The sequence below is a fragment of the Pelobates fuscus genome, chromosome 9 (genome assembly GCF_036172605.1).
Source record: "Pelobates fuscus isolate aPelFus1 chromosome 9, aPelFus1.pri, whole genome shotgun sequence".
Taxonomy (NCBI): Eukaryota; Metazoa; Chordata; class Amphibia; order Anura; family Pelobatidae; genus Pelobates; species Pelobates fuscus.
Window position 1 is genome coordinate 50363058 of NC_086325.1, and position 69630 is coordinate 50432687.

General features: G+C 42.4%; 2 protein-coding genes across 4 annotated transcripts in view; one reads left to right on the forward strand and one right to left on the reverse strand.

Moving 5' to 3' along the window:
• PGRMC1 (progesterone receptor membrane component 1) overlaps positions 1–5612 on the forward strand; it is a 19221-nt gene extending 13609 nt beyond the window's left edge. Inside the window, exon 4 of the mRNA XM_063431959.1 lies at positions 4972–5612. Coding sequence (XP_063288029.1) covers positions 4972–5069 — 98 coding nt within the window. The 3' untranslated portion in view covers positions 5070–5612. The remainder of the gene's footprint in view (positions 1–4971) is intronic.
• Positions 5613–14423: 8811 nt separating this feature from the next.
• On the reverse strand, positions 14424–48790 carry LOC134572769 (A-kinase anchor protein 17B-like). 3 transcript variants are annotated; one of them, XM_063431951.1, is made up of 5 exons: positions 48452–48790; positions 33246–34019; positions 24363–24487; positions 17183–17408; positions 14424–16347 (listed from the first exon to the last, which is right to left on the reverse strand). In XM_063431951.1, the coding sequence occupies exons 2-5, from the start codon at positions 34005–34007 to the stop codon at positions 14746–14748; spliced, it is 2715 nt and encodes a 904-aa protein (XP_063288021.1). In that variant the 5' UTR covers positions 34008–34019; positions 48452–48790; the 3' UTR covers positions 14424–14745. The 3 variants fall into 3 exon arrangements, with proteins under 3 accessions (XP_063288021.1, XP_063288017.1, XP_063288018.1); XM_063431947.1 differs by having other exon boundaries at positions 33246–34031; positions 48305–48790; XM_063431948.1 differs by lacking the exon at positions 48452–48790 and adding an exon at positions 45149–45222.
• Between the last annotated feature and the right edge of the window lie 20840 nt (positions 48791–69630).

Sequence of the window (69630 nt, forward strand, 5' to 3'; positions counted from 1 at the left end):
TCTGTCTTTCTTAATAATTATAAAATAGGGGTGGAAAACCATTTTCCATTGCTTACGATTTGTTTTTCTTTTATTGGATATCTGTCGTGTTTTTTGCCTTTTTTTTTTTTTTGTCCCGCTTCATAGGACACCTAGAGAAAAGTCCTAAACACTAACAAATGTGCACATGTGTGTCATTAACCCCTTCAGGACGGAGTCAATAGTGCACGTTCTGATCAAAACAAAACGTAAACAAAAACTGGAATTTGCGCTATATGTCTGTTCACCCGTAGTTCCCCTCTTTCATATTATATGCACCCACACTTATTATATATCATTTTGTTCAGGAGAAACAGGGCTTTAATCTATCATTAACTATTCATATATGGAACATAATTCATTATGAATAAAATAAAAAAAAAATGTGAGAAAATAAGATTTTTTTTTTTTTTAAATTTGTATTTCCGTCTGACATTTTAGCTGTGAATGTCATAATACTGCACAAAAATGCACATATTTGTAATCAGCGATGTCTCACGAGTACAACAGTATCCCCCATTAACAGGTTTTATGGTGTTTTGGAAAGTTACAGGGTCAAATATAAAACGTTCCATTTTCAAATATAAATTTGCCAGATTGGTAATGTTACCTTTGAGACGGTGTGGTAGCCCAGGATTGAGAATTACCCCCATAATGGCATACCATTTTAAAAAGTAGACAACCAAAGGTATTGCAAGTGGGGTATGTCCAGTCTTTTTTAGTAGCCACTTAGTCACAAACACTGGCCAAAGTTAGCGTTCATATTTGTTTTTGTGTTAAAAAAGCAAAAAATGAATATTTGGCCAGTGTTTGTGACTAAGTGGCTACTAAGAAAGACTGGACATACCCCACTTGCAATACCTTGGGTTGTCTACTTTTGCAAATGGTATGCCATCATGGGGGTAATTCTCATTCCTGGGATACCATACGCTCTCAAAGGCAACATAACCAATCTGGCAAATTTCAATGTCAAAAAAATGAAATGCAAGCCTTATATGTGACTCTCTAACTTTCCAAAACACCATGAAAACCTGTACATGGGGGGTACTGTTATTCTCGGGAGACTTCACTAAACACAAATATTAGTGTTTTAAAACAGTAAAACATATTACAACAATAATATAGTCCATAAAAGTGCCGTTCGTTTGTAAAAAATGCAAAAAACGTCACTTTTACTTAAAATATCATCATTGTAATACAATTTACCAATTTGAAACACTAATATGTGAGTTCAGCGAAGTCTCCCGAGTAAAACAGTACCCCCCCGTGTACAGGTTTTATGTTGTCTTGGAGAGTTACAGGGTCAAATATAGTGCATGCAAATTAAATTCTCTGCACTTTCTCCCTGTGTTGTCAGGCATGTCAATCAAATTTTAATTAATCAAATCACCTAATTATGTTAAAAGATTACTTAAATATACACGTAGAATTTTAATATATATGCTTTTATTGGTATTGAAATTCTACGTGTATACTAATGTAATCTTTTATGTAATTATATGTATTTATCTATCTATATCTATATATATATATATATACGGTTATTTGCATTTTATATATAGATTGTCATTCTAAGTGTATTTTGTTACATATATATATATATATATATATTAATAACAAAATACAGTTAGAATGAAATTACATATGGATATATAATTTATATTAAATTTTGTTTCAATATTTTATTTATTAATTTTATTATTTTATTTATTATTGTAATTATACGTATTTATATATATATATATATATATATATATATATATATATATAATATATGTGTATATATCTATTATATATATAATATATGTATATTATATATATGTAACGTCATTATAAGTGTATTTTAATACTAATATATGTACTTATATTAGTATTAAAATACACTATGTATGATGTTAAATATATAATATACATATATATTATATATATATATAATATATACATATATATAAAAAAATTTATTTTATTTTATAACCTGTTTAATTTTTTTTTTTTTTTTTTTTTTACACTACCTAACAGCAGGGGGACTGTCTAATATTTTAGACAGTCCCCCTGCTGGCAGATCCACAGCCAGCTATAGGGGGCCATGTGATCGCTCTTTGAGAGCGATCACATGGCTCCCGGGGGCCTGATTTGTCGTGGGGGGGCTGCCTGGGCTGTGAGGCAGTCCTCCCGAAGCGGAGCGCCGGGAAGGTAAGTATCCCTGGCGCTCCAGGGCTTAAAGCAGTTACGGCGTTCTATGCCGTCGCAACGGCTTTAAAGCCCACTAAATGCGTGACGGCATAGAATGTCGTAACGGCGGGAAGGGGTTAAGATTGCAAAATGTAGATGGTTTCTGCCCATGTGACTAAAGTTCTACCTCTGGGCAGCTTTTGCATTGACTGAATTGGCAGGCAGAGTTGATGATCCGATGTGATAAAATGTCAAGGTGTATAAGCGCTAACATTTTTGCTTTTTAAAATTACGTGGAGTGTAATAACATAAAATGATAGCTGCTATGCATTGTAAAATCCTCTGTGATACACAAGAAGCTCAATACCGACAATAAGAAAAACAGTGGAGCGCTTATTTAATTAAAACTATTGAACTCAATATGTGTGACAAATACCTTTCGAGTGAATAAGAACGGTGACTTGTAGGTTATAGTATATACCTTTAAAAAATTAAACAACATAGTGTAAAAACATAATAGACTAAAAAAAATCTTAAAGGCACACTGTAGTCACCAGAACAACTACAGCTTATTGAATTTGTTCTGGTGAGTATAATCATTACATTCAGGCTTTTTGCTGTAAACACTGTCTTTTCATAGAAAAGGCAGTGTTTACATTGCTCCCTAGGGACACCTTCGGTCGCCACTCCTGAACTTGATGTGCTTCCAGGGACAATTCTGCACAGTGTGCAGCATGGACGTTTAGCATCTCCACGCTCTGCATGGAGAAGCTGAACCTTCTTCATAGAGATGCATTGATTTAATGCATCTCTATAAGGAGATGCTGATTGGCCGGAGCGGCATTTGGCCCTGCTCTGCCTCCTTGACGATGTCTGCAAATTCAATGCTTTCCCTGTGGGAAAGCATTGAATTGGCTGAGATCATAAATTCTGATGTCAGCCAAAGAGGCAGGATGTGGGCGGGGTTAGGGCCTGCAGACCCACGGAGAGCTGGAAATAAGGTACGTTTTAACCCTTTCTAAGGGGGGGAGGGGGCAAGCCACCTAAATTGAGATTTTAACACTATAGGGTCAGGAATACATGTTTGTGTTCCTGACCCTATAGTGTTCCTTTAATTGACAATTGAACACTCACATGGACCAAAGCTAAGCACCTAACTCTGATATTAAAGATGTTTGGGTCTGTATAGGCAACCCGTCACTTCTTGGTAGCTGTGTAAACTAGGTAAATGGAATCCTCTTGTGCTTCTTATATATATCTCAAAGGAAGTGATATACACATAGGGTAATGTTGCAAATGAAAGAAGAAATATATATTTACGCACATATACTCATACGTGGAGAGCCTGAAAATGGCTCAATGGATGCACATAGTATGGTTAAGGACCATACCACCAATCCTAGGCTGGCAGGAAACGTGTGCAAGATGTAGGTGAAAAAAAAAATACTTTTATTACATAGGTAATGGGGAAATATTTTAATAGTACTGTGCCAAATCAAGATCTTAAGGTCCCTTGGCGTGCAGTCATATTTTCTTAAATTGAGGTGTGTATGTTGCCATAGTCTGCTTGTGTTATAGGTGCTGCAGCTGCTTTGTAGCGTTGTATTTGTGCGTATGTGGGCTGTTATATTGTATATGTTCATGAGTAGTTTGTGGTATTGTGTATAATACCGATGAATGTGTAATTGTGTTTATATTATGTATATGTGTGGGGCTCCATTCCGTTATTGCATGTGAGAGACTGCTTGTGGGGTTGTGTGCATGTGTGTGAATTGTCAGTTGTGTTGTTTGTGGGCTATATGTATTATTTGTATGAGCGGAGTCTTCTTCTACAGGTCTGTGTATATTTAGGAATTTGGGTGCCTTCCCTGGGATCCAGTGGGGACTGGGCTTGCCAGGTACAGGTCAAGAGCAGGAGCTTCAATAGCTGATGCGGGCTGCTCTACTCCAGTGCAGATTCCTGTTCACATATACTGGGAGGAAGTGATCTGAGAAGTGAGACAATATGTAAATTGAGGATTGTCCCTCACCAACTGCAATCACAGCTTGGCTTGTACTAACAGATAAGTCCCACTGGGGATCAGGCAGAGCCTGGTGTGCTGTGCAAAAGCACCTCAAGTGCCATGCATAGAACAAGTGTCATTGGTTGCTGATCCCTGCTTTATTAAAACCATATAAACAACCATTTCTGAATTCATGTTGGATTTCTGAAAATTGCTACACAATTAACCACACCACTTTTATTTTACTGTTCAATTTTAAAAAAATTTGGGTGCTCGGTTAATTGAACCTAAACATGAGTGTTGCAGCAGCTAGATTTTTGTATGTTTTTGCTGTAAGTAGTAAATGAATACCTTTACTTATGTATTCTTTAAGTGCCGCTTACAGGAGCAGAGCATTGCTGCTTTCTGCACCAGTAATGAATGGATTAAATGGGAACTTTAAGCATTGTAACCTACATTACAGCTGATTGTAGTGGTTTTGGTTCATTGACTACCAATGGTTATCTCAAATAATATGATAATTTGGGACAACACCCAACAATTTTTTGCATTGTTACTGTTTGTAAGGCATTGTGCCCCTTGAGTTACTGCTAGCTATGGAGCCATCATGCATAGTGAGTGTTTAGGACCAAGAAGAAAAAAAATCAAGCATTTTTTTTTTTCTGTCTTCTTATGTAATGATATACAAACAAAATAAATCTACATACAATGTTATGCAATATGTACTGATTGGTTTCAGACATGTGCAATGTATTTAAACTCTGTGTTACTTTTCCAGTTAAATACCACTATATTGGGAAGCTTCTGAAGGACGGAGAGGAGCCCAGGGAATACACAGATGAAGAAGATTCCTCAGACCTGAAGAAGAAAAACTAAAATAATTCTGGCTTAAAACTTCAAAAAGATTTTGTAACATTCCAGATAGTTATTGCAAATTTAAAGCATGTTCTGTTTATTCATTAATCAGTGGGTTGTGATGAGTTGAGAACACAAATCTTAATGAAGTGATTTTTGGACATAGACACTGCCCCTTGCAAATGAGAACAATGGGCGTTTCTAAACTTTTTTTGCAATCCCCACATCTCTAATGCTTGTCATTCAAACAGCCACTAGGGGTTTCAAACTAAAATAGTCTGTAATTGAATCTATTTTACGTCTGACATCAACATGCAATGTATGTTGTTGTTTGAAGCTGGCTGTGCTGTCATTGGATTCAATGCTTCTCATAGCGAAGCATTGGATCTGTGGATCACACAGCAAAAGGAACACCTGCACCATATGTATTAAGTGCCTCTGTATGAAAAGCATTTGATTTGACAAAAGTGGCTTGGTGATTTCAGCGAGGGAGGATTGGCTGCATTAAAAAGGCTGTCTTTCTTAGACGTAAATCTTTATAACTTAAGTTTTTTTTCTGTAAAGGGGGACCTATTTAATCTAAATATAAAGATTCAAAGTTCCCAAGTTTCCATCATCACAAGTCACTGTTTAGTGAATGAACTACTTTTTAATATAAGATCATAATCATTCCCTCCTCCCCCCAACGGTTATTAAAGCTCCATCCCTAAGCTGATGTCTGTTGTAGGGGCAAGTTGAATTGAGTAACTCTTTGTCACCCTCTCATGATGTCAGCGGATATCTTAAGGACGCTGATAGAAGATGATCAGAATACAGCTTTTAAATAGTATTGCATGATGTGAACAGAATATCAGTACCAGAATGTATGTTTTTTTTTTTTTTTTCAATTATTTTATAGCAGTGTCTGCTATCTTAGGTTTCTACACACGTGGCTAGTGACCGTTAGGCATTAGCAAATCTTGGTACATTCCATGATATACCAAAATGTCATCCTATGTGCAGAACAGATCCCTACATCTGGGATCTGTTGAGTTATAGTATTACCAATATACCCTGAATGATGACAACTGTAATTATTGTTGTGGTTTTTTTTTTTTTTTACGTTTCTTAGCTTTGCTTGTATTGTTTTCAGACTGACATAATGATCCATAGCAAGAGATTAAATATACTTAACATTGTTCCAGATATGTTATTTTAGAGCACAAAAACAGGGTTAAACTTGCATATTAATGTGTACAATTCAAAACCAGTTTCATGTTGTTTCTTCAGGAACCTCAACGGTCCTTTAAGAAGTCGTCCTTTAACCACAAAGCTGAATTAATAAATTGCTTAAGTCCAGGAGTGCTAGGCAAAGTTTGAAAGTTTCTTTGCGGTTTAAGTTAATACATTTAAATGCAAACGTGCTAGTCACCTCTAAACAGTGTTTATATTCTGTATGTAGAGCTTAAAACAGTGTATATACTATGCCACTGCAATGTTTAGCTCCATTTGCAAGAGATCGTCTGCAGTGTAAAGTTTGCAAAAAATGCAGTGTAGTTATGTCAGACTGCTGAAATTAGTGCTGCCAACACATGCATACATTTTATGATTTATATGCATGTTATGTAGGTGACCAAATCTTTTAATAATTGTTTTTGAAGTTTGTTTGGGTTGAAATTGTAAAAATGTTCACAATTCTCAAGGATAAATACAAAAAGGCATATACATTATAATGGACGAGAAGTATTCACTAAATGTAAAAGGCATTAATTGCCATTCCAGTGGCCCTTGGAACAATTTGGAAGGCATCTAATCCTTTTTAAAACGTTAAGCTGCAATGGAGTAATGGTCACTGCATCTGTTTGCTACTTTATTTTCCTCTAAAAAAACATTGCTTCTATGAAATTATTCATCAATATAATTACGATGAGACCATTAAATAATGTTTGAATAATATAAGAAGTGACTCTTACCCTGACCTTGAAGAGGAGGCCGCCGCATACTTTTGACAAAAATACAGCCTTTTGTTCCTGTATAACTGCAGGAGTTCATAGTAAAGGTGCAGGGTCGGCCTTACGTTTAGAAATTTAAGAATGTTAAAAGCACAAAGTCTAAAATTACATGAACATTTGGGCAATAAACTGTTCTCTCATAACGTGTGTGTGTATAGTGTATTCCTAAATTCTTAAGTATTAAAGAATTGAAAAATGCATTTCAAGTTGATATTTAAAAACTTTTTTTTTAATTTTATTTTTTTATATTCTTTATTTTATTCGTGCAAGTGAGTAACAGGCGTGTTTGCTCCGCAACAATAGCTGAGGCAAACAGGCTGGTCCACAATAAAAACAAACAGCATTATGGCAATAGAGACAATGCACATTTTGTAAGGTTAGGTATTCAGGTTAAACATGTGTAGCGCTACATCGAGAGATGTGAGGTTAAGTGCTTGGTTCGGTCAGTGATTTCATCCTGCATAGCATGTTGTGTTCAACAGCACGTCTTAGCTAATGACTATGATTTTTGTAGATAACTGTGGTGAGGGCTAGAGCAGTATAGCACCTTACGTGGTGGTAACCACAAGGTGAGAGAGTAAAGGCGGTAGAGCTTTGCAACACATGCTTGCTGTAATAATGGTGGACAACTAGTGCTACTCTCAAAGATGAAAAACAATAAAGTAAAATAAACTTTTTAAGGACCAACTATGCACGTGTGCTAGGAGTATGGCTGTCAGCAGGCTCACCTCTTATTTAGTAGTGTCACAGAGTAAGCCATGGGTGTATGAAAGACGAGGTGTCTGAACAATAGGGTGGTAGTGTGTGAAACGAATGTTAGGAGATTAGTGGGCATTTGCCTAGTACTCCGTTGTATAGCCTGGTGTAAGCTGCACTAGTGGGGGAGAGGCGAACTGCCTTGTCCATGGGGGAGTTTTCTACTTGTCCCCCAGCCTCTTCCTTCGGGGTTCGGCCGTGGGAACCAGTATCGGTAGGTGATGGTGTTCAGTGAGGGCCACTATCCTGGCCTCTTGGAAGGTCGTGGGTGCGGTAGGGCTATGTGTGGCTAAGTGCTATATGGCTATAGGGGTGTCCCTGAGGGTGTGTGGGTGACTCGGTGGAAAGGTGCGATCAAAACAGATTAACAACGAACTATGTACAGTCCTCCGGCAACACCAGGGTTCCAGTTGGGATGGTTGGCGTGGCTTTGCTAGCCCGCATGGGGTAGTCAGGCCGGGGCCGTCGTCTGTGTCGCGTGGTTGGATCCCCTTGGGACAAATGTCCCTGAGGTTGGCGGGTTCCATTGGTGGGGGTGAGAAGTTGAGCGGGGTTGCTGCGTCAGGTCTGCTGGAAGGCCCAGTGTTGAGAGGTGCGTCTTCGCTTCTTGCAGGTCTGTTATCGAGATAGTAGCTGTTCCGTGGGTCACCTGAAGCTTGTGGGTTGAACGCCACCGGTAAGTGATGTTATGCGTGCGTAGCAGGGAAGTAAAAGGCCTAAGGGATGCTCGCCAGGCCATGGTTCCCCTGGATAAATCCGCATAAAAAGTGAGGGCCATGCCCTCGAAAACATATGGTGCGCTGTCTTTAATGGTAGTCATGACAGCCATTTTATCTTGCCGCTTCTAGAACCTAACAATTAGATCCCTTGGAGCCGCTGCTGGGGCCGTTGCCGGTTTGGGGATTCTGAATATCCCATCTAGGCACAGTCCTTTGGCCTGCCTCGGTGGGAGCAGTGTGGTCATCAGGCGCCTCATGTAGTGTGGTAGTTCTGCATCCAGTATTGAGTCTGCTACGCCCCTTATTTTAATATTTTGAGCGCGGCGTACGTCCTCCATTGCCGCCATCTTTAGGTCCAAGACCATGTGCTGATGTTGGTGATTTTATTTCCTGCTGCAGCCCGGTTATTTGCTGCGTGTGGTTGCGGGTATCCTGCTCCAGGGAGACCATGCGGCCTGTCAGGCCCTGTATGTCCCTTCGTATGTCCGCCACGTCCGTCTGTATGTGTCAACGGAGTTCCGCCAGCAGTTCTTGCATTACTGCTTTCGTTACCGGGGTTGAGTCCGGCTGCGGTGGCATCTGCTTAGTGGGTGAGCATGGTTCCTCGGGGTCCGATGGTTGTTCATCTGACTCCTCGATGTAGTCAGTGTATGAGGCCACATCGTGCTCTGGGGCGCCATGTGCGTGCTGCCACAGATCCCCGATGCTCATACCGGGTCGGGGCTGCTCAGGTTTCGGTTTTTTGTTTTTTCTGCCAATCGGACCCGGTGAGCAGGGCTTGTTTAAGTGAGTAGGAGTTAAATATAGTCGGTTTTTAGTAGTTTGTGCTGAAAACTTGTGGAGCTCACGGTGACTGCGACCAGTCGGTTCGGCTGTCCAGCGGTTGTATCTTTTAAAACTTTTTAACATTGTTTTATCTTTTATTCAACGCTTTGGAAACTTTTTTTTTTTTTTTTTAAATCACTCTGGCATTTCAGAAATTAAACTACACAAAGATTTTGCAGAAAAAAAAAAATATTCCTAATCATTTTTTTTTTTTTTTTAAATCAAGGAAGTTTTCCTTACCTAGTGATTTATGTACAATGCAATTGTAAGGGGCTCAGTATGAGAGAGAGTATACAATTCTTAAACTCTAGTCTAGAACAATTTAAGGAAATTTGAAACCCACAACAAAAAGTCTGAAGGAAATGATGCTACTCACCAGAATGAATGCAATAAGCTGTAGTTGTTCTGATAACTATAGTGTCCCTTTAAATCACACTTTGCTATTTATATTGATCAGATTCCATCGGGTGAATTATTTCAAGCCTGTACTAAATTGCTTTCAAAGCAAGGAAGGAACCCAGAGTTTCTTGATTCTTATTCATTAAAACGAATTCCCAAATATGAAAGATTTTTCTTCCACATATTTTGCATCCTTACCGTAGGCTTCACTAGGATTTTCAACAATCCATCAAGGGTTTTCGAGCAGCATTATTCTACATCTAATTATACTTTGCCTTTAAACCTAGATGCTGACAAAGCCGTAGATCTGATTTCCTGATCCCCTATGTTTAAGATCTTGAAATACTGTTTTGTTTTTAATTGTTTTTTTGGAATTTAATTTTTCAAAAATATAAAAAAAAAACTAACTCCCCTTAATTCTACCTTACCATTAATGGCCTTGACTCACCCCTGTATTTTATGGAATGGGGTGAGTTTATGGAATGACCGGGAGGTCCCTTGTCCATTTTTTCCCCAATCTTTTCTTAGACACCTTAAAGGGATACTATAGTCACCAGAACATCTTTAGCTTAAGGAAGCAGTTTTAGTGTATAGATCATGATCCTGCAGTCTCACTGCTCAAATCTCTGCAATTTAGGTGTTAAATCCCTTTTGTTTCTGTCGATGCAGCCCTAGTCACACCTCCCCTAGCTCTGACTCACACACCATGCATGGAAAAAAAAAAATGGTTTCACTCTTAATTAGATGTACCTTACTTTAAAAGTTCGTATTGCCTGCTCTCTAAAGTGAACTTTAATCATACACAGAATGCTTCTGTGGGGTCTAGCAATCTATCAACAGTGCAGGGGATAATACATTTTAAATTAAACAGAATTTGCAATGAAGGAAGTATAAACATTAGCGGACTCTTTACAGGAAGTGTTTAGGAAGGCTGTGCAAGACACGTGCAGGGAGCTGTGAATATGGTGCATAAATAAAGTGATTTGACTCCTAAATGGCAGATAATTGAGTGGTGACACTGCAGGGAAATGTTATGTACACCAAAAACTGCTTTAATAAGCTAAAGTTGTTTTTGTGACTCTAGTGTACCTTTAATCTGCATGCATGCCTTTCAGTTTGGGTGGGACAGCGCCAATTTCGGGATCCTGTCTCTGGTTTGTTCTCATGCTTCTCCTACTGGCTCCTCGACCACTGACATTGCACAGATTTTGGATCCTCTCATGCTCATGTGATTTACAATATTAAGCAGTGAGGGGCCCACCTCAGATTACACTCTTACTCTGCCACATCCCAGCAGAAATTAACACTTTCTATGCAGTTTGCTAAAAAATTGGAGGAGCCTCTGCATTGTGCTGATAAGCACCTGTTGCAAAAGCTGAATTGAAAGTGGACAGGCTGAGAGTGAAATGCATGTGTTGCTTTTATATAGGTCTGTGCATGGAACAAATATACATTTATTAATGTACAGCCTATTTATCTAATGATGCAGAGAGGCTGTGCAGGGAAAGAGCACTGAACAGAGAGGGAAGTGCTCCTATGGGCCGACCAGTTATAGGGGTCTTTCGCCCCAGGCAGGGAGAGTGCAATTTGTTAAAGGTAGGTGTTGTATCATGTAACATTGTCAATAAGACAATAACGTATCCTTTAATATAGTTAACATTATTTTATAAACTCTGCTGCCAATCACGTGCTCATGGCTCTTCTCAAGAGCAGTGTTAATTTTGGCGGCAAATTTAAATTTAGTTTTAATCAGTCTTTTGACTAAAAAGCCATTTTAGTTTTAGTCGTAGTTTAGTCATCTGAATTGTTTGTTTTAGTCGAATATATCTCCAGTAAATTTTAGCCGACTAAATCTAATGGAGATTTTAGTCAACACGACTAAAATCTAATGGGTTTAAATAAAGCCTCTGTCTCTTTTGCCCCAGCCCCTCTAGGTGTCTCTCTCACAAGCCCTGGTTTGTCTCTTTTGCCCGTTCCACAGCCCCTCTGTGCAGTGTTAAATTTTGCGGACTATGACTAAAACTACATTTCAATTTACTTTTAGTCATAGTCTTCTGACTAACATGCCATTTTAGTTTGTCGTATTTTAGTCATATGAAGTGTTTTAATTTTAGTCGACATAAATTGTTAGTCGACAAAATTAACACTGTTCCAGAGGAGGATGAAGTATTGCGTTCTAGGTGTGATTGTAGTATACATACAACACATACCCAAGTGAAAATTCCTCCTTTGACTTTACTGACAACCTTTCTGACCAACCACACACAGGGCTGCACACGAGGTGCTCCATACCCTGTGTGATGTTTGTCTATTCGTGCATGTCTAGGGACTTTGTGTCCCAGACATGGGACACTAGGGAAGAAACCAGAGTCAGGATCCCGAAATTGGCAATGTCCCACCCAATCTGAAAGGCATATGATAATTTTTTCCTATTTATTGGAAATTCTAACACAGAATATTTTGTCCTGTGCCAACTATTTAGAGCTTAAAAATGAATAGCTTTTTTTGATGGTTACTTTAACCCAGCCTTTTTGGAACAGTCAGAGATTCTTCTGCAAAATGCTGGCGAAGGCGCAGAGCTGAAGGTTCAATCTTTGATATCTGGCAAGAGTGCTCAGTACATTCTACCTGCTGGTCCAAGTAACACAGTTTGTTGCAACCTACATAAAAATAGCCCTACTGCAGACAGCAGACACTTTATTAGGTTTTTACTGATCAGCTCACCTCCCACGATTTCCTATGTGCTATATTGCTGTTGGTACATAAATGGACGGAGTGTCAACCCTTTACTAGTGCAAGATGTGGTGATAATTGTGGTACACTCCCTTTAATATACTATTTCATTTTTTTCCTTCTCTATCCTTTTCCACTTGGCCCCCTCCCCCTGTTCTTTCTTTTGGTCCCCTACACCAAGGGTAGGCAATCTTTGGCACTCCAGATGTGGTGGGAGTACATCTCCCCTGATGCTTTGCCAGCATTATGATGTAGTCCACAACATCTGGAGTGCCGAAGGTTGCTTACACCATTTGAATTGTTAAATATAAGTTTGCTAGATAATCGCACTAAATGAAAAATATAAAAAAAAAAGTAAAAAAGGAACAGACCCAGTTTTTATTCCATCTATATCTATATCTATATATATATATACATATACATATACACACACACATGCCATAATGCATTGTGAAACCGAGCTTCAAGAATCCTTGTAACATTTTCCTTTTCAGGCAACTACTGTATCTTTAAATATCCAACATCCCACTGACCTGACTATGTCCCCATTCTGGGTAAAGATGATAGGACTGCTCTTTGGACTATGGCAATGCAAATAGGTTTTCTGTTTGAGATCTCAAACAGGTATTATTTTAACCATTAATAACACTATTCCCAAATCTATTGCTACAGAAAGACATGGGACACAACCCACCCCCCATCTGTACATTTGCTTAAACACCTTAGTCTCTATAATCTCTTTTGCTCAAGTCCAAGAGAGTTATTTACTAAAGTGAGATTTGTTGGGAATTCAAAGTAAATTTGTAATTCTGTTCTGGGTTATCCATTAAGCTGTCCTGAATTAAAAATTATTTAAAAATGTAGGTCAAAGTAACAAAAATGAAAACACAGCTTAAAGTTCTTTTCATGTATGGATTTTTGGGGCCTAAAATATGACATTCACTGTGAATTCCCTTCAGTGAATTATACGTTATATCGGGTCCCTCTTCATGTATGTATTTAAATGGATCGATCTATGTTAGTACTATACAAGTGTCTATGCCCTTTAAGGAAGTATGGAAAAAGGTAAAAAAGTGATAATCTCAACACAGTTACAACAAATATATGTAATTTTACATAAATTGTGTTTTACTTAAAAGTGCTTTTAAAAATTATTTATTTTGGGGCAGCATCAATATGGACATTTCATGACACAAGCAGGAAACAGGAGCATGATAGATGGAATTTTCACACCAAGAAATGGCACAAAAAGGATTTTTTTTAAATAAGGTGACAGAACAGAAACTATACTTTTTCGTCCAAAGGGACTACAGAAAATGTCGTAAATTTTGTTGTTTTCTGCCATGTAGAGTTGCTCGCCATTGTGGTAGCAAAAACCTTGCAGGTTTAATCACCAAAGTGAAAATTCAAAGTGAATTTCAAATTTAAGGTCTAAATAGATGTGCGGGCAAAATTCTCTGAGTTAGCTATGTTTTTAGTTCAGGTACTCTTGCCTTACATTAATTCCCTTTGATTTCTAACCTGCAAGGTTTTTGCTACAATGACCCTTTCAATGAAGGCAGTCTGAGCACGGTTATCAACTGGTCTAACCAAAGCTGGGGGTATTCATAGCACTTACAGCACAAGTGCTGCTTGTCCATTGTTAATACAGAATTATCAAAGTATTCGTAATATGATTTTTGTCCATATTTTAAAGTCATTTATTGACTAAGAAGGTCAGAACCGGTTAACTGCGCATGCAGCCTTATGAACAGATGTGTTATGATGCCTAGATTGCCCTTTAATTAAGGGTACATTTTCTCATACTAATTAGAAATATTTAATCCAAAATAAAAATAAAATAAAAAAAGATTTCTGAAGTCATTTATTCACTTAACTCAAAATTGTCTCAAATCTGAAATTGCTAAATTTATGTTAAAATAGTGACTTCAGCCAATCTGGAGAATTTTCGGCCAAAATATTGCCCTTCAAATTTCTGTTCACATATTTTTTCCAGAGTTGATTAAACTAACCCCTTACTTCTCACCTACAAAACGCATACAACATACATATTCTAAAATCAGTATTACTGTAAACATAAAACACAAACACAAAACATTTTTGGTGGTAAAGCATACTATTTACTCGGTAACAAATTTTACTGCAAATATGCTTCACAGAAAGGCACTTAACAGGAGTTCATAACAAAACGGTTTTAACAAAATCCTTACGCTCATACTCTCTCTGTACCATATAATACATCTAAAAGATTTCCACTTCACATGTTCAACAAATCTATCCCCAATAAAAATGTTGTTCCCAATCCAAATAATCATTAAACGTGCCTTTACCACGTATGCCATGTTGGGCAACTTTTCTCGTTTGTTGAGTAGGTCTGGGAATGTACCTCCTCTGAGGTTTTTTATAATCCAATGAGGATTCACCTTGCTCAGAAGATGACTCCTCTTGCCCACGGGAAGAGGCTTCATCTTCCCCAGAAGATGACAAAACATCTCCTTGACAGTAGTATCCCCACTGATCAGGCTGCCGCTTTGATTTTCGGTGATGGGCTGCATTATGGCTCACTCTCTTGGGTATATGTTTAACTCTCTCATTGTGTTGATCCCCCCACGAATCACTCAAGCTAGTTTCGGTCACTGAGCTATCTTTACGGCGACTTTCATCTTCCATCAAGCGGTGTTTGTGCATCTTTTTCTTTAACTTCTTTCGTTTCCGTAATAATCCATCTTCGGTGTCTACCTCTGTATCAGACTCGGTTGTCTCTGTATCATATACAGGATGGAAGTGTTTTCGGCATAGCCGTGCCCGTTTACATCGTGAATGCTTTTTGAGACCCTTGCGTACGGAGTAAGACTGTAGAAAGTGTCCCAGTATATCTTTGTGGCAGCACATCCTATCATGATCAGAAAAGCAGCAGGGTTTTACTTTTTTCACACGCGCAACATTTCTCGGTTTCCTTGGAATTTTACGATTATTAACTGGCCTTTCTTTTCCATCACTTAGTTCCTCGCTGAAGTATTCAGAGGTACTGCTTATTTCCTCTAGTACGTCTTTAAGTTCATGAACTGATCCAGAGCTTTCAGTATCCTCACCATCCTTCCAAGTTCCTGGATCATCTTTCTCACAGTTCTTTTTCCGGCAAGTTCTTGAAGTCAACAATGGTTGCTCGTTTTCACTTTCCATCAAATTCTCCTGGAATTTGTTGGAGAATGTGTGATGGTTAGATGTCTCTTGTAAATGTTTTTCTGATTTTGGAATAGTTTTCTTCCATGTATCAAGGGTTTCTGTTGGTGAGTCGGTCTCTGACAAATTTTCCATCTCTGCAAAATGACCATTTGTGTTCTTGAGTTTAATTTTAAAGCTATCCCCATTGCAAAGAACGACTCGCTGGCAGCAAGACTTATTTTCACTGTCACCTGTTTCCAGGAACAACCTTGCATACTCTGGGCAGTGGTAATAATTTAACAAGTAATTAATAAATTCATCTGTTTCATAAACTTTTAGTCTTTTGTAGCAGCTTTCATTCAAAACAGTGCAGGGAATCTTGGACAGTTGGTGGTCAAAACATTCTCCTTCACCACCTTCCAACTGTTCTTGAGTAGTGCAATAGTCGATGTCACAATTCCAGTTATTTTTAAGAGAGAGCAATTTTTTTTTCCGTTTTATCTGAGGTTTATATAATCTATGCAAGTAGGACTTGGACATACTACGTTCCATCTCTTCTTCAGTCTCTGACTCATGTTGGGTACTACTCTCCTCTGTTGGAGATAGAGTTTTGGTTTTAATGGAACAAGAAGGCATAGAGTATTCACTGCATTCTTCTGTAACATCACAATCCATGGGCTCTTCATTGAGTCTCCTGAATGGTACCAGGTCCTTCAGGTACAAAACAAAAAATACATTGTGTGAAAGAAAGACATCTTAATGTAACAAACTACAAAGCAAACATACATTCCAACATACATAGATTCCTAGGACAGATTCAAAACTCCTGGTAAAGTAGGTAATCAAGACATGACCGGGTTTAATAAAACTTTAGTCTGGACCAATCACCTGCTGAGGGAGGTGATTTCTACATTTCTAGCTATGTGTTATTATTTCAGTAAATATCCCATGTCATTGTTTAAGTTAAGATTTATACGCTAGGCAATTACTAAACTAATAAAATAAAAATGCTAATGAAAAAAGAAGTAAATGAATAACAGCAAAGTGTTCCAACCACGTTGGTAAAAATGCAATTTGTGTCAAGGAACTCACTTTATTTTGTGATGCTCGAGTTAGAGCTCATGTTTCTTAAGTCCCATCAAATGTAGCAGAAATTAATACACTCTGTACTCAGCGGTGAAATTTATTCAACCAAGCCAAGGCAGGTGGTACCAGCAATGTTTATGCACTGCACAAGCCTTTGTCAAGCCAGGTTTTAGAAAGACACTTGCAAAGCGGAAATGTTGCTCGATCCACCAATTTGGTTGAATAAATGGATTCACCAATGAGAAGCTGAGTGCGAAGTGTATTCATTCCAACCAGAATGGTGACATTGCTGAAAGATGTTAAAAGAGAACGGGACATTTTAAGTTAGTAATCACTGCTTTATGGGTTCATATGATCTATAGACAGGTAGATAAAATAACTGTCTCACTTGCTCTACAATATCTAATGCTTTGACACTTATTCGTTATTCCAAGCACTAGTTTAACATTAAACTACTTACAGTGACTTTGTCCAATAGTAACGAGAGAAGCTTGATTGATTCAACACGTCTTTGAGCTAGGAGCATTTTCCGATCCTCCCATTCTTGCGTGTCTTCCACCACGTCAGTGGAAATGTTATTGTTTTCTACAGTGCATTCTTTATAGCTTTTATGTTTCTGAAGTTTTCGTTTCAACTTTGTGCGTCTTCTCCTGGCTCTATATTTTTGTTCTAAGGCTTTTCTTTTTCTATGAGAAAAAAAATAAAAATATTCAAAACAAAAAAAATAAATAGAAACATGATACATCCTAGTTTTCCTTTAACAATTACAAAAAGTCACTGATAGGGTAGAGTTCTACTCGGCTGAATCTTAAAGCGGCACTGTCATGCTGAACTTACCTTTCCTCAATCTCTTCCTCTTCCCCCCCTCTCTCAGGATCTGTTATTCTTTTCTTCCTGTCTTCTTTAGTTTTCTTTAAAATCATAAGACAAAGTAGGGACTCTGTCTTATGGAGGATTCCTCCGCTTGACCAGCTCTGACCAGCGGAGGAGCAAAGTGTGCTTCATTTCCGCTGGTCAGAGCAATTTTCCCATGATCCCTAGCTTTCCTCCCAGTTCCCACAATGCTTCCTGTCAGTATTGCCGAAAGTCCTGTCACTTAGACAGAACGCCGGCAAAACTGCCGAATTGCATCCTAACAGAATGAGAAGAGTTTCTCCATTGGTGTTAGGATGCAATTCGGTACTTTGTTCGGATCGGAATTTCATTCTGATGAATGAAACCCCGATCCTATTCATTGCTGTGGCTGCATCTTGCAGCCGCTTAGTAGATAACTCCCTAATTCCCACGGTATCAGGGAGCTATCTACTAAAAGGCTGAAAGACCTAAACTGGTCTTTCAGCCAACTTTACTAATACCAAGTAAAAATGAATAGTAAATAATATGCCCCTACTCGCTATACCGCGAGTAGGGGCATGTCTAGTAAGCAGTGAGCAGCCTGTGGCTGCTCACTGTAAAAAAAAAAAAAAAAAAAAAAAATATTGCCCCCCACCCCTAAACGACGGGTGGGGGCTGTAAAGTAAAATAAGGGAGGGAGACCTATTGTCCCCCCCCCCCCCCGGCCCCCACCCCTGAGCGGTGGGTGGGGGCCATAAAGATAATGAGGGGGGGGGGGGGGACCTACTGTCCCCCCCCCCCCCCCCCGGCCCCCACCCCTGGGCGGCGGGTGGGGGCCATAATGGTAATAAGAGGGGGGGACCTACTGTCCTCCCCCCCCCCCGGCCCCCACCCCTGGGCGGCGGGTGGGGGCCATAATTGTAGTACGGGGGGGGGACCTACTGTCCTCCCCCCCGGCCCCCACCCCTGGCCGGCGGGTGGGGGCCATAATGGTAATAAGAGGGGGGGGGGGGGGGAACCTACTGTCCTCCCCCCCCCCGGCCCCCACCCCTGGGCGGCGGGTGGGGGCCATAATAGTAGTAGGGGGGGGGGGACCTACTGTCCTCCCCCCCCCCCCCCCGGCCCCCACCCCTGGGCGGCGGGTGGGGGCCATCATAGTAATAAGGAGGGGGGGGGCTACTGCCCCCCCCCGGCCCCCACCCCTGGGCGGCGGGTGGGGGCACTAAGTAAATTCCCCCCCCCCCCCATCAAGGTGACTAGGGGTGCCCAAGCCCCTAGTCACCCACCCCCCACCCAAATAAAAAATGCCCCTACCTACCCCCCTCACCCTAAAAAATAGTGAGGGGGGAATAAAATTGCTAACCTGTAAAGTAAAATTAAACTTACCATTCGACGTCTTCTTTTTTCTAAAATCTTCATTTTTCAGCCCCAAAAAAGGCCAAATAAAAAACCATCAAAAGCCGTCGAACTAAAAATAAAATAAAAAACCCGAGCGCAAAAAAAAAAAAACCCGACGAAAAAGAAAAAACCCGAGCGCACATAAAAATAATCCATCTTCACCCATGGAGGGCTCCGCGCAGACTGAGCTCCGCAGGGCGGGGCAAGGCTTATAAAGCCTTGCCCCGCCCTGCAATTAGCCTAAGAACACTCTGATTGGTGGGTTTAAGCCAATCAGAGTGCTCTTTGTAATTTTACAAGCGTGGGAAAGTTCTTTGGAATTTTCCCACGCTTGTAAAATGACAGAGCACTGTGATTGGATGGCTTGAAATCCATCCAATCACAGTGCTCTGTGTCATTTTACAAGCGTGGGAAAGTTCTTTGGAATTTTCCCACGCTTGTAAAATGACACAGAGCACTGTGATTGGATGGCTTGAAATCCATCCAATCACAGTGCTCTGTGTCATTTTACAAGCGTAGGAAAGTTCTTTGGAATTTTCCCACACTTGTAAAATGACACAGAGCACTGTGATTGGATGGATTTCAAGCCATCCAATCACAGTGCTCTGTGTCATTTTACAAGCGTGGGAAAGTTCTTTGGAATTTTCCCACGCTTGTAAAATGACACAGAGCACTGTGATTGGATGGCTTGAAATCCATCCAATCACAGTGCTCTGTGTCATTTTACAAGCGTGGGAAAATTCCAAAGAACTTTCCCACGCTTGTAAAATGACAAAGAGCACTCTGATTGGCTTAAACCCACCAATCAGAGTGTTCTTAGGCTAATTGCAGGGCGGGGCAAGGCTTTATAAGCCTTGCCCCGCCCTGCGGAGCTCAGTCTGCGCGGAGCCCTCCATGGGTGAAGATGGATAATTTTTTTGTGCGCTCGGGTTTTTTCTTTTTCGTCGGGTTTTTTTTTTGCGCTCGGGTTTTTTATTTTATTTTTAGTTCGACGGCTATGATGGTTTTTTATTTGGCCTTTTTTGGGGCTGAAAATGAAGATTTTAGAAAAAAGAAGACGTCGAATGGTAAGTTTAATTTTACTTTACAGGTTAGCAATTTTATTCCCCCCTCACTATTTTTTAGGGTGAGGGGGGTAGGTAGGGGCATTTTTTATTTGGGTGGGGGGTGGGTGACTAGGGGCTTGGGCACCCCTAGTCACCTTGATGGGGGGGGGGGGAATTTACTAAGTGCCCCCACCCGCCGCCCAGGGGTGGGGGCGGGGGGAGGACAGTAGGTCCCCCCCCCCCCAATTATTGTTATGGCCCCCACCCGCCGCCCAGGGGTGGGGGCCGGGGGGGGAGGACAGTAGGTCCCCCCCCTTTTACCATTAGGGCCCCCACCCGCCGCCCAGGGGTGGGGGCCGGGGGCTGGAGGACAGTAGGTCCCCCCCCCTTATTACTATTATGGCCCCCACCCGCCGCCCAGGGGTGGGGGCCGGGGGGGAGGACAGTAGGTCCCCCCACTACTATTATGGCCCCCACCCGCCGCCCAGGGGTGGGGGCCGGGGGGGGGGGAGGACAGTAGGTCCCCCCCCCTTATTACTATTATGGCCCCCACCCGCCGCCCAGGGGTGGGGGCCGGGGGGGGAGGACAGTAGGTCTCCCCCCCCCCACCTATTAATATTATGGCCCCGACCCGCCGCCCAGGGGTGGGGGCCGGGGGGTGGAGGACAGTAGGTCCCCCCCCCCCCCTTATTACTATTATGGCCCCCACCCGCCGCCCAGGGGTGGGGGCCTGAGGGGAGGACAGTAGGTCCCCCCTCATTCCCATTATGGCCCCCACCCGCCGTCCAGGGGTGGGGGAGGACAGTAGGTCCCCCGTCCCCCCCCCCCTTATTACCCCTTTTTTTTTTTATTTTTTTTTTTACAGTGAGCAGCCACAGGCTGCTCACTGTTTAGTGGACATGCCCCTACTCGCGGTATAGCGAGTAGGGGCATTGGGGAGATTTTAATCTCCCTTGTGCTATTATGGGGGTCATATTGACCCCCATAGAGTGAGGAGGGGACCTGGGGGGCTTATGAAGTGGTGGGGAGCACTGCTCCCTGCCGCTTCTGTCTTTACATATTGCAAGGAGGGAGCTGCACGCCGGTAGCTCCCTCCTTGTAATAAACCGAACAAACAAACGAACACTGATACACAGTGTTAGTTTGTTCGTCTGATTTTTTCTATTCATTCATTCGTCTGTCTGATGAATGAATGAATAGGTGAAATTCCCGTTCGCATGTCCAGATGTTTCACTGGGCATGTGCGGGAATCTCAGGGCTATCTAGTGTGGGTAGATGACGTGTCCCACAGGGACTTCACCTACCCACACAAAGATGGCGGCGCCCTGAATATAGATCGGGGCAGAAAATAAAGAATAAAAAATAGGTAATGTGGGGGGCATAGGGGCATTTGGGGGTGACTAGGGGGTCGATTGGATGTAGTTGAGGCGGGAGGGGGTTAAAAAAAAAAACGGAATTCGGCATGACAGTGCCGCTTTAAGACTAAAAGCCTTGTACATTGCAAGGACGTCACATATGTAGTTTTGCACCTGACCATGCCAGAACATCACATACATAGTCTTGGCACACGACCATCTCTGTGCTCTGCTATTCTAAGAAGACCCTACCCCTATACTCTCCTATTCTCAAAGGATCCCACCCAGTAATGCCCCCTAGATACGTTTTGTATCAATGACTTGTTACATGCCCATACCATGATGTATGCACGATTTGTCCATTCTGTTAGTTAATAGTTGTCAATATTTGATTGGTAATTAACGATACTCCCCTATACTCCCCTTTATTGCGTGTTATTATAAAACCATTGTTCTGTTTAATAAAGAGAAGACGTTTTCTTGAACTGACTCAAATATATGTCTTTCAATAGAGTGTCTCCCAGTACTGGAATGGTGCGGCTCGGTCTGGATAGAACTTTAAAACCATGGCAGGTAATTCTGGTGATCACCAAGGACAGGAATATGTTCCAACAGCCACTGAGCTGGTAATGGGTATGTGCTCAGTTACACTGGTATATGTTGATGGAGTGAAGCTAAGATAATGAAAGTCATTTTATGGACTGTCCAACAAGTATGTAATATACAGGCATACCCCGCTTTACATACACTCACTTTACATACACTCGCGAGTATACTTAAAGGTATACTTAAAGACATTCCCGCGCCTCTTCTGTTTGCGAGTTAACAGTAAATGGAAGGTTCCATTCTCGCCCAGATCAGCTCAGTTCAGGGTCTTTGGGGCAAGAACTTTTCACACCTTCTGACATGGCACAGGTTAATCATCTCAAATTTGTAACGCCTACTCCTAGCTGAACATATGCATTTTTTTCTGCCCATACATTGTTCATATTCTGCAATCTGCGCCATTCAGTGAAAGGGTTTACCCTGCCATTTTCTATAACTATGACTTAGCAGCTTAGCTGCATTCGCCACAATTCTGAGGATTCAAAGTTCAAAGAGGATTCAAAGATAAATGGTACAATCTGGAATGAGATTTTCTTTTTACTGTTTGTTTTAACTGAATAAAAGCCCATTGGAAATCTCTAAATAAATCACTGGTAATAAAATCACTGAAAATCTGCAGTTGCAGTATCTGTTATGCCTGTAAATTACTATTACAATGCAGTACATGCATTGGGAAGTAAAAAAAAGGTATTGCTTCACTTTAAGTACATTTTCGTTTTACATACATGCTCTGGTCCCATTGTGTACTTAAAAGTGGGGTATGCCTGTAGCTCCACTAGACACCCTCCAAGCATTCACCTTCACTTCTCGGTCTTTCCACTCAAACACCTTAAATTGAAGCTGTCATTACAAAAGATAACATCTACTCAAGTAATTGCCGGCATATTGGTGCCTAAATGGAATGACGTCGCTCACTGTAATCCTACATTTGACTCGCCAGCTTGAGGGAAATTTATCGCTGCTAGAGCACAAAATTGCAAAGGTGTTGTTTCCCCTAGTCAATCAATTCTCGGCACACATGCTAACCTGCCGGCGTAGCCCTGAATGCTAAGACATGATTGACAGGTTATGGGAGAGTGCCATTTGTATCACAACACTTTTGCATGGTTTCTGTATTGAAAAGGGCTTATTCAAATAGTTGTTCGTGTTGTCACCTGCCTAGGTTTGTCTTTGATATCCTGACATTGGTTCATTATTTAGGGACTTAAATAGTTATTTGAACACTATAGTGTGAGGAATACATTTTTGTATTTCAGACACTATAGTGTTCCTTAAAACGACCTTCTACCCAGTTGAAATTTGTTCCCATGACTTGCTCCTCATTCAAGGTGAGTGCATTATATGTCCACAGGCAGACCATTCTCGGGTCTATTTTGAATCTCCCCAATGTGGTAATAATCCAAGAATCCAATCATGCAAACTGCAGCTAGTTACTTGAAGCCATTACTTGAAAATCTGTTTGACATTTTGTATATGGTGACCTCAAAAGCGCTGATGAACCTGCAATAGATTACTGAATGATAACTGAACCGAATTCTGGATTTGCAAAAAGTCTTCCATCGTCCATGTGTCAGAACTACCAGGGCTAAAAAGGTTGCTATTGTGAGTAGGGCATAAAAAGGGGGAAAGGTCAGGAGGGAGCCCATCTTGGCAATATACTAAATATAAGATTTAGAAGTGTAGCGCTTTTAAATACGAATGCTCCCACACTACACAACTACCAAAGTGGGCAGCACCACAGGGACCACTAAGGATTTTACTCCCTCTCTGTAAAACGATATCCCGGATTGTGGTAAAAAATATTCTTAATGATAATGCCACAAAAAGAACCCTCATACCTAGAGTACTCTACACACAATAAAACTTACCAAAACTCACCAAATTGACAATAAATGACACTTGGAGAAATCGACACAATCACTCGGCCAGCACTCACATTCAATCACATTCAACCAAACACACACACACACACACACAATCACATTCAACCAGCCATCACATACACAAACTATAACACATACACACAACCAGCCATCACATACAATTATATCCAGCCAACCCCACAAACAAAATTACACTCAACCAAATCCACACACACATCACGCTCAGCCAACACACATATCATACTCAGGTGTATTTCTTAGGGGGAGTGACAAGGGGCCCCTTCTTTTAATTTTAAACCGGGGCACAGTTTTTCCTAGTTAGACCTTCGTACTAGGACACATGTTCCTTTCTCTGATCACACTACACTAATGTGGGTTTCCTGAAGTGCCACAGATGTAACGTTAATGTGCACAGATGGTCTTTTCAATATGACACACGGTGACTGATGTGTGCATGCATGCGTACATACTGCAAACTACAACAAACCATATCTTTACCTTCTTTAAATGTCTCTTACCTCTTCACTTCGTCGTCTTGCTTTTCCTGTTTTCTCTGCTGTTCTAGCTCTTGCAGTTTAACTCGTTCAGCATTTCTCCTGTTTATTGCCTCTTCACTAAAGTGGTCAGTATCATCCAGAGTCACCTTATAAAAATAATGACAATTACAAATTTAAAAAAAAAAAAGTTGAATAAACTTTAATGTAGGAACCATCAAATGTAATTAAAGGCATACAAGGCCCAAGAGTACTTCTAAGAATAAAATGTATTCATATGTAACAATTTAACTCATGCCTCAGATGTGGTCTGTATTAGTCCATCTAAAAATTTAAAAACTTGCAGTAATATAAATAAACAAACTGCAAGGTTGGCTAAGAGCAGCTGGGCCTGGTGCTGACCGTCCAGGACAATAGTGAGATTCCTATTTAAGTTTTCACTGGTCCCAGGCGGTTTTCTTTTGTTTGCCTGTTTTATTTCTTTAATAGTCATTTTGTGCTTGTTTTATTTTTGTTTGTTTTTTAGTACTAAAAGGCATCGGTAACAATAGAACAAATGCTAATTATGAAAAAAAAAATAGTTTGTGTGACCTAATGCACTAGAAATCATAAACAAAACTTGCTGAAAGTTGCAAGAGAAAGATCCCCATGATGTTAAGAGCTATAGACCCATCTCTCTTTTGAATGAAGACCTAAAACTTTATGCAGGTATTATGGTGCACAGATTAAGTTCTGTTATATCTAAGCTAATCCATATAGATCAGGTAGGATTTATTCCAGGAAGGGCATTGGCAAATCATATACGAACATTATCCAATGTTTTTGAGATTGCTAAGCTAAGAAGGGTTCCGATGCTGGTCCTGTCATTGGATGCAGAGAAAGCCTTTGACAGGGTCAGCTGGTAATTCTTATCAAACACTCTAAAGGCTTTTGGCTTGTCAGGAAGTATTTATCAGGCCATATGGCTCTATATTCGAATCCTACAGGGTAAAGTAATAGGTCAGGGTATCCTTTCTAATTGATTTAAATTTAAAAATGGCACCAGACAAGGCTGTCCACTTTCTCTGCTTTTATATGTTATGACTATTGAAGTATTGGCAATGGAGATAAGAAATAACAAAATAAAAGGTTTTAATGACCATACGGAGATAAAAATAAAACTATATGCAGATGATGTACTCATCGTCATGGAAGACCCTGTAAACTCAATTAATGAGCTAATGAAAGTAATACGGATATATAGTCGTTTCTCAAATTATAAATTAAACATCTCTAAGACAATGGCCCTTTCTTTCTTTTTTAAGAACACCTCAAATGAAAACAGAGATTATGACTAACTTTTAATTTCTCTGGGCAAATGAACACTTTTCTTATCTAGGTCTAAAAATGTCAGCAAATCCACAAAATTGGATGGAAATGAATTTGCTCCCATTGATTAGAGAAATCAATATAAAGTTAAAAACATGGGCAAAAATAAATAAATATATCATGGTGGGGTAAGATTAATACCATCAAGACTTATGTTTTACCAAAGCTAACATATATATTGAGTCTAATTCCAAGCAATATTCCCATAAATTGGATTAATCTATTACAAGCTTCATTCACAAAGTTTATTTGGTCAAAGAAAAGACCTAGGATTAGCTCTAAAATGTTGTCTAAGAAAATAGAACAAGGAGGATTAGGGATTCCATCCACTATAAGATTGGTCCAGGCCATTCACTTAACACACGCAATACGTACCTTCCAAGAATCACCCCAAGAAGAAAGTTGGTATAAACTAGAAACTAAGAGAATAGAAACGTTTAAAAATATTTCTGCAACTTTCTGGTTTTCTGACCAAGAATTCAGAAAATTGCATTTTTATAATGTAAACTTCGCTTTAAATCACATCTTAAAAAACTGGTATGAAATTAAACGGAAGTTAGATATAAAATAATATTTTTGCCCCATCTCTTAGAATAGAATTACAAAATGATTTATTACCAGATATTAATTTATATTCTTGGTCTGTAAAAGGTATTAAAACAGTTGCGGATTTAATTTCTGCAGGAAAAAAAAGAACATTTGACGATCTTAAAATGACACAATTTTCGAATAAGACTTTTTTGATTATCTAAAAGTCAGATCTTATCTAAAGAAAAGGTTAAAATTCCCTAATGAACCCCAGGATAGGGGGAGGAGCGCCACCACAAAGCTGGGCCTTCATAGGTGAGGGAGATACCCTCCCCATACACAAAACACTACTAAACACAGATTTAAAACCACTACGGGAAATGACCGAAGGCCGCCCACCAACAAGTCAACAAATGCTTCGATACACGCAACTTCTATTGATCACTTCCGAATAGAGATGCTATACACCGAGACCTAACATGGTTCCAGAGCCTCTGCGATAACAAAACCTCCCTGGACAAGGCCATCTCCTTCCTATACCAGCACCTCCTGGTGGAACACCTCGAAACCAAAAACACCTACAGATGTAGATGGGAACAGATGCTCGCCAAAACATTCAGCGATTCCCAATGGGAAAAAATACTAATTCTACATCATAAATGCTCTTCTAGCTCCAAATATCAAGAGACCAACTACAAACTGCTGGCATTCTGGTACAAGACGCCAGATAACTTACATAGAATATTCCCAGAGGTGCCCGACACGTGTTGGAGGTGTGGCACGAACCCAGGAACGCTGATACACATCTGGTGGGACTGCCCACACATCACACCATTCTGGAACGCGATACAACAAAAAACCAAGGAGATACTTGGAGACGAAGGGAACTTCGACAAGGAACTGTCCCTACTACACTCCACGCCAGTCCCCATCGGAACCTACAGGAAATCAATCCTCCAACACCTCCTAAAAGCAGCCAAAGCCCTGATCCCGCTGTATTGGAAGCAGAACGCAATCCCAACAACAGGGCTATGGCTGGAAAGAATTTAGGAAATATACACGGCGGAATCGATACAGGCATCCCTCCTGGGAACCGAAGAGAAACACACAGACAGGTGGTGACCGTGGCTGATCTACGTGGCAGAGCAATCCGCACGGACAGGAGGAAACACGCAAACACAGCTACAGACATGAACACTGCAACCAGAATAACAAACCCCCATCCGCTGGAACCCAGCACACCCCCCGAGCACGGAGAACCGAACGAATGGGCGGGCCCACCCCCCTTTACCCTCATCCTCACCCCACTCTCTTCCCCCCCACCACTCCCTCCCTCCTCCTGCCCCCTACCTTTCCTGCCCCCCCCCCTACTGACCGACCACAGAATGCTGTAATTGTCTAGGCACTAGCAACTCGACCGTTCACACATGACGTTCGATATACCATCCACCATAAACACTCATCGCCGAAAAACACCCGATGAGCACCTAACCGACACCAAAACTATGAAGCGCATTGACGTCTCAGCCTCTCACAACAGAAACACTTATACACTGGAATACATATTCAACAATATTCACCACTCCCATAAATACGGGACCCCTGGGCACCCACCATGTTAAGGATACAAAAAAAAAAAAAAAGAATATAGAGGGACAAGTATAAAAGAATAGAACAGAACGAAACAACAAGGTTTTAGGAAAAAGAAGACTTTAGTGAATCAATCCCCTCTTGGAAGGAGCACTGATGAAGCAGTACTGATAAGGATCCCGACAACTACTTTCCAAAGCAAATCTTTTATTATATAATATGGAAAAGAAATACTACCCACCAGCAATATTGATATGGAATAGAGATTTAGATATACAAATCTCTTTTAGAGACTAGTGCAGCTCAATTCAGATGCTTAGAAAAAACCTACACCATTTGAACCTGAATGAGCTGCATTATAAGATCCTAAACAGGTGGTACTTCGTCCCCAAATGGATAAACAAAATATTCCCTACTCAATCTTTTGATTGTTGGAGATGCGGGACAAAAGAGGCAGATATTTTACACATATGGTGGCAGGGGCGGACTGACCGGTCGGGCACTTCGGACATGGTCCGAGGGCCCGGCCGGGAGGGGGGCCCGCCATCAGGGGGCCCGGCCGCCCCTTTAAATGCTGCAGACGCCTGAGCGCTCTCTTAAGAGCGCTCAGGCGGCTGCAGCTTCTCACCTCCCCTCCCCGTAGCGTGGCCGAGAGGCTCTGCGTCCGCGGTGCCGGCCGGAGTTATAGGAAGGTGCACACACACTGAGTGTGCACCTTCCTGTCAGTCCGGCCGGGTACAGGAAACAGAAACTCCTGTTCCGCGCGGAACAGGAGTTTCTGTTTCCTGTACCCGGCCGGACTGACAGGAAGGTGCACACTCAGTGTGTGTGCACCTTCCTATCAATCCGGTCGGCACCGCGGACGCAGAGCCTCTCGGCCACGCTACGAGGGGGTAAAAAGAGAGAGGGAGGGAGGGGAGAGGGAGGGAGGGGAGAGGGAGGGGGGGGGGTTAAAAGAGAGAGGGAGGGGGGGGGGTTAAAAGAGAGAGGGAGGGGGGGTTAAAAGAGAGAGGGAGGGGGGGTTAAAAGAGAGAGGGGGGGTAAAAATAGAGAGGGGAGGGGGTAAAAAGAGAGAGGGAGGGGGGTTAAAAGAGAGAAGGAGGGGGGGTTAAAAGAGAGGGAGGGGGGTTTAAAAGAGGGAGGGAGGGGGGTTTAAAAGAGAGAGGGAGGGGGGTTAAAAGAGAGAGGGAGGGGAGGTTAAAAGAGAGAGGGAGGGGAGGTTAAAAGAGAGAGGGGAGGTTAAAAGAGAGAGGGAGGGAGGTAAAAAGAGAGAGGGGAGTAGGGGGGGTAAAAAGAGAGAGGGAGGGGGTAAGAAGAGAGAGGGAGGGGGTAAGAAGAGAGGGGGGTAAGAAGAGAGAGAGGGGGTAAGAAGAGAGAGAGGGGGTAAGAAGGGAGGGGGGAGTAAGAAGAGGGGGAGGGGGAGTAAAAGAGGAAGGGGGGAGTAAGAAGAGGGGGAGGGGAGAGTAAGAAGAGGGGGGAGGGGGTAAGAAGAGGGGAGATTAAGAAGAGAGGGGGGGAGTAAAGGGGGTAAGAAGAGGGGAGGGGGGAGTAAAAAGAGGAAGGGGGAGTAAGAAGAGGGGGGAGGGGGGTAAGAAGAGCGGGGAGGGGGTAAGAAGAGGGGGGAGGGGGTAAGAAGAGGGAGGAGTAAGAAGAGGGAGGAGTAAGAAGAGGTGGGAGTAAGAAGAGGGGGAGGGAGAGTAAGAAGATGGGGAGAGTAAGAAGGGGGAGTAAGGAGAGGGGGAGGGGGGGAGTAAGAAGAGGGGAGAGTAAGAATGGGGGTAAGAAGAGAGTGGGAGTAAGAAGGGGGTAAGAAGAGGGGGAGGGGGGTAAGAAGAGGGGGAGGGGGGAGTAAGAGGAGGGCAATTGCCCCCTCCCCTGTCCGCAGGCACCGTGCGGGCAGCCGGCAGGGGAGGGAGGAAGAGAGGACCCGGGAGCTCAGCCTGCAGCTCCTCTGGGTCCTTCTTGCGCGAGCACAGATCGTTGCCGCGGTTACCAAGGCAACGTTACGGCTCTTGCAAGAGTAAACTCTAGCCCTGGAGCTACGGGCTAGAGTTCACTCTCAACACTGTGACCACCAGGTATTCCTGGTGGTCGCAGTGGTGAGAGTGAACTTTCGCCCCATAAACACACTGCCCCCACACCATACACATTCACACACTGCCCCCCATACACACACACTGCCCCCACACACACCATACACATTTACACACATTGCCTCACACACACACACACACATACACTGCCCACCCATACACACACAGCCCCCCATACTAACATTGCCACACACATACACAGCCCCCTCGTACACACATTGCCCCACACACCCTACACATTCACACACTACACCCCCTCACACACACTGAACCTTTCACACAGACTGCACCCCTTACACATTGCACCACTGCTCCTATACCCTACTACAGCCTCATATCCCAGCAGACCCCAGGTAAGTTGTCAAACTGTTCTTAAACGGTTTGACTACTTACTCTGGGAGGGGGGCCCGGCCCTCCTGGCACCATAACGACTACACAGAGTAGTAGTGGTTATTGTGCATGGATTATTTCTTTAAATAATCTACGAGTGCCCCAGTAGCCAGCAAGCCAGCCAACCCACAGGCCAGCCAGCCCACAGGCTGGCCAGTAGACAGCCAGCCAGCCTACAGGCCACCAGTTAGGCTTAAAGCCAGCAACCCCACAGCCTGCCAACCGCAGCCAGCAAGCCACAGCCTGCCAGCCAGCAAGCCACAGCCTGCCAGCCGCAGCCAGCAAGCCCACAGCCTGACAGCCGCAGCCAGCAAGCCCACAGCCTGCCAGCCGCAGCCAGTAAGCCCACAGCCTTCCAGCAAGCCCACAGCCTGCCAGCCGCAGCCAGTAAGCCCACAGCCTTCCAGCAAGCCCACAGCCTGCCAGCCGCAGCCAGCAAGCCCACAGCCTGCCGGCAGTAGCCAGCAAGCCCACAGCCTGCCAGCAAGCCCACAGCCTGCCAGCCGCAGCCAGTAAGCCCACAGCCTTCCAGCAAGCCCACAGACTGCCAGCCAGCAACAGTAATTAAGGTAAGAGGAGCCAACTTGGCCTAGGTATCAGCTATGTTGTGTTGCTATATTGTGAATAGGAACCAGAGTGTTGGAGAGACCCCCCTCCAGGCCCCATTAGACTCCATTGTAGTCTCTAATGGGACCTGGAGGAAATTCTTTCTAACACACTCTCTAAAGGACACTGAGATAGCCTCTGCTAGAATGCTCCCCCCCCCCCTCCATGGCCCATTAGCCCTCAATTGTAGTCTCTACTGGGGCCTGGAGGCGACTGTTTCCATCAGGGACACTGAGATGGCCTCTGTTAGAAAGACCCCCTTCCAAGCCTGTTAGACTCCATTGTAGTCTCTAATAGGGCCTGGAGGGGATTCTTTCTAACACACTCTCTAAAGGACACTGAGATAGCCTCTGCTAGAAAGACCCCCCTCCATGGCCCATTAGCCCTCAATTGTAGTCTCTACTGGGGCCTTGAAGGGATTATTGCACTTTTGTTCCTTGTGTCTAAAGATTGTGTAGGGTGTGGCTAGAGGCGGTGCATGGAGGCGGGACATGGGTGGCGCTTGCTGCGGAGTATGGGTGGGGCCTGTAAGGGGGCCCTTGATTTATTTTGCCCGGGGGCCCTGAAGGTTCTCAGTCCGCCCCTGTATGGTGGGAATGTCCGACCATTAAAGAATTATGACAAGATGTGGGGGGAAAAAAAAAAATCTTGAAGAACACAATACCCCTAAAACCAGAATTGATGCTCTTACGTATTAATATACCTAATGTTAAAAAAAAGCTTTGACCTTGCTACTCCATGTGTTGACAGCTGTTAAGCTTAGCATAGCTAGGAATTGGAAAAGTTCGTTCATACCTGACTGGTGTCTGATTAGACATCAATTAACCCCTTAAGGACCAAACTTCTGGAATAAAAAGGAATCATGACATGTCACACATGTCATGTGTCCTTAAGGGGTTAAACCATCAAATAAACATAGAAAAATATATTCCGACAAGTAATAACAAAAAACTAAGATACAATGGTTTTTGGGAGGAATCAATAAACACGGTATAATAGAGTACATGAATCCAAGGGAAGTTTAGAGAATGCACACAGTCTCCCCCCCGCCCTTCCCTCTTAGCTTCCTTTGATCAAGATCCATTTTTCTTTTTTTGTTGTTGTTATTTACTGTAGTATGGTACCAATATCGGCAAGATCTGGACAGATTAAATGCTACGCATGCTAGCAGTGACTTTTTGATACCTTTAACGCCATGAATACTATACTTTGTGACGTTCAAGCATACGTATCAAGAAGGAGAAAAGAACAGGAAGGAGAGAGAAGAGAGAAGAAAGATAAAGAGAGAAGAATAAAATGTTCTATATACAATATAATGAATTAATATAATTGAAGTAGATATCAGCAGGAAATGAGTCTCTGTTCTCTAATAGCATGTGCCCAAATTAATTGACTTTGTATTGGTCTTTGTTTTTTTTGTTTTTAAACTTTGTGATAAAAATGTGAAATAAAAATTATATTGGGAAAAAAAAAAAAAAAAAACTTGCTGAAAGTTAGGGTGTTAGAAGACTTTGTGCAATGAAAGCTAAGCTTAAAGTGTTACTTACTGTTTTTAATGAATGCTTTTATTTAATGCAGCAAGCCCTACTGTGCATTACTCATTAGGTCTCCCTTTAAATAGAGCAAAACACTTACCTAAAATCCACCGCCAGGTCAAGTTCCAGCTCTTCCCGCCCCTACGAAGTCGCCAAGGGTCTTATGCTGTGCAATCAAAGACTTCTCATAGAGAAATCTCATAGAGAAGCCTTTTATTGGTCAGAGTGCATGCACAGGCTTTGAGCCGGTGAGGAGAGGGAAAAAGGAAGGACTTTTTTTTTTTTTTTTTTATTTAAACTAAGCAATATTAATTGTATAGGGAGTTGGGGAGGGCTGAACATAAAGAGGTACGGAGAGAGGTAGGGGGGACACATGCGTCTTCTATACACCTGCTGACAACAGACATTATTTTTGCACAGAATTGACAATTGGGAGTCCAAAACAGAATTCCAGACTGCCCAAGTCAAGTTGGCGGAAGTGTAACTAATGCAAATATCTCTTGATTTGCAGCTCTTCAAGTAGAAAAGCTGCATTAAAAGACTCCTACCACCACAACCATTTCAAAAGTGGTTGGAATAACCCTTTAATAGAAACCCTTACAAAATTAAGTTGGTGCCTGTGTCTGAAATCCATCTTTTAGCCAATTCAGTGAAACATCTAACTCTAGGATGACCTTGAGTTCTCCTTCCTGCCTAAAGCATGGTATTTACCCAGGCTTTGCGGCAGAATAATTTATCAAGCTGTGATAGACTGCAGCAGAAAGTTGTACAAACTGATTTGAACAACTTTGGTTTACCTTTATATCACATGAAAGAGATTTCCCATCCTCTCCTGCAAACATAAGCTTCATTCCTTCAAGAGACTGCATGGCGTCTATACAGCTTACTTTATCTTCATACTGGATAAAAGCATCAAAGGTCTGGAGACCACCTGGATTCGAATGATTAAAGATCCCAACCGCCTCTTCTCGGTATGGATCCAGCATGGGTATATCTATATGTGCAAGAGGTCCATATTTTTCAAAAACACCTTTTACAATATCTTCACTTGGTTTTTCAACAGTTGAGCCCCACATAGAAAACCATTTACTGGGTAAGCCTCCCACGTGGATACATGGTGGTGGACTTTCGTCCTCCGTGATCTCCTCCTCTTCTTTATTGCTTTCTCTTAGTAGGTTTTGTAACCCATGGGCTGCTGGAAAGTCATTGAGTAGTTCAGAAATCTCGACACACAGAGGCTCATCAAAGCTGCTTATTTGTACTTTCTGTCCATTTAGTTTCTCTATGAACACCTGAGCCAAACGTTTAGTGTCAACTTCACTTTCAAATCGAATGAACCCTTTGGTGCTTTTTGTAACCTTAATATAACTAAAATGGTCCGGTTCTATCAGATTCTTGAGCTGCTCTACAACTTCCCAGTTTGATATTGGTCGGCAGGGGTCTTTTTCCTCCGGAAGGGTCACCGTGATCACCAATCTTGCCCTTGGCTTCAGGTAAAGACGATGAGTGGCATTTAATTCCATGGTTTCAGATTTATCGTATACCACAGTAACCGCCATTGCGGAAACCCACTATGGAAAAATCTGAAAAGAAAATAAAGATTAACCTATTAACAACAAAAAAATTCAACATTTTACTGTGATGAATATAACTTTTCTAAATTTTTATTTTTCCGCCAAATTTGTTATGCAAAATCTAAACATATCAAACATATACCCTATCTCTCTGATACCCAGCAACAAATTAAAGGAGCAGTATAGCATTAAGAATACAAACATGTATTTATAAACTAGTTAAATGTCTGGGCCCTTAAATTAAAATAAAATGAAAAAAGGATTTTACTTATCATTGCGATGAAGTGGTCTGGGTTCCTTTAGTGTTCCTTTAAACCTGTCACACCCAATTTCCAGGGTACTTTAACAAGTAACAGCAGAGGGGAAAAAAAAGGCTTTGTCTATGGAGGATCCCATAAGATCCTCCATAGATATCAGTGTTGTACTCTAGCGTATGCACAAGAGTACAGTACAGAAGTCAGCTCCTGGCAGATCACGGGCCAGCAGCTCCAGGGAGTTGGCAGCCACATTTGTAACAGCTCCAGGGAGTGAAAACTTACCTTACTGCAAGCGGCAAAGTCACCATTGGGGTTCTTTCCAAAATATGCACAGGCCCCAGAAGGTGACAGAGATGCTTTAATACTCACCTAGCCATCTTCCCGTTATAGTCTTTAGATTGTTAGCTAACAGGTCATCTTGTAAGGCACTTTGTATTAAAGTATCGTCTCTACTAGATTTTAGTTCACAAAAAGACTCTTGTATTTTGTTTGTGCTGTCAAGTCTATGCCGTACTCCTCAAGTGGTACTTTGTAAATACTAAACAAGAACACTAATATAATATGTGTGTGCTCGTCTGAAATTTTCCTGTCAAAACCAGGAAAGGGTCCACACTGAGCTTTTCTGCAATTTCGATTAATTAAATTAAACCATGTGTTCTAAATTGGGACAAGTTTAATGATGTCTAGTTTGAGTGGGCACTCAGTGGGAGGGTCCCAGCCAAAAGAAAATGGCAACTGCTCTGAACGACATCACAGCAAACAGACACACTTAAAGGGCTGCACTTGTGAAACAAACTTTATTGACAAAACGTTCACGAATTCTAATGAGAATGTTTTCGTGAAGAATTTTCTTCGCTGCGGGCGAACACCTTTATTTTACAGTATTTGTGGATGAAACAGACCACAGCATTTATTAAACATATAAATACTGTATAACACATCCTTCTTTTATAATAAACGTATAACTCTTCATTACATATAACAGCAACAATAAATAACACGTAGTGTCATACAAAATGACCTTAATTAAACTTTAATTAACTTTAGTTAAACGTCCTTGCCAATCTCAAACCAACCAAATACATATGCTCAAAACCCCCACCAGGATCTCACTTCCCCCCTTGTCCAACCAGTTCAGCTTAACCTTTAATACCAACAACTAGCCGCCTCTGGGCTATGTGGCCCCTCCAAATAGGTAAGTAAGTCGTTACTGGCCAGAAACCTAAAATGTCTCCTAGGTCAGTGAGTCTAGACACCACCCACTCATCTTACAAACCACTCCCCCACACATACAAAACAACCAATCACACACATCCATACATGTCCCCTTGTCCGCTAAGCTATCTCCCTTCGGCCTGAAATGACAATCTAGGAGCCACTGTCAATTCTTGGCAGTGTTAATACCGACTCAGCATAGATGAATCCTGCGCACTTGGTATATATTTTGGATAAATTATAAGAAAAGTAACACTATGTCATTTGAAAGTCCCCAGCAAATGGGGTGGGCTTTGGGTGTGGGAAATTCTCAAGGAAGTACTGCATCCATAACCTCCTTGCACCATTACAAGAGGTTGTAGTAGTTATAGTGGATGAAGTTTTATTTTACGTATAAAGCCTGATGGATCGATTTAATCCCCAAGAGATTATTCAGTTTGAATTAAAAGTCAAATCTACAAATTATAGGACAAAATAGGTCAACTAGAAAATAATGTAAAAGCAACGTATTTGGCCTAAATTTAGCACAATCTGATTAATTCACGGTTTAGAGAATAGACTCCCAGTATATTACTGCAACCAACAAAACAAGAACATTAACATAAATCTGAAACCCAAGGAGAGTCAGAGAGCTTTGCAATCACATTCTTCTGGCTTTAAATCTCAGACTACATTGTATAGAGCCCTCATCTTCTGAAATTGAAAAGTTATTTTACTGCACATAGAACTGGCTCAGGCTCTCAAATTACCTTGTTCTATTTAACCTGATTGCACAGGAGTTAAAACGACAATTCTTCTGCTCTCAGAACACCAATTAGAGTCAACGGACCACAAGAGAATACGGTCGATACATTTACGTACAACTGGGCTCAGAGCACAAAGTATGAAAATAATTAAGTCAGTAATAGTAATTTATCCTGCTTCTAACTTGTTTCAATGAGATAAAAACGTGCTCTATTTAATCGTGGGCGTAATGCCAAATCTTGCTGTTTTACAGGTATGCGAGTATCACAAGACTGTCAACTTTTAAATTTATGGCTGCAATATAGATCAGGTGAGAAAACGGCATTTCACGTAAACAACTGCAGGTGTGCGTTTATTATTAAAGAATATACTTACAGTCCATATACTGCAATATTATTTGTTAACATGGTCCAGTAGGTCTGCTGTCTCCTATTATAACGAAAATATACCCCAACTCGCAGGATTCAACTTAACAAAAGACAACACAGAGGAGAGATACGTCTACCGGACTCGACGTATATGAGAGGAGACAGAGTCAGGAACGATCCGAGGTCAAGGGCACAGAGAGACAGCGTAAACTAGGACTAGCCGGGGTCTGGTACACAGTAAACAGCAAGCCGGCAAACAGAACAGATAAGGATAAAGAGATAATGTAGTCAGAAACAAATCCAAGGTCAATACGAAGGAACACAACTGAACACGACAAGCGCTAAAGGGAACTGCAACAGAAACCACGATAGGGCAAGGACTAAGGGAAAAAGGTGAGTATAAGTACCTTCTAAATTAATGTGATTGGCTCCTGTCATATCCACACCCCCAAAAGGTAAGTGTATGGGGAGTGTGGCATGACAGGGGCCAATGGGAGCCTTTTGCCAATTTAGGCTCCCACTGTTTCTTTAAGAGCGCGCCCGAGACCCACGGCACGCTCTTAGATTCAGGCGGGACACGTGACCGCTTCTCGCGGTCACTGCCCGCCTTCCTGTTGCAACCGTCGGATGAGCCGCGCGCGGCTCGTGCAGCAGCAGGACCGCGCGCGGCTCGAAGAGAGGACGGCAGCCGGCCCCTGGATAAGGTAAGTAACGCTACACCTATATGACAGCAGACTTATATACACACACATATGTATATAATTATTGTTGTGCATCACCTACATTTCTAAAGTTCTACTTTTGCCTATTGCCACAACTTTCCCAGAGTTCCTATTGCCACAACTTTCCCAGAGTTCCTAGCTTGACATGTAAATGAGAACAGACGGGTATAACAAGGTGAAAATATAATGCCTTTTTGTTCTCATTTGCTTGTCAAAATAGGAACTCTGGGATTATTGTGGAGACATGATTTATCGCGTCTCTGTGCCCAATATGGACTTGTCAAAGTCCCACTTGAGATATGTAGGTGACGCTCAACAGTACACACACACAAATACGGTTTATTCTGGAAGTATTCTAAGAACATCATCACAAAGAGCAATTACTGGTTAACAGATTTAGAACAAGACCCAAGAGTACAAAGGGACAGAGGGGTTTGGACCCAAAAAGTGAACTGTCCCTCCTAATGAGGTATATTCTGAAGAAATGTAAAGGTCATGCCAGTAGGTGTCTCCAAAGAAGGAGCTGCATTCATTTCAGGCACCAGAATAAAATACTGGACAACCATGAATTGAAAAGGTTCAACCAACAGTAGGAGGAGTGGTTGTTGGAACAACGTTGGTTAAAAAAGCAGGTTGTGGAACACATACCAAGCCACCATCAGATCGGTGTTCACCCAGGACAAGTAAGAACATCAGGCTGAACTTCAGAATATATTTTGTAATCTAACAAATGAGAACAACCAGGATTCCTTAAGATCCTAAAAACATGTCTGACATATTTATCTAGTAAGATAAGGAAGGATAGTATCATATTATAGCTGCCTGCCGCTAGTTGAAAAACAACTGCAAGGATAAAAATGAATTTAAAATGCAGCGAAGGCTACAGGTACGGAACATCAACACATTGAAGGAACAAGCTTAAGTCAGGGATACCATAACCAGAAAAACATACAAGTAAAGTCAAATTACAAGAAACCAACAGGGACAGGACTGCAATCGATGGACAACTTCCTCTAACGATCAATGATCACAGTGGGATAGCCTTTATTCACTAATACAATGAACTGTATAAAATTGAAAAGTGAACGCGAAAATTTAGAACTAAACGGTTAAATTCAATAAAAAAATATGGACAGGCTAGCAACTCTTCCACATGTAATAGTGTTTATACTTTGTGGCCACGATAGGCTGGAATAGAAAATGCATGGAAGAATCTGCACATCTTTCTATCAGAAAACTAGGTATGTATCCTCTGAACCAAGGTATACTCAAAAAGATAGCAAACAGAAATGCCAAGTAGTAAATAAAGCAGGTGACATTACCCAGGGCTCATGGCATAACTGCCATTTACTCAGCAAATAAGGGGAGGACACATATATTAATTCTCAGAAGTATTATGCATGCAGGCAACAATGTGCTTTATCTGGTATGGATGCTCGGCACAATCCAAGCACTGTGTACTTAAACCAGTAAGCTCTTACTATGAAAGGGTTACTCCAACCTACATGACCACTTTTGCTTTTAGAAGTAGTCACTGAGGAAGCAACCTGTATTTAGCTTGAAACACTGTACATGCAGAAATATCTACACTTTCGTACAGTGGTCCAGTTGCGGAATACCTAATGTTAATTCTGTGCAAAAATCACATCTGTCGTCCGCACGCACAGTGCATTGGCAACAGACGTAGCCACCTTCTTCACTTGCAGGCAGTACTATGAGTGCTCCTACAAGAAGAAAGCAACTAAATATGTGAAGTGAAAATTGTTGCCTCACTTGCCTACATAAGTTTTCATTACCCATTCATTTATTTTGTCCTGTCCCACCCTTCCTAGTTCAAGCACTACCAGTACGCCCCTACCCGATTCGTTTTTAGCAGTGAGATATGCTGTAATTAAGCTCACCTAGACGCTAGTGAAAGCTCACACCACATGCAAGCATAGTATAGAGTTTAATGCTTTTGACAGGGACGTTTTGGATTCAATGCTTCCCTTTTAAAAGAAGCGGATTGGTGTATTTGCTGTGTGCACACAAGGTTCAACAATGCTTCTATCAGAAGCATTTGATTGGACCAAGGAACAGCAAACAATGTCGTGACGTGAAAATGGCGTGGAATGAATGGTGGAGAACTTCACCCGATACTGGATTCAAGGAAAGTTTTAAATGATTTTTACACTTTATGGTGGAAAAAAAGTGGGGGCTGGGGATACTATGTGTATACAGTTTCATATCTTAACACAAGGAGCAATTATATTTATTAGCTCCAACATGGTTAAAGTATCCCTTTAACCATTTACGGGTAAATACAAATGAATGGCCTTCCTATTGCTCATGAAACTCACATATGGCTGTATGGATGGTTCTACTGATGCAAAGCATGTAATTTAGAGGTTCGACGAGTGGCAGTTTCTGGATTTGTGCAACCTCCATCCTCCATCAGTATGACCTGCACGATGGCCTTTCAATGGCATGGGCACCCTAGTCTGTTTAATCAACTCATATGCCATTGGCACAGAGATCAGCATACATGACTTCCATCCTGAATTCAGCAGTCCTATTGATTGTACTTGAAATATGCTTGTGACAAAATAAACTTAGATATGATTTACGGATCAGCGAAATATAAAATAATGTTTAAAACATGAATATTTAAATTTTATATGACATTTACAATTCATGATGATGGTGTTCTGCTTTTTAATGTATTATCAAGTCAGTGCATTAAACATTTGGCTGAAACCAGTCAGGTAAGCATTAGCACCAATAACAGGAATTTACAGGAGATCTAGTTCTGTAAACTTTCTACAGAAAGCTGCCTAGAAAGACATCGAAGGGAAGGGAACAGAGACATGGAAGGAGGGAGGGGAATGCATGGACGGAAGGAGGGAGGGGAATGCATGGACGGAAGGAGGGAGGGGAATGCATGGACGGAAGGAGGGAGGGGAATGCATGGACGGAAGGAGGGGGGGAATGCATGGACGGAAGGAGGGGGGGAATGCATGGACGGAAGGAGGGGGGGAATGCATGGACGGAAGGAGGGGGGGAATGCATGGACGGAAGGAGGGGGGGAATGCATGGACGGAAGGAGGGGGGGAATGCATGGACGGAAGGAGGGGGGGAATGCATGGACGGAAGGAGGGGGGGAATGCATGGACGGAAGGAGGGGGGGGAATGCATGGACGGAAGGAGGGGGGGAATGCATGGACGGAAGGAGGGGGGGAATGCATGGACGGAAGGAGGGGGGGAATGCATGGACGGAAGGAGGGGGGGAATGCATGGACGGAAGGAGGGGGGGAATGCATGGACGGAAGGAGGGGGGGAATGCATGGACGGAAGGAGGGGGGGAATGCATGGACGGAAGGAGGGGGGGAATGCATGGACGGAAGGAGGGGGGGAATGCATGGACGGAAGGAGGGGGGAATGCATGGACGGAAGGAGGGGGGGAATGCATGGACGGAAGGAGGGGGGGAATGCATGGACTGACGGAGGGGGGGAATGCATGGACGGAAGGAGGGGGGGAATGCATGGACGGAAGGAGGGGGGAATGCATGGACGGAAGGAGGGGGGGAATGCATGGACGGAAGGAGGGGGGGAATGCATGGACGGAAGGAGGGGGGGAATGCATGGACGGAAGGAGGGGGGGAATGCATGGACGGAAGGAGGGGGGGAATGCATGGACGGAAGGAGAGGGGGAATGCATGGACGGAAGGAGAGGGGGAATGCATGGACGGAAGGAGAGGGGGAATGCATGGACGGAAGGAGAGGGGGAATGCATGGACGGAAGGAGAGGGGGAATGCATGGACGGAAGGAGGGGGTATGCATGGACGGAAGGAGGGGGGGAATGCATGGACGGAAGGAGGGGGGGAATGCATGGACGGAAGGAGGGGGGGAATGCATGGACGGAAGGAGGGGGGGAATGCATGGACGGAAGGAGGGGGGGAATGCATGGACGGAAGGAGGGGGGGAATGCATGGACGGAAGGAGGGGGGGAATGCATGGACGGAAGGAGGGGGGGAATGCATGGACGGAAGGAGGGGGGGAATGCATGGACGGAAGGAGGGGGGAATGCATGGACGGAAGGAGGGGGGAATGCATGGACGGAAGGAGGGGGGGGAGTGCATGGACGGAAGGAGGGGGGGAGTGCATGGACGGAAGGAGGGGGGGAGTGCATGGACGGAAGGAGGGGGGAGTGCATGGACGGAAGGAGGGGGGGAATGCATGGACGGAAGGAGGGGGAGAATGCATGGACGGAAGGAGGGGGGGAATGCATGGACGGAAGGAGGGGGGAATGCATGGACGGAAGGAGGGGGGAATGCATGGACGGAAGGAGGGGGGAATGCATGGACGGAAGGAGGGGGGAATGCATGGACGGAAGGAGGGGGGAATGCATGGACGGAAGGAGGGGGGAATGCATGGACGGAAGGAGGGGGGAATGCATGGACGGAAGGAGGGGGGAATGCATGGACGGAAGGAGGGGGGGAATGCATGGACGGAAGGAGGGGGGGAATGCATGGACGGAAGGAGGGGGGGAATGCATGGACGGAAGGAGGGGGGAATGCATGGACGGAAGGAGGGGGGGGAATGCATGGACGGAAGGAGGGGGGAATGCATGGACGGAAGGAGGGGGGAATGCATGGACGGAAGGAGGGGGGAATGCATGGACGGAAGGAGGGGGGGAATGCATGGACGGAAGGAGGGGGGGAATGCATGGACGGAAGGAGGGGGGGAATGCATGGACGGAAGGAGGGGGGAATGCATGGACGGAAGGAGGGGGGGGAATGCATGGACGGAAGGAGGGGGGGAATGCATGGACGGAAGGAGGGGGGGAATGCATGGACGGAAGGAGGGGGGAATGCATGGACGGAAGGAGGGGGGAATGCATGGACGGAAGGAGGGGGGAATGCATGGACGGAAGGAGGGGGGAATGCATGGACGGAAGGAGGGGGAATGCATGGACGGAAGGAGGGGGGGAATGCATGGACGGAAGGAGGGGGGGAATGCATGGACGGAAGGAGGGGGAATGCATGGACGGAAGGAGGGGGGAATGCATGGACGGAAGGAGGGGGGAATGCATGGACGGAAGGAGGGGGGAATGCATGGACGGAAGGAGGGGGGAATGCATGGACGGAAGGAGGGGGGAATGCATGGACGGAAGGGGGGGGGATGCATGGACGGAAGGAGGGGGGAATGCATGGACGGAAGGAGGGGGGAATGCATGGACGGAAGGAGGGGGGAATGCATGGACGGAAGGAGGGGGAGATGCATGGACGGAAGGGGGGGAGATGCATGGACGGAAGGGGGGGGAGATGCATGGACGGAAGGGGGGAGATGCATGGACGGAAGGGGGGGAGATGCATGGACGGAAGGGGGGGAGATGCATGGACGGAAGGGGGGGAGATGCATGGACGGAAGGAGGGGGGGAGATGCATGGACAGAAGGAGGGGGGGAGATGCATGGACAGAAGGAGGGGGGGAGATGCATGGACGGAAGGAGGGGGAGATGCATGGACGGAAGGAGGAGGACATGTATTGAACGGGGACAGCATGGATGGAAAGGGGGTAAGACACAGATGGAAGAGGCATGAATGGAAGGGGGAGGAAACAAGACATGGAAGAAGAGCGAAAGGTGAGGGGAAGAGACATGGATAGATGGAAGGGCAGGAAGAAGAGACATGGATAGAAGGGAGGGGAAAAGAGACATTGATGGAAGGGGGTTAGAAGGGACATGGAAGGAAGGAGGAGGAGTTCAACACACGTACACAGCCATCACACACATAACATCCTCATTACACTCAGACAGACAAATATATCACACACAAACAGTGCCCATTACACTCAGACAGCCCATTACGCAGCCCCCATTAAACCCAGACACCCCTATACATCACATTCAGTCCCCACGACATCCCGTCATCGTTAACAACCAAGATATATGTTAGTTTAGTTAAAGCATCTGTGATTTTGGATTTGTTAATTATCAAAACTGAGAAGAATTCAAACCACGCTGAATGATCAAGCAATTTCTAGTTTTCTTTGGAACAGGGAGGAGAGAAATTTCTCAAAAATTTCAGTAGGGGATACGTGGGGTATAAATAATGCTCATAACAAGGTCACCCCCAATCAGTTTATCTATTTTAAATGATCTGTCCTTACCCATGCTTCTTCCAGCTATGTAAAACCAGCCAGCCTAGAATGCACAAAAATGGAGACTCTAATTTAATTTATATTAAATTAAGACCTTGTTCAACAAAACTTATTTCCCAAAGTGGCACAGATTTTAGAGAAGTACGGTTTATGAGGGCCTGTCACATTCAAGAAGTGACAATTTCCTGTGTGCTGGACTTGCTTTTAAGCCAAGAATAAAGCATGTGCTTTTACATAGGAAATGGACATACATGGTAAGTGTTTTACTGACTTTTATGTACAATAAAAATCTGTTTCTTTGAAGCGTTAGGGAGAAGAGAGTGTGTGTGTGTGTGTGTGTGTGTGTGTGTGTGTCCATATTCACAATCTGTCCCAGGTTACATAAATTATTTAATTTTTTTGCAAAGTTGCTATATGGTCTTATTTTATTGGATTTGCCATTGTTCAATGCCTGAAAAGTACATCCAGTGTTTCAGTAAAAAAATAAAGTACAAATAAAAAATAATTTTACAAAAATCATCCTTGAATGGACCCGTTGTAAAACTATTTAAAATTAAATGCATGCTTCTATTGTGTAAATATTTGTAATTTATTTATTTATTTTTTTAAAGAAAATAAAATATCTTACTATTATGTTATACCAACTGCTGTATTTTTTATATAGCAATATTCATTATACAATTCAGACATTCACTGCATAAGGAACATGTTGTTTAGCAGGTAAACAAGATCGGTGCTATTTAACAGGGATTTTAAATTGCATCTCAAAGCACCAGCAGTTAAAAAAAAATGTGAGGTTAAATGTATGTAATTATAATGAACTAGTCCCAAAGGGAACGCTGCAACACCTGCCACAATCATTTGATGTAAATATATTTCATTAATTTTATCATATTTTTCTGTTTGTCTCCGATTGAGTGCTGATAACATGATCGCTCCAATGATCTGGTCAACTCTGCTAAAGTGTTAAATTAATTCACAGTAATAAAATATACAAAATGAATAAATTCTACACTCAATTTCAAATTAAATGTCCACACTATGTCACAGAAAAAAATAAATACCATTACATTTATATATATATATATATATATATATTATTTTTTTTTTATTATTATTATTTAATTTTTGTTATTTTTTTTTCAGGTTTATTTGCCAAACCTTTTCTTTTTAGGAACTGAAAATAGAACTGCTCAAGCTTGGCTATTTTTGCAAAAATAAATAAAAATTTACAATTTACAGTTTTGAGAAGTATTCTGAAATGACTACAAGAAATATTAGTCAGAGAACAAAATACAGAAGCTATACCATAAAACAATTTTGTAAAAAGAATCAGAACCTTCAGTGACACACTGTGTGGTTAAATTGTTTAAACAAACAAACAAACCTCTTTGTTTGAATTCACAAGAATTTGGGGTAGTGAATGTAGCAATGAGACCTTGGTGGTGGTGGGGGTGGGGGTTCTCCTTAAAAATGTCCAACAGCAAAATTAACATAACCACAACGTCAATTTTAGTTTTTTTACAATTTCGTCATATTCATTTCTCTTAACAGTAACATTAAAAATGCCAGTATATCATCTTCCTTCTCCTAACAGCCCTAGACATAGTTAATAGTTCTGTAGCACAGAATTCTACACATCTAACTTTAAATATAGGATTCCTGAAAAATCTACTCACCTCCAGCACCCACCAATTTCGTTAAATCAAGGACCCCAAGATTTTGAGGTCGCTGCTGTGTTTGAGAGAGGAACTAGCAGGTGGGAAGAAGGTTTAGGCGGCTTCCTGCTTTTACAGAGAAGAAAAAAAATCTGCTAATATTAGCTTATGAAAAACTCAGGGGGTTACCAAAGGCAGCTCAATGGCTGTTTCCTTGCAGCAAATAATCACTTGCTGTTAAATAACCCCCCCCCTCTCTGGTGGTTTAAGCAAGCTGTCACTGTAAATATACACCATGCACCATACAAGCATCTCTTAAATTTGAATTAAAGACTTTAATGTGGCTGTAGTTCAAAAACCTGCAATCAACACGCTAACTTAAAAGACGTATTTTTAAGTTAAGATTTTTTATTATTTTTTTATTACCGGTATATAAACAATCTTTACATTTTTTTTTAAAGTTATTAAAATGTACTTGTAATCCAGTAAAGATAGAGTTTCCTTTTTGTAGCCGCTCTGCCTTTAGTTAGATCATCAAGTATGATAATCTCTACTCAACACAACGTTTCTCATAGAAAAAAAAGAGTTTTGGACATACATGCGCGGTAATTGCTGTGTCTGATGATGCCAAACATGAAAATCTTTGACAAACAAAACTCTTAAAAAAAATAACAGCTTTAAGTAGCTGTCAGTCTGACAGCCACTCAAGGCGTATAATCGGCCAAATGTAAATACCACCGTTTATCATTTTGCCAGAGAAGAGGAGCAGCATGAATGCACCAAAACCACTACATTAACATGTTGCTGTTTTTGTGCTTGGAGTGGCTTTTTAAAGAATCAAAAACAAATGAATCTTAATGAAGTGGTTTTGGTCAAAAAGCATTGCCCCTTTTTGTGACAATGTAAAATATTACAATTTCTGAGACACAGCAATGCTCATATTTTGCCTAAAATGTACCTCTGTATACCGACTGTCAAGGAGGAAGCCACTGTCCTCATTAAATACCCACAATTTTTATCATACCCTTAAAATGAAAAGGTCCCTGTTTGTCTATGTAAAATCTTTTAACGCATGGCTTGACAAATTTGCTTGGAATCTATGCGCTAGCTAAAACATTTAGGAACCAGGTTTTTTTTTAAACTAACAAAGCTTAATTTTCAACAACAAAAATACAATTCTTAAAAAGGTGCACTATTGATCATCAGAACCACTACAGCTTAATGTAGTGGTTTTGGTGTCTATCGCCTGTTCCTGCAGGCTTTTCAATGTAAACACTGCCTTTTATGAGAATAGGCAGTGTTTACATTTCTGCCTAGTAACACCTCTAGTGACAGTCACTCAGATGGCCGCTAGAGGTAAATACAAGTGTGTGCAGCACCTACGTTCAGCGTTTCCACGTACTGCACGGAGGCACGAGGAGATGCTGATTTTTGCAACAAGCATCCTAATGCTTTTTTATGGGTAAGAATTTGATTGGCTAAGACCATCAAGACAGTAAGAGTTTAGTAAAGACACCTTTCCCATGCGATCGGAGGGGGCGGTCAACTAAACAGACAAAAATTGACAGACACACACACTGATACCTTTTTTTCATACACTCAAATTATTATTTTATTTTTTATTATTTTAAATTTAACTCCACCCAGCCTCTCTACCTTTGGGGAAGCTGGGGCGGATCCTTTCCCTGAAGTCCAGGGGAGCTGCTGTAATCCTGTAATTTTCAAGCTCATTTTGCTCTGCTCCCTCGCCTGCTTTCCCCCACTAGCCGGCCACCCCCAGCAAGCCGCATCCATTCACTGCCAGCCAGTCTAACTCAGCTGCACAGGCTGACATACACCCAGACGGCATTACAAATATTGTATTCGCCATGGCGACCTGCGATTTGTCAAGCCCTGTTTTAATGTATGTGGACCCAAGGTAAGAAGTCAAAAGTCTTTACAATACCAGCACCAGCATGCTGCAGTGGTCATGGTGTTTTGTCCTGTAAAATTAGAAACTTATGGTGAAGCAATATAGAAAGAAATGACATGATTGAATAAAATTACTTTTCTTTTTCGACTATGTGAGAAATTATGGTTACTACAAGTTTTTCTCTTGTAAAATCTTCTGATTACAGGTTAAGAAGATATTATTTTTGATTTTGTAAGTTTCGATGGAATATTCTACCCCAGATGTGTAAACTGTAACCTGCTTTATAAAAATAAAATAAATAAATAAATCAAATAACCCGGAAAAAGGTTCAAATTACTGTGCTGACATGCAAAAATGGTTACAATATTGCCTGGCCTAATGGCTAGCAAAATCAGCCATTTTTTGCAATACCAATTCTAAGTTGCCAAAATTGGAGTACCAAATATCTGGATTGAAAATAATTAGTAAGTGAGAGAACTTTTTATAATGATGGAGTAATCTTTTGCTAATAAAAAAAATAATAAAAAAAAAAACGCAGTTAGGCAAAATGTATAAAAACATTGCATCAAAAAATAATCTAGAGTCACAGTTTGGCAATATAGGCCAGAATATTTTAATTCGGATTTCAGATAACTGCATTCACAGTTTGTAAATAACCCTGAAAATCTATATTAAAGATCAGGCAAGAACCGCTATAGTCTGGATATTGCGGCCTACTACAATTTGAAATTCATTCTGAATTCATGACAATTCACACTTTAGTAAAATCCCCAGAGAGGTTAACTATTAAACTGGAGATTGAAAATAAAATTCTAAGCCAAAATATTATAATTAGAAAAAACATCTTTAAAATTGCTATTTTTACAGATCATCTATGTAGCCCTGGAATGATCACATTCCTTGTCATTTCTGTGCAGTTAAGTGAATAAGCCCCATAAACATGTATGGCAATGTAAGAGATACAGGAACAAGGCTTGATATCCTGCAATACACTACAACCCCCTTCCCCACCCAATTTACAAAGAAACAAGCACACCCATCCTGAAATAACCAAATATCTGTCTTTTTATCACAGTCTTTATCACGTTGCACTTAGTAGCTCTATACCTGACACTGACAGAGGCTTTAGAGAGGATTAGTGGAATCTGCTTTGTGACAGCACAGCAACTACACAAACTTGTGTTATTATTTGGCAACACAACTGTGATAGGTAAACATACTGAATATCAGTGACATGCAGGTTATCATGAAATAAATGGAATTACCTTGCCGTTAATGGGTTAATAAAGCATTGAACTTGTCTTTCCTCCCCAAACACAGCTTCCTTGTTGCAGTGCGCCTCCCCCTGCTGTCTATAGGCACCAATAGCGGGTGGATACAATGTGACAGCTAGGTATCTGCGTGGAACTCACCCAAACACAGCATGCAACAGGAGCAGAACCAGGCCCCCCCTGTGTCACCTCCCAGGCTGGCCGCCTCTCACTTGTTGCTATGATGAGCAGAGAGAGAGAGAGAGAGACAATTCCTATAGGCACAGCCAAGGCTGCAGCAGCAGGGTCAGTGAACCAGGTTTTCAGCCAGCAGCTGTTCCACGCCTTCCAAAGCTGAGGATAGAACTATTAACCCTTCCTCGGCCACTAGGGATTCCAGCTGAGGTCCTGCAGGGATTGCAGGGTATAATGGCTATGGGTGGGCTGCTTACTGGCAGATCAGGGCCTGACCTGTGAAGATTCAAGTTAGGAAGTCCTAAAAGCAAGACCTGAGCTGGGTGTCAGAGCTGCCTCTGCTGGGAGCAATTAGAAATGCATGGCAGACTATGCTGGGTGCTATTATTATTATAACTTTCATTTATATAGCGGCAACTTGTTCCGCAGCGCACTATAAGCACCCAGACCCCTTCAGCTCATTGAAGTGGTATGGGTGCAGTGTCCCTGCCCCCTTAAGACCGCAGCCAAATGTACAAGCTGTGATTAAAAAAAAAACGTAAACAAAACCTGGCATTTGCGCTATATGTCTGTCCAACCGTAATTTACCTCTTTCATATTAAATGCACCCACACTTATTATATATCATTTTATTCAGGGGAAACAGGGCTTTCGTTTAACATCAAATATTTAGGCATGGAACATAATTTAATATGAAAAAAATATAAAAAAATGGGAGAAAATAAGATTTTTTTTAATTGTTTTAGTTCTACGTGACATGTTAACTGTGAATGTCAAAATACTGTTTGCTTTTACTGCAATAAAATACACATATTTGTATTCAGCGATGTCTCACGTGTAAAACAGTACCCCCTATGTACAGGTTTTATGGTGTTTTGGGAAGTTACAGGGTCAAATATAGCATGTTACATATTTCAGTTTTTTCACATTGAAATTCGCCAGATTGGTTATGTTGCCTTTGAGACCATATGGTAGCCCAGGAATAAGAATTACCCCCATGATGGCATACCATTTGCAAAAGTAGACAACCCAAGGTATTGCAAATGGAGTATGTCCAGTCTTTTTTAGTAGCCACTTGGTCACAAACACTGGCCAAAGTTAGTGTTAATATTTGAAAATGCAAAAAACTAATTTGAAAGCAAATTTTGGCCAGTGTTTGTGACTAAGTGGCTACTAAAAAAAACTGAACATACCCTTTTTGCAATACCCTGGGTTGTCTACTATTGCAAATGGTATGCCATTATGGGGATAATTTTCATTCCTGGGCTACCATACGGTCTCAAATGCAACCTGGCGAATTTTAATGTGAAAAAAATGAAACGCAAACCTTATATTTGACTCTGTAACTTTTGAAAACACCATAAAACCTGTACATGAGGGGTACTGTTATACTCAGGAGACTTCGCTGAACACCAATATTAGTGTTTCAAAACAGTAAAACGTATCACAACAATTATATCGTCAGTGTAAGTGCCATTTGTGTGTGAAAAATGCAAAAAATTTCACTGTCACTGACGATATCGTCGTTGTAATATATTTTACTGTTTTGAAACACTAATATTTGTGTTCAGCGAAGTCTTCCGAGTAAAACAGTACCCCCCATGTACAGGTTTTATGTATATAGATATATATATTATTTTGTTCTACATGTATTTTGATATCAATATATATATATTAATTTTAAAATACAGTTAGAACGAAATGACGCATGTTTATATATTTTTTTCTATTTATTTTTTATTATTTTTGTAATTTTCTTTTTTAACATATTTATATATTTATTTATTTTTTATTATATATAAATATATATATATATATATATATATAATGAAAATTATATATATTTAATCAATATCATTGTACGTGTATTTTGATATTAATATATAATTATGTATATATTAATATTAAAATACACGTGGACAGTGTATGTATATTTATGTGTATATGTGTATATATATACTTAGATCATATATATAACATATATATATATATATATATATATGATCTAAGTATATATTATTTAATTTTACACTTATTTAACATGTTTAATTTTATTTCATTACAGGCACTCCCCCTGCTGGCATTGACATGGACGGCTATGCCGGCGACCGGGTAAGTACAAAAGATCGCAGGACGTTCTATGCCATCCTGGGGCGTTTAGAGCCACCAAAATAAGGACGGCATAGAACGTCCTGCGGTCTTAAGGGGTTAATCCTGCAATGTAAATCATCGTTTTTGAGAAACTAAATGTTTACATTACAGTACTAAGACTGCCTCTAGAGGGGCTTCCTGGAAGTTTACCAGATTCTGGGTTCCCTAAATGACCTAGTGAAATCCCCATAGGAAAGCACGTAGGCAATGCTTTTCCAGGAGGAGGGCGTAATGCGCTTGCGGATGAGATAGGAGGAGACGGAGCGCTGACCCAGCCCCAAGGGAGACCGGCGCTGCAATCGGGTGAGTAAATAATAAATAACCCTTTACCTGCTGGAATGGGGAGATTTGATACAGATTTGTATTTCTAACATTATAGAACCCCTTTAATAAATGAGACAACTACAAAATGTTACAAATACAATAGGTTGATAAGGACCCTGTTCGAAAGAGCTTACAATCTAGAGATTTAAAGCAGGAGTGTTCTAGGAGACTCAAAATGGACTCTCTTGCTATCTTGTTTTTTAACCCCTTAACGCCGTTACGGCGTTCTATGCCATTGCGGCTTTAAAGCCGTTGCGACGGCATAGAATGCCGTAACAGCTTAAGCCCCCAGGACCTCGGTGGTACTTACCTTTGCCGCGATCCTCTTCTGGAGGGCTGCCTGACAGCCCAGGCAGCCCTCCTCCGGCAAGTGAGGCCCCCGGGGGCCATGTGATCGCTCTCAAAGAGCGATCACATGGCCCCCTATAGCTGGCTGTGGATCTGCCAGCAGGGGGGCTGTCTAAAATATCAGACAGTCCCCCTGCTGGTAGGTAGTGTAAACAATAAAATATTAAACATGTTTAGAATTAAATTAAAAGTATTTTTATATATATAATATATGTATATATATTATATATATAATATATATACATATTATATATATGTAACGTCATACGTAATGTATTTTAATATTAATATTAGTATATATTTTAGTATTAAAATACACTTAGAATGACGTTACATATATATAATATGTATATATATTATATATATAATAGATATATACACATATATTATATATATATATATATATATATATACTGTACGTATAATTACAATAATAAATAAATAAAATAATAAAATAAATAAATAAAATATTGAAACAAAATTTAAAATAAATTATATATTCATATGTAATTTCATTCTAACTGTATTTTGTTATTAATATATATATATATTGGTAACAAAATACACTTAGAATGACATTCTATATATATCTATCTATATATAAAATACAAATAACCGCAAATATATATATAGCGATAAATACATATAATTACATAAAAGATTACATTAGTATACACGTAGAATGTAAATACCTATAAATGCATATATATTAAAATTCTACGTGTATATTTAAGTAATCTTTTAACATAATTATGTCATTTGATTAATTAAAATTTGATTGACATGCCTGACAACACAGGGAGAAAGTGCTGAGAATTTAATTTGCAAGCACTATATTTGACCCTATAACTCTCCAAGACACCATAAAACCTGTACATAGTGGGTACTGTTTTACTCGGGAGACTTCGCTGAACTCAAATATTAGTGTTTAAAACTGGTAAATTGTATTACAACAATGATATTTTAAGTAAAAGTGATGTTTTTTGCACTTTTTACAAACAAACGGCACTTTTATGGACTATATTATTGCTGTAATATGTTTTACTGTTTTAAAACACTAATATTTGTGTTTAGTGAAGTCTCCCGAGAATAACAGTACCCCCCATGTACAGGTTTTATGGTGTTTTGGAAAGTTAGAGAGTCACGTATAAAGCTTGCATTTCATTTTTTTTCTTTATTTTTGTGGTTTTCAGTGTAATAAAGAGGTAGGGGTACAGAATAAAGATGAGGGGTGGGGTAGCAAACGTTGTAGTTACATTGGAGTGTGGTACACATTGTAGGTCACATAACTTATTTACATCACTTTTGTTCTTGTTTACATCTGGAACCAGGTGGCCTACAACTTGTGTGGCTTTCAGTCTTCCTTGGTCAGTGTTTGTGGGGTATTGTGTTTATTTGTTGTGGGTTAGGTGCTTTTCGGTGTGTCTAATTTTTCTGTTGTCTCGTGTGGTGTAGGGGGTGTTGGGTTTTGCTACGGGGGGTGAGTCTGAGTTGGGTTGGGTTTTTAGGTCGTGTAGTTGGGGTATGATGGTTTTTGTTATGTTTTGATGTGGTGTTTAATTGAGCCTGGGTGGTCTCCTGTGTGGCCTGGTGTGTGGTGGTTGGTTGGGATGGAAGGGGGATGTTGATGGGGTGGGGGGGGAGGGGGTCGGGTTAGGTTGCATTTCATTTTTTGACATTGAAATTTGCCAGAATAAGAATTACCTCTATGATGGCCACGGCCGTCTTTAAAGCGGGGCAAACGGGGCAGCTGCCCCGGGCCCACTCACTCCTGGGGGGCCCAAAGCAGCTACCCCGTGGGCCCCGCTGTCCGACCAAATTTTTTGTATTTGCCCCCTGGGCCCGCCGGTGCTGCGGCTGCACCGGGAGCCCACACACTAAGAGGGCCCGGTCGTGCGCTGTGGCCCTTTAACAGCGCGACCGGGCCCCCTTGTTTTACCGCAGCAGGCTGGGAGGAAGTGACTGCCGTGAGTCACTTCCTCCCAGATAGAGTGAAGCCGTGCGGGATGGAGGAGGAGGAGGAGGAGGAGGAGGAGGAGGCCGTCAGGAGGGAGCTGGAGTGCAGGAGCCTCACACTCCCACCGACCTCAGCCTGCCACTGGACCCCAGGGAACCCATAAGGTAGGCTGGAGGCTGGCTTTATAAATGTAAACTGTTACTATGTGTGTATGTGTGTGAGTATGTCTGTCAGGGTGTCTGTGTGTGTGTGTGTCACCATTTCTGTGTGTGTGTGTGTGTTTGTGTCAGTATGTCTGTCAGTATGTCTGTCAGTATGTCTGTCAGTATGTCTGTGTGTGTCAGTATGTCTGTGTGTCTTAGTATGTGTGTATGTGTGTGAGTATGTCTGTCAGGGTGTCTGTGTCACCATTTCTGTGTGTGTGTGTGTGTCTTAGTATGTCTGTCTGTGTGTGTCAGTATATCTGTGTGTGTCTTAGTATGTGTGTGAGTATGTCTTTCAGGGTGTCTATGTGTGTCTTAGTATGTCTGTGTGTGTCAGTATGTCTGTCAGGGTGTATGTGTGTGTGTCACTATGTCTGTGTATCAGTATGTCTCTGTGTGTGTCAGTATGTGTCTGTGCGTGTGTCAGTATGTCTGTGCGTGTGTCAGTATGTCTGTCAGGGCCTTTGTGTGTGTCAGTATGTCTGTCTGTGTCAGTATGTCTGTCTGTGTCAGTATGTCTGTCTGTGCGTGTCAGTTTGTCCGTCAGTGTGCATGTCAGTTTGTCTGTCAGTATGTCAGTGTGTCAGTATGTCTGTCAGTGTGTGAAAATGTAAACTGTACATGTGTGTCAGTATGTCTGTCTGTCAGGGTGTCTGTGTGTGTATCAGTATGTCTGTCAGTGTGTATCTCTGTTGTCAGTATGTATATCGGTATATCTGTATTTAGTATATCTATGTTTCTCTATGTGTATCTATGTGTATCTGCGTGTCTGTATGTGTGTCAGTGTGTGTATCTGTATGTTATCATTGTATGTATTTGTATGTTGTCAGTGTGTGTACCTGCTTGTGTAAATCTGTGTGTGCATCTGTATATAGTCAGTGTTTTTATCTGTGTATGCATGTGTGTCAGTATATGCATCAGTGTGTCTGAGTATCCATATGTGTCAGTGTTTGTATATATGTCTATGTATGTGTGTCAGGTTGTGTGTCTGTATGTGTTAGTGTGTGCATCTGTGTCAGTGTGTATCTGCATGTGTGTTAGTGTGAGTGTCAGTGTTTATGTCTGTGTATCTGCATGTGTTTCAGTGTGTCTGGTTCCGCTACTGCGTTGGGAAGTGGAGAGCATGATTGCATGTCAGGGAGTGGGGGTCAGGAGGCCCCATCAAATTCTTGCCCAGGGCCAAATCAATTTTAAAGACGGCCCTGATGATGGCATACCATTTGCAAAAGTAGACAACCAAAGGTATTGCAAATGGGGTATGTCCAGTCATTTTTAGTAGCCACTTAGTCACAAACACTGGCCAAATATTAGTTTTTTGCTTTTTTCACACAAAAACAAATATGAACGCTAACTTTGGCCAGTGTTTGTGACTAAGTGGCTACTAAAAAAGACTAAACATACCCCACGTTCAATACCTTGGCTTGTCTACTTTTTCAAATGGTATGCCATTATGGGGGTAATTCTCATTCCTGGGCTACCACACCGTCTCAAAGGTAACATTACTAATCTGGCAAATTTCAATTTGAAAATGGAACGTTCTATATTTGACCCTGTAACTTTCCAAAACACCATAAAACCTGTTAATGGGGGATACTGTTGTACTCGTGAGATTGATTACAAATATGTGCATTTTCTTGCAGTAAAACCTAACAGTATTATGACATTCACAGCTAAAATGTCAGACGGAAATACAAATTTAAAAAAAAATCTTATTTTCTCACATTTTTTAAAATTTTATTCATAATAAATTATGTTCCATATATGAACAGTTAATGATAAATTAAAGCCCTGTTTCTCCTGAACAAAATTATATATAATAAGTGTGGGTGCACTTCATGTGACAGCGGTGAATTACGGGTGAACAGACATATAGCGCAAATTCCAGTTTTTGTTTACGTTTTGTTTTGATCAGAACGTGTATTATTGACTCCGTCCTGAAGGGGTTAATATATAAAACGCAAAGTATATAAGAAATGGCAGGATGCTTGTACAACTTGGTCTGCTGGATCATATAGGAGATGGGTAGCACGGCTAATGGGCCACCCTGCCTTTCATTTGCTCTTGGAAGTAAATTGTTTTATTAATCAGCAAGGATCTCAAAAGTACTAGCTTTATAATTATACATTATTATTTGCCTCCAGCAGCGTTTTGGACTTACATCAGGGCAGCACTTTTCATGCACAGCGAGGTGACATGATAATTGTCAAATAACGTAATCAGGGGCATTTGCACGTCTTTTATTTTTATTTATTCTGTTTTTTAACATGCCTTTGCTGTTTTGTGCAGAGCGCCTCCTGATGTTTTGGATAATTACAGGACCAAGTTAGGAACATGCCTAAAGTAAATTTTAAAATCAAGGGTAGCCACTAAAAATATTTCCAATTTCTCAGCTAAACTAAAGGCTAAACAATATGTGCAGAAGATTCTCTGTCACAGGGCCCTGTCTACACTGCTCCTTACACATCTGGCAGACACATTGATGCAGAACTATACCTGCCAATAGTCCCAGATATAGTAGGACAGTCATGGTTTTAGACTGCTGTCCTATCAACCCAAGTTTGTTAGCTGGTGTTTTGCATCTAGAGAGCAGTGTCTCCATGAAGTGCAGTTTCAGCCCATGGGAAATGAGCTGCAGAAGTGCTCTGCTCCTGAGCAGTCATAAGCGGACAGCGGTCTCTTTTGGGGGGGCATTCCCTTTTGGTGATGTTAGGTGATAAGAGCCATGCCACTGCACCTTTTAAGTCTGCCCATCCCAAAGCAATCTTGGAAGGTGTGTAACGCTAAATTAAGGCATCATACTGAAGCACAAAGAAACACAGTGTGATCGGGGCCCTCTCTCGATTTTTTTTTTCCCAGCAAGGATCACAAGGATCAGAGGAGGAGGACAGTGTTGCTTTATGTATTTTACTTATGCTTGACAACTCTTAACAAAGGAAGTGGAACTTGCAAATGCCTTAAGCTCCACCCTTTGTCAAGATTATCAAAGGTAGGAAAAATATGTTTTAGAGAAATAGATCATAAAGGGTACCTTGTGTGCTGGTACAGACTGTGCCACATCCTGGAGACATGCTGCACATGGAGAGGGCCTTTTCCGACGTACCTCTTCTCTCTCCATCGATTCTCGCGCCATCCACGATAGCACTGCCCATTTTTATGACGTGGCACGTGCATTGCCCATATTTATGATGTGGCGCGTGCGCAGCGATGTTGGTCACGTCACAAGTTCAAGTGTTTGGGGGGCATGGCTACATGGCTGGTGCAAAGATTTTTAGCTACACAGGCAAAGTAGCAGGGGCTCTAGAGGGGGGGGTGACACAGGGGTTGTGGAAGGGGGAATACAAGGGCTGTAGAGGGGGGAACAGGGGCTATAGAAGTGGGGAAGGGGCGTAAAAGGGGAGCATGGGCTGTAAAGTAGGGGGTATGGATGACACAGGGGCTATAGAAGGGGTGAGTTGGGGCAATAGAAGGGGTGGGCAGGGGCTGTAAAAGGGGCACAGGGGCCATAGAAAGGGGAATATGGGCTTAAGAGGGGACATAGGGCCTATAGAAGTGGTGGGCAGGGGCTAAGAAAAAAAAAATCCCCCCACCCCTGAGTCTTACCTGAGCCTGGAGCAGAAGCCTGCAGTCGGCTGATGTCAGGAGGAGGGAGCGTGACTTCCACTGCTCTTCTCCCAGACTCCCCAGCGGATTGCTGATTGCGGATTGCTGGGGAGTCTGTAAAAGAGCAGTGGAAGTCACGCCCCCTCCTCCTGACATCATCAGGAGAGGTCGGCCGACCGACTTCCTGCCTGCTGTGTGATAGCTGCATGCTGCAGGGAGATAGAGGTAATGTGAAGAATCCGCCTTATGGACGGGCCGGCCCACGTGGCTACAAATCTAAAGAGCACACTCTAAAAGAGGATCCCATGGCATAAGTCATTGCCCTATTGTGATACTTTATTTATCCCAATAGCACGTTATTACTGTTGATTGTCCTTGGTTCTGACTTTGGCTACGTTTGACTATTCTACCTTCTGTACTCCTTTGACTCGGTTTCTCTATTCTTGCTGTTCCTGACTTCTGGCTTCCCTGACCTCGGCTTGTCCCTGTTTACCCTCTGTTCTTGTGACGTTAGCCCGGCCACTCTAAGGTCTGGTACACGTTATTATTTTACTACATACTGCGTGTTGGATCCCTATATATTCCTGACACAGTCACTATAAGTTCCCATCTAAGCCACTTTCCATTTTATGTGTCCAGCAGAATTTATAAAACCGTTTACAAATATTTTTTTTTTTTTTAAAAAGGACTGCTATTCATGAAACTATCTAGCACAATTTAAAAATCTGGGCTTCCTGGGTGGACATGTCTTCTCAAGGCTTGTATTAGGGCCTCCTCCTTCTTTAGCCTTTCTGACAATTTTGCCTGGGTTAAAATAGAGTGTGAGAAATCACTATTTATAGATATTTCCCTAATGAGAAATATCACTAAATATGAACAAGTCCCTAATCCTAACCCTAATTTGAATCCTAACATTAACCCTAAATGTCCCATGTCCTAAGATTAGTAAATGCACTAACTATAATGAAATATTCCAAATAAGTAATCAAACTGTATCAATATGGGTTATCCGGGAGAAGTGTTGGTTGACAGTCCAGGGTCGGCAACGAGATTTCTATCAGTAACAATAAGGGAGATCGGGGAGAGCAGTTATTGGGCAGTCCTGGTTCAGCAACAAGATTTCAATAGGAAAAAAATAAGGGAGATCTGAGAGAGCAGTTATTAGGCAGTCCGGGTTCAGTAATAAGGAATTGATTAATAGGAGGAAGGTATTCAGGGGAGCGCTGGAGAGTCTTTTGGTCTCAAATAGATGGAACCTAAATAGGGAAAAAGATTGTACCGCACTGAAGTATAAACACATTAATTGTGCACACAGGACCTAACGTTCAACGTTTAAATAACGTAACGTTACGTATGTCAGTGCCTCCTTAAAGAAACAGGTAAAAACCTTGACAGCACTAATGCTACACCGTATTGCTAAAAGAGCATCACACCTATATAAGCTTCATAGATATCCAATTCCAAAACCATGAACATTAATACGGAGTTAGCTCTCTCTTTAGGACAATAACAGCCTCCAAACTTCTGGGTGGCTTTTCACAAGATTTTGAAATGTGACATCTGATACCATGTTGGATGAGAATTTGTGACATCTGACACCATGTTGGATGAGAAAGTCTTGCTCACAATTGAGGGAGGACAGAGGGAGAGAGAGATGTTAGGTAGGGGCCCCAGTATTTCTTATAAAAAAAAATGTGTATACTGGATAAGTAGCTTGACATGACGTACAAGTGGATTGGGTTACCATTTTAGTCCCGTGAACAACTAGATAGTTTAAAGAATTTCCATACCCTTTAAAGGTTTTTTATCATCTCAGTATGTTAATGAACAGCATGTTGTTTTAGATTTACAGCTTTTTATGTTTAATCCCTAGCTCTCTATCTTCTCAGTGTCATTACTATTCATTTCAAATGTCAGTAGTAGCTATCGTCTTCCCAAAAATCTGTAGCTTCTTTCCCAATGTTTTTTTTTTTCAAACAGGAATTTAGTGTTAATATTTTATTGGAGATTTATTATTCAACTACTATTCCTTTAATCAGGTATGTCAGCAGTGATTTAATTTACAGCTGTCAATCACATACATCATCCATGTTGTCACCTTGCACCTTGGGTCCTCCCAAGCAGTGAGGATCAGTTTCACATCAGATTGGATTGAATTTCCATTCGCTATTAGACAATGCTTATTGGTAATTTGTCATTTTGAGCCCTGCTGTTCTGCATGGTTATATCACTACTACTACTATACTACTATAGTTTGAACCAATTCTTGTCTAGTTGTTTCTTGGTTAGTGGATATATCCAGCCTCAATATCACCATTAAAACTATTATAATGAAATGGTTTAACCCCTAGAAAATCTGTTGTGTTTACTAGCTGTTTGGACTCTTGGCATTATAGTTAGGCTCCTTTTTGACTCCCTTTTACTTTTTATTATAATTTGAAAGGTGAAACAAATATCTTTGAGATAGGGAGATGATTAAATTGACATTATGAGATTAAATAATATGAATGAATGGTAATATTTCCATATAGTTACGTTATATAATATGAAATGGGCAAAGTAGGTAAGGGGATAAATGGAGGCCCATAAAGGGGTAGGAATTTGAACACTATTTTAACACATTTTAATTACGCATATATTATTTATTAAAATACATGCAAGTTGCTTTTACATGTCTACATATTCTTTATTATGTCTTCTAATTATATTTCTGTGCTCCTTCTGAAGTGGAATATCCTCGGTGACTTGGACTCCTCTTGCTTAGCTAGGCTAAACACTTTGCGTCTCCCCACAGTTGGATTTTTTATAAATCAGTATATATGGTGTGGCCAGGGAAGGCTGTCTGTTTAATACGAAGTGTGTTGTTTTCCTGGAAACACTGCTGTCATCAAACAGAAACCATTCTTCATTTCCATTCACAGAGCCGAGGGCCAAAGAGTGTTTTTCAGAATGTGAACACCCTGAATTATCAGTCACGTCCCTCGCATAAGAATAATAGTGACCACTTTCAGATGATAACCCAGAATGGACCACAACAGAATTTAAAACATAGGGCACTTGTTGTTGGTTATGTGACAGGTCTTCTACCTCAGGTCTTCTGTTCTCATTCTCCAGTGTCTGATCTGCTGATGCAGCCCGAGATGTTGATCTCTCTACAGGCAAATCCAGTACGAGTGGAATGGACACAGGATCCAATATCTTACGCTTCACATTGCAGATTGTATCATAGGCAAATCGCAGTAAAGTTAAAATTAGATATTGTGGCTCTTCCACGATCATCTTAGTCCTTTCTGCTGTCTGGAGGGAAGCACATGTTTGACACTGATACTTGTTATCTCCATCGAGAACCTCTGGTGCCAGGAAACTAGTTAGCAGGTCTTTTACCGTAGGTGTTTCCTGTGTCTTTTCCTCTCCAGTTTTTGGACATGAGATGTTGCTAGTGGGTGATTCTGCAGCTGGGGTCATATTGATTGTAACAGAATCGTAATGTTTTTCCTCTGTAGAGCATGCCATTACCGGTGCTGGTTTGACAAATGAAGACAAAGCCAGAGGAAGATCAGTGAAACCTTCTTTCTTCTGGGAGGTGCTTTTGCAGGTCTTACACCAAGTGTTTGTTTTCAGCTTTCCCCCAAACATGCTTTCTATCACAGTTTTTCCTTCCTTCCCCAGTTCTGTGCTCCGAGGTGTTGAATTCTGTGTTGATTTCTCCTCTTCTTGCAATCTAATGCACAAACAAATATAAGGCAAGAACAATGGAAATGTAAAAGCTTCAACATTTGTCTTATGCACACAGAGTGTATCTTTTAAAGACTAATTAGCTAATATGTAGGTTTTAGCAATGAACTTGAGCTATTTTATAAAGAAACACCTCCTACATTATTAGTTAAAATGAATTCAATAATACCGTTTAATATTGTGTATTTTGCTATTCTTCACAATGTTTAAGGTATGAATGACGACAACAACTAGTCAACAATTACTAGTTAAAAAGACTAAGTATAGACCAAGTATATGTACCTGTTTAGAAGGAATCTGAGATACTCGGCAGAGTCTTCCTGGGAATTAGGACTGGACCCAGGTGGTCTTGAAGCCATAAAAAAATCACAAGGTGCATAAGCTATTCGCTGGTTAGAAATGGAAAAATACATTAATTTAAAATGTTGTACTGTCAAGAGAAAGGCACAGTGATATTGACATAAGGCATTGTTTTTGTATGCCCATTTTAAGGCTAGGTTAACTTTATTGTTATTTTTTTTTTAATCTTTTATTCAACTTAAATGAAGTGACTCAATGACACACACTGTATTATAGATTTCAGAGTTTTGCAACTGATAGGTGGGCATGCCCATTCATATGTATTGCTTAGGATTTGTGTAAAAATAGGTTTTAAACAAGTTTTGTGCTGTATTTTAAATAATAAAATTGTATAGTTAGTTTTTTTTTTATATATTAAAATTAAACTAGATGGTGTATGGAGCAGATATGTGAGAGATAAGAGGAAAAAACATAGAAAACACATATCTGCATCTCAAACAATTTATCATTGGCACTGGGTGTTGAAATACATAGACCAGATTCTCCAGGATGCTGATTTGGCTGGGGGATAAGATTAAAACCAAGCAAATAGACTAAATAAATGTGAATGGTACATTGGACAACTGGGACGGGGAATAAATGAGCCCTAGCTCAAGGCCCAAGGTGAGGGCTATGGATTATGTACAGGAGGGACTGTCAGCCTATGCCTAAATTGGGCACCATTGGAATATTCTTGCTGTGTCTATTATCAACGTAAGGCAGCCTATGTAAGCGACCCCTCATGGCCCCTTTGAGCTCAGTAGCCGATCTCCTAGAGTCTTGATCCCCGAGGGTATCCTGTGCCACAGACCCACCTTTCTGTGCCCTCATGTACAGATTTCGATGCCTGTTTAACCGGACATCGTCTCCTGTGTGGAGTGCAGTTACCAGGGGTACGACCCAGTTTGGACTGAGGTTCAGGACGGCAGCAATCAGATGCAGGACCAGACTCTTGGCATGTATATGCATTTCCGAGCCACGTCCTCTGTTTCCACGCTGTAGGCGCGACCACGGAGTCTCAGGCCCCGCCCCTATAGTTAGTTTTTTTTTATGTTAAGCAAATTGGAACTTTCAGAATTTCTATAAATAAGGAAATGCTCTAGGCACCATAACCACTACAGTGTGCTGTAGTGGTTTCTGGTGCCAGAAGAGGCCCTGTCCCTGGTTTCCCCCCATCCCCCACCCCCTTTTTTTTAGTAGTCAATGCGTTTTACTAAAGATATCACTTTTTACCAGGGGTCCACATATGTCATGTCTCCGCTACTTAACTTGGAGAGTCAGAAACTCCTAGACAGGATCTTCCATTTGCCCTTCTGCGCTAAACCCTGTATCGCCAGGCTTAACTCAAATAGTGGAAAACTGTCTGTCAGAAGAACTGTGGGTGTAGAGCGGCGCCGTGCAGATCCTAGGTAAGAAGTCAACCTGGTCTACAATGGTTTGACTACTTACAAATTGGGGGGAGGCCAGAGTACTATAGTGGTTATGGTGCTTGAAATGTCCCTTTAAAAACATACCTTGTTTGTATGAGATAACATCTTGAAAAGATGTTTCAATTTCTCCATCAGTGATTGGCACCCACTCAGATTCAGAGATAACACGTACCTCCTAAAACTGAAATAAAAACATGTGTTTTACATCTTATTCTTGGACATTCCAACTTATACGAGATACAAAATAAATGCACACAGCAGCCCCAATGCTAACTCACTGTTGCCCCATACACACACTACAGCTTATATTAATATACACACACAACAGTCCACATACATGAACTTTCGATACACACATAAGCACATGACAGCACCTAGATGCACACACACCATCTAGATAGTGATGTACCGAACTGTTCGCTGGCGAATAGTTCCTGGCGAACATAGCGCGTTCGCCACAGCGGGCGAACACATGCGCGGTTCGATCCGCCCCCTATTCGTCATTATTGAGTAAACTTTGACCCTGTGCCTCACGGTCAGCAGACACATTCCAGCAAATTAGCAGCAGACCCTCCCACCTCCTGTACAGCATCCATTTTAGATTCATTCTGAATCTGCATTCTTAAATAGAGGAGGGAAAGTGTAGCTGCTGCTCATTTGATAGGGAAATTGATAGCTAGGCTAGGGTATTCAGTGTCCACTACAGTCCTGAAGGACTCATCTGATCTCTGCTGTAAGGACAGCACCCCAAAAAGCCCCTTTTAGGGCTAGAACATCAGTCTGCTTTTTCTTTCTTTTTTTTTTTTCTGTGTAATGTAATTGCAGTTGCCTGCCTGCCAGCTTCTGTGTCAGGCTCACAGTGGATACTGTGCCCACTTGCCCATTGCCACCACTCATATCTGGTGTTACAATAGCTTAAGCTTGCATTTAAAAACAAAATTTTGTTTTCACTGTAATAGATTGAATAGCAGTTAGTTGTCTGCAAGCGTCTGGGTGTCAGGCCTTCAGCGTGTACTCTGCCAACCTCTGCCAGTGTACTTTGCCACTCATATCTGGTGTCACAATAGCGTGCCTTTAAAAAGAAAAAAAGTTTTTCACTGTAAGCTAATAGTTGTCTGCAAGCGTCTGGGTGTCAGGCCTTCAGCGTGTATTCTGCCAGCCTCTGCCAGTGTACTTTGCCACTCATAGCTGGTGTCACAATAGCGTGCCTTTAAAAAGAAAAAAAGTTTTTCACTGTAAGCTAATAGCAGTTAGTTGTCTGCAAGCGTCTGGGTGTCAGGCTTTCAGCGTGTACTCTGCCAACCTCTGCCAGTGTACTTTGCCACTCATATCTGGTGTCTCTATAGCGTGCCTTTAAAAATAAAAAAAGTTTTTCACTGTAAGTTAATAGCAGTCAGTGTCCTTAAAGCGGGTGTCAGGCGTTCAGCGTGTACTCTGCCAACCTCTGCAAGTGCACATTGCCACTCATATCTGGTGTCACAATAGCGTTGATTTAAAAACAAAAAATGTTTTTTCACTGTTATAGATTGAATAGCAGTTAGTTGTCTTCAAGCGGGTGTGTCAGGCCTACAGCGTGTACTCTGCCAACCTCTGCCACTGCACAGTGCCACTCATATCTGGTCGCACAGTAGCTTGCACGCATATTACCACTAATCCAAAAAAAAATGACAGGCAGAGGCAGGCCACCCCGCAGGGGCCATCGTGGTCGTGGTGCTGTGATTCCCTTTTGCCCTAGAATAATGCCCAGTTTTCAGAGGCCACGTACCCTGAACTTGAAAAGTTCTGAGGACATAGTTGACTGGCTAACACAGGACACCCAATCTTCTACAGCTTCTGCTCGGAACCTTGACGCACCATCCTCCTCCAGCTTAGCTTCGGGCACCTCTCAAGATACCACTCACCCGCCTGCCGCCACCAGCCGCTTCACTTGGTATGTCAGAAGAGTTATTTACACATCCGTTTGAAGAAATGAGTGATGCGCAACCATTATTGCCAGAGGATGTAGATAACAGGGATATATCTCAGGCAGGCAGCATTACACACATGGTCGTACGGTGTGATGATGATGATGTTGTACCCGCTGCTGCTTCCTTTGCTGAGTTGTCAGATACAAGTGAAGCGGTTGATGATGACGATGCGTCCATGGATGTCACGTGGGTGCCCGCTCGGAAAGAAGAAGAACAGGGCGAAAGTTCAGATGGGGAGACAGAGAGGAGGAGACGAGTTGGAAGCAGGGGGAGGTCGTCGCAAGGAGCTAGTGGCACAGTCAGACAGCATGCATCGGCACCCGGGGTCAACCCAACAGCACGCCAATCAACGCATGCTGTGTCCACCACCAGAATGCCGTCATTGCAGAGCTCAGCAGTGTGGCATTTTTTTTGTGTGTCTGCCTCTGACAACAGCGATGCCATTTGCAACCTGTGCCAAAAGAAACTGAGTCGTGGGAAGTCCAACACCCACCTAGGTACAACTGCTTTGCGTAGGCACATGATCACACATCACAAACGCCTATGGGATCAACACATGAGTACAAGCAGCACACAAACTCAAAGCTGCCATTCTCCTCCTGGTCCAGCATCTTCAGCCACGTCAACCACTGCTGTCCTCCTTGCCCCCTCTCAACCATCCGCCACTCCGTCTCTCGCCTTGAGCAGTTCCCGCTCATCTGCCCACAGTCAGGTGTCTGTCAAGGACATGTTTGAGCGTAAGAAGCCAATGTCAGAAAGTCACCCCCTTTCCCAGCGTCTGACAGCTGGCTTGTCTGAACTATTAGCCCGCCAGCTTTTACCATACAAGCGGGTGGAGTCTGAGGCATTCAAAAAATTTGTAGCTATTGGGACACCGCAGTGTCCCGGACAAAATTTCTTTGCACAAAAGGAAATCCCCAACCTGTACTCGATTGTGCAAAAGGAAGTCATGGCATGTCTGGCACACAGTGTTGGGGTGTCAGGGTACTCACCTGTTAGACAGACAGCCAGACGTGGTCGCTCCTGGAGTTCCCAACAGGGGACTTGAACCGGGGAACTTATCAGTCCTAGTCCTGATTTCTACCTCTGAGCCACAGCAGCTTTACACAGAGACTACTGAGTCCGGTCCTGTTCATCCTGGCATGGCTTATACACCGGGGGCTGCACCTTGACTTGGCTGTGTCTCACCTGACTCTCATCGGTCATCAGCAGGGTATTTAAACCCAGCCTCTTCCTGTGCTCAGTGTCAAGTCTTTGATCTAGTGTTGCTGTGTCGTACCAGTGTTCCAGTTTATCTGCTTCGTTTATTTGACCTCGGCTTGTGACTACGTTTATTCTGACCTCTGGCATCCCTTGACTTCGGCTACTCCTCGTTGTTCCTGACCTCTGGCATCCTTTGACCTCGGCTATCCCTCGACTATCCTGCTGGTTCTGTCCTTGCCTGTCCTGCGTATTTGGTACTGCATCCTGCACAGCCCCCGTGCACAGACCCACAGGCCAGGTGAATTCTTACCTGACCACCTCGGCCTGTGGCTATCTGCAAGGGTGAGCAACATATCTGCGCTACAGACTCCCAACTCAGGTAAGACCCTGACATGGGGCAAGGGTCCATCTGACCACTGATACCTGGTCTGCAAAGCATGGTCAGGGCAGGTATATCACCTACACTGCGCATTGGGTAAACCTGCTGACGGCTGCCAAGCATGGAATGCGTGGCTCTGCAGAGGAGTTGGTGACACCACCACGACTTGCAGGCAGGCCTGCTGCCACCTCCTCTACTCCTCCTACTCCATCCTCTTCCATAACCTCCTCGGCTGAGTCCTCTTCTGCTGCTGCGTCTTGCTCCACATCAACGGCACCCCCCCAGGTACTATTCCACCTCCCGGATACGGCAGTGTCACGCCGTCTCGGGTTTGACTTGCTTGAAAGCAGAGAGTCACACCGGATCAGCACTCCTGTCCGCCCTGAACGCACAGGTGGAAAAGTGGCTGACTCCGCACCAACTGGAGATCGGCAAAGTGGTTTGTGACAACGTAAGAAATTTGTTGGCGGCATTGAATTTGGGCAAGTTGACACATGTGCCGTGCATGGCACATGTGTGTAATTTGAACGCACAATGCTTTGTGCATAAGTACCCAGGCTTACAGGATGTCCTGAAGCATGCCAGGATCGGCTTGGGGAGGTCCGAAGGAGTACTCACAGATCACTGTTCAAGGTCTGTTTGTCTGGATAACCCGTCAGCATTGCCATTTTGCTTCCCAGGGCGATAGTGAATTGTAAAGTCAAAAGGCTGTAGCGCCAAACTCCAGCGCAACAGCCTGGCATTGTCTCCTGACACCCTGTTCAGCCACACCAACGGGTTGTGATCTGTGAGTACGGTAAACGTTTTTCCATGCAAGTAAGGTTGCAGCTTTTTGAGGGCCCACACCACCGCCAGGCACTCCATTTCAATGGCAGTGTATCTACTTCCCTGGGCAAAAGTTTCCGGCTTAGATAAGCCCCGGGTTGCTCGCCGCCATCTGCTCCGACTTGGCTCAGTACTGCTCCCAATCCAAACCTAGAAGCGTCTGTATGGACGAGAAAGCGCTTAGTTGGATCAGGAGCAGAAAGTACAGGTGATTTAATGAGCGCTGTCTTGAGCTGTTGGAAGACCTGTTCACACTCTGGGGCCCATACTACTATCTTGGGGAGGTTTTTACGTGTTAGATCCGTGAGAGGTTTAGCTAGGGTGCTGTAATTAGCTACGAATTTCCTGTAGTACCCTGTTGGCCACTTGGAGACTGCCTCTATTTTAGCGGGTTCTGGTTTCTGTAGCAGGCTCCCGACTCTGTGCCCTAAGTATTGAACTTCTGCCATTCCTATATGGCACTTACTGGGCTTTAGGGTCAGTCCGGACTCCCTAATCCGGTCTAGTACGGCTCCTATGTGGGTCAGGTGTTCGAACCAGGAGCAGCTAAAAATGGCTATATCATCCAAGTAGGCGCAGGCATACTCCTGAAACCCATCCAGTAGCCGATCTACTATCCTCTGAAAGTTAGCCGGGGCATTCTTCATCCCGAATGGCATGACCTTAAACTGATACAGGCCAAACGGGGTGACAAATGCCGACTTGTGGATGGCGTCCTCAGCTAATGGAATTTGCCAGTACCCCTTGCACAGATCTATTGTGGTGAGGTACTGGCCTCTGGCCATTTTGTCTAGGAGCTCGTCTATCCGGGGCATAGGGTAGGCGTCTGAGGTTGTTTTATCGTTTAGCCTCCGGTAGTCTACACAGAAACGTGTCGTGCCGTCCCGTTTCGGTACTAGTACTACCGGGGAGGCCCAGGGGCTGTCAGAGTGTTCTATCACCCCTAACTGCATCATTTCCTCAATTTCTTTCCGCATATTTTCTTTTACTGCTTCGGGTATGCGATAGGCGGTTTGGCGAAGGGGGGTCTGGTCTAGGGTTTCAACTTTGTGAGTGGTTAACAGAGTGTACCCAGGTAGGTTGGAAAACGTGGCCCCCTTGTCCTGGATTAGTCTTTGGACCTGGGTTCGCTCCTGGGGGTCTAACCGTTCTCCTAACTGTACTTCTCCCAGGTCTCCGCTCTGGCCCTCTTGGTCTAGGAGATCTGGGAGTGGCAAATTATCATAATCTTCAGGGGCAGGTGCACAGATCGCGGTTACCTCTTCCGTGCGCTCGTGGTATGGCTTGAGCATGTTCACATGGAGCATGCGCTTGCCTCCTGTGCCTGTGAACGCACCGATCACAAAGGTGGTATCACAAACCTGCTCTACCACCTTGTATGGGCCCTGCCAGGAAGCCTGCAGCTTGTCCTTGTGGACAGTGTCAATCCATATCTGCCAAGTGACCCTATGTAGGGGGAACAGTCCCTATTCTGCTCTGTGTCAGTGTGTATCAGGGTCCCTGAGGACAGGTGTCAAATACCTGGGCTGAATTATTTTCCCAGTCCAGCCCTGGTGTGAAATAAAGCACAACTTACTCTGCTGCCATGAATAATGCTTGCAATACACTGTTCATAAAACATGTGTTTCCCAAGTTGATTAGGCCAATTTTCTTGGTTTTTAATTTCACTGACTGTGGCAGGTTCTAAAGAAAGAGAAAAAACAAACACACTCACAGTCAACAAAACGCATAATATATAAAAATGTCTACAAACAGAAATGTGTTTTCCGTGCTCATCCAGCCAGTCTTCGTGTAATGAATTGGCGGATCAACGTGTGGAGTTACAGAATGCCTTTTTTTTCACAAGAAGGTGAAAATAAATCATTCTTTTTGACTTGGTCACTGTACCTCCCTATGGAAAATGTTGGAGCTTTGTAAATATTGCTAATGGTTATAATGTTCACTTTGTTAGTAGAATATTTATATCTACTGCCATTGACACATTCCACTATACCCAGCAACAGTGTTATTTGCCCCTCCACAGCCTCACTCCCATTGTCCCAATCCACACCCCAGTCCCATCTACCCTACTCCATTGCCATAGCCAGATATCCCCACACAGCTCCACTGCTATAGGCCTATTATCTCTTCCCAGTCTCTTTTCACTCCCAGCCTCTCTACCATATGCCCTAATACACCCATTTCCCTATGCCTTGTGAATTTATTTTTTTGAAATTCTGATCTCCCATGACCTGTCAGGCCCTATGTAGGTATCCTGCAGATAATCTGCCTGTGATCACCACTTCCCAAGGACTTACATATATAGAACTGTATAGTAGAGCAGTGGTTCCTAAATCCCAAATTAGGTGCATGCAATTGTTCTGAATAAATGCTTTATTACAGCGTCCCTGCCTTCCTAGGTGTAATAAACCCACCTTTCACTTTGGGATGAGTCTATTTATTTATTTGCTACATTTATGTTATAAACTACAATGCAATGGTAGAATGGGTCACTGGGCTAAATTTTCATTTGAAGAATGGATCTTAAGTGCCCGTGATTCTGCTTAGTCCTTGTACAGCAGTAATTAATTAATTGGTATATGACTTGGATGTTGTATTATTGTTATTACTCTAAACCAAGGATGGCTAAGATTGGAACCACTGTTTCTCAACGATATTCCCCATGATGCTCAGCCAGCCATAGGA

Bases quoted from the DNA above. Each gene is read 5' to 3' on its own strand.
- LOC134572769 (XM_063431951.1), bottom strand. From the start codon at position 34,007: ATGGCGGTTACTGTGGTATACGATAAATCTGAAACCATGGAATTAAAT. The intron at 24,488-33,245 runs GTAAACCAAAGT...TATTTTTATAAG, and splicing joins CTCTTTCATGTGATATAAAG to GTGACTCTGGATGATACTGA. The intron at 17,409-24,362 runs GTAAGAGACATT...TTTTTCTCATAG, and splicing joins CAAGACGACGAAGTGAAGAG to AAAAAGAAAAGCCTTAGAAC.